Genomic DNA, 70,657 nt, shown 5'->3' with positions numbered 1-70,657 from the left:
ACGACGAAAGTTAGAGAATGACTTAAGCCCTACAGACCGCACGACACTAACACCTGCTCAGATGTGGACCTCTTAGATTTCGTATTTAGATCCACATACTTCCAGTACAACGGTTCGATCTACAAACAGCTAGAGGTTGCAGCCATGGGGAGCCCGCAATAAGAAACATTTGTCATCATTTCTTGTCTCTAACAGTTATCTCTCCTCCTTTGTATAGAAGGTTACAAAAACGAGAAGCTCCTCCACAAGTAGAGAGCCTGTGACGCAGTTCAAGTCCACAGTGGTTTTTCCCTATGTAAAAGGTGCATCAGAGTCTCTTCGTCGCTGCATTCAACAACAAGGCATCCACGCAGTATTCAAGTCCGACACGACACTTAGATTACATTTAGTACGACCACAGGACATTATCAATCCAGCTAGACAGGACAGCGTGCTTTACAGGATTCCCTGTGAATGCGGCAAAATCTACATTAGGCGAAACAGGAAGACCTATGTAAGAGAGGAGGAAAGAACACGAGAGGGGATATACGTTTGGCCCGTACCCAGACCTCCGCCATTTCTGAACACGCTAACAAGACCTATCATCCCCGCTTTGGAACGAAGTAAAGTTTATTGATCGAGACTCACATTGGTACACCAGAAGAGTCAAAGAAGCTATCCACATAGAACTTCACTCTGATAGCGTCAAGAGGGATGACGGAATCGAAATTCCTGAAGCTGATACCAACGATCAAGAAACACAACGGGAGACCGGTACGACAGCAAACTGCCAAGGGAACAACTTGGAGTTAGACCTCTTGGAAAATCAGAAGTCACCAGAAAGATGGGGATCGAAATCCGCCAATCGCATTAGATCGCCGTGATACAAACGATAGGGCGTGAGCAGTCGACCTCATCGCCCGATGAAGACAAGTGGTAAGCAGTCGAAACGTCGCGATCTACATCTCAATTGACTACATCGTGAGACGAGCGATTTAAGAGTTTACTATTACTTACCACCACGATGAGCAATAACCTCTTTTACGATTTATCTTAATGTTTGTCTGCCAAAGTGATAGTTTAACCTCTGGCGCCAGACTGTTTAGAAAACACACGTAGAAAGAATCAACTACCCCTTTATCCATGGTATTTTTTCGTTTCTGTGGGCATATGCAACTGATGAGTTACAAAAATCGTGCCGGGATCTGACATTAATCGAAGCAAATTGAGTTTTTCCGATTTTTTAAGCATTTCTCTTATTTTCATTTGTAACTTGGTCCTACATTCATGGGCCCTCAAATAAACCCTATACTATTTGGAAATAGAAACGTATGGTACACAACTTGGAAGGGTTACATTTCTGGACATCAAGAGAGTTTTAAGAGTGAATAATTTTTGTAAGAAAGAGGCCCAGTTTTGCGTTCTTGCTCAAGATGAGTAGAGCCAAAAATCTATCATAGAAGCATATGGCAATAACAGTTTCAAAATAGCAAACACGGTGGTCTCTTGTTTCTTGACAGCAAGATTTACGCGTCAGTTCATTATCTTTTACAAATGACTTTCAGACTAGTCGCAAGGCTTTGATTTAGGAGCGGGTTACGTCTCTAGGGTATCCCTGAAGGGTTGATTCTACTGAAAATTCAACTGCATCATATCTAAGTATGGGAAACTTTACACTGACGATAGGATTAGGAGTTAATAGTACCATTGCGACTCGCAACTTGCTAAATACTACGGAAAGGCTTTTTGTGCGGTTTTTCAAAAACTACGTCTATCAAGTTGTTATAAAACGGAAACGAGATTGTTTTAATTTAAGAATTTGAGTAAACATATTCAGATGAACAAGGCGCTAAGTGAAAATCGTGATGTATTTTAAGAATTGTTGAAAATCCGTCTTTTTCGTTTCTTCTTTTCACAGTTATATTTTATTTGGAGATGCGTGTATAGTATGTTCTCAGTCACACAACAATAACTATACTGAAATTAATTTAATTAAATGAAGATCACTGCACCGCCCTTTTCCCTGCTGTTTTGCAAGTGATTACGTGCGCCTATATTTTATATGAAGTTTTACTGCATCGCTGAACGAAAAAATGATTCGAGAAAATTGAGCAACGTGTAGTAAACGTACAGCTTTGCATTTGATGAGGTGAATTTTTTTAAGCCAACCATAACTTTATTAAAGGCCATGTTATAGGAAATCACTGTATTTTTGTTTTGTTTTGTTTTGTTCTGTTTTTTTATGCGGTTTCACCGCTTCGCTAAATGAAAGAAAATCAGTGAAAATCGAGTAGTGTGTAGTCAGACACCGCTAATGAAAATAGATTGTACAATGTGTTTGTCATTAAAAGAACCCTCACATCATCTACATCTTCATTGCATCAGTATTCAATTAGGATCGGCGCGCAAACCCAAGTAATTAAAGAATCATTTTCTAAGAACACACTTTTTGTTATTGTTTCAGTTAAATTTCCACTTCAAACTTTACTTCAAAAAGGCATTTACTCGCGTGTGAACCGAGATTATTCCTTTCTGGAAAAGTGACCTATGGATTAATGGCTAAATTTTAGAAAATTTCGCGAAAAATGTTGGTGGGAAATGTCTACACGAACTTCTACCACACTTCAGAAAAGACACGCTTGTTTCCCTGCAATATGGCTTGGTTAGTGCTTGTGTACTGACATTCAGTAAATGCAAAATCGTCCTATTCGGCCGGATCGAACGTACATTTTGCTTTTACTGGGTTCATGAATTTCGTGCGTTGTGCAGAGTCTGTGTCGGTTGTTTTCCGGGGTTCACATGAACTCTGTTCAGATATCGCGTCACTAGTGTAGAAACGTGAATCGTGAGAGGGGTTAGTTAGTCTACAAGGACCATGAACGCAGCTTGTCAGACTAATATTTCAGTTTGTTTTGCCGTATAACTCAGTCAATTTCAGAAATTTCTCCGAAAGTAAGCAAATTGTTTTATCATAGGTGATGAAGATCTCAATTTACATCCTTTTGGTTAGAGAAAGATTCCCCTGTTATGTTCTGTTTTGGCGGGTTTCTTCAATACTCTGTAGCGGAAACCGCAGATATTCTTTCAGTTGCCAAGATATGCAAGTTCACACAGACAAGATCAATAGCTTTGTGTACACCTTTTAACCTAGTCTCGGGCGGCTAATTTTATCTCATGATTCTTGGAATTTGGCTAATTTAAAGAAACTGCTTTCAGCAAAAAGGCGTCTAGAGGAAAAGGAACAGCCTTGAAACTGAAATGAATGTTCTGTTTTCCGCTAATTTGGGAGAAATAAAATAATTATGTATCCGGTCACCTTCTGTGATGTTATTTCCACTCGTTTTGGGTGTCATTATGAGAAATATAGCGTTTAAAAATACGTTTAAACATCAAAATTGATTAATTTATTTCAAAATGGCTTCATTTTTAAAAATTTCGTTCTTGTCAACGCAAAACGAGTAAAATTCATTCAAGACTTTTTGCGCCAAAAGGAGTAACTCTTGAGCAAATTGGATCCACATTATCCAAAACATCGTCCTTGTACAAATTTTTGGGTTTGCCTCGATTTGGGTATCTCACTGCTCACTCTGTTGTACAAAAATAAATGGATGAAAACGCAATTTTTGGTAATCGATCCGAATTGGAAATAGATAAAAATAAATTCTCCTATACATGGTGTTGGAACATTCATTCAATTTTGAAAAGATGTTATTTGTGAATCTTTGACTTTTACGACGCTTTCGTTTTGCAATTTATCTTAATGTTTGCACGCATTTAACGAAACTTCCCAGAGGTCATGACTCATCTTCCTATAATTCGACTAGCGAGTCGATTGTATAAAAACAGCTCTTTTTATAAAAGCTAACTCAATTATTGTCTGAACTCGTCTAAGAGTCCTTTCTAAAGATTGTCTTCTCTCGGTGATATGTAAATAGTATTTTGGACACTTCTCGTATAAATTCAAAGTTGGGTGATAAACACAGAGAGAAACCTACATTCGGGTAGAACACAAAGTCAGCTTTGATTTTCAAGTAAGTTTATTGAAGGGAATCGAAGGCAATACCATTTGAACAATAAGTAAAATATGGGGTGAATAGAACTTGAGTTATCTTGAAATATAGAGAAATTCCAAACGTATGTGAAACTATAAACTATAAACTATCAACAATTAAATATTTACCAACATGATAACTTACTGACGTGAATGAAAGTGATCCTCGCAGTACTGTGCACTACTTAGGCAGTAGTGAAAATAAGGCCTGAAAAAAACTCAGGCCTGTACGGGATTTGAACCCATGACCTCTGCGATACCGGTGCAGCGCTCTACCAAATGAGCTAACAAGCCAACTGGGAGCTGGTCATGATGTTGGTTCTAAATAAACCCGTGAAGTGATGAATAAACGGTTAAGAATATATGAAAGTCATATATTTGAACTGCGGATAAAGACGTGAATGGCCTTATTTTCACTGCTGCCTAAGTAGTGCACATTACTGCGAGGATCACTTTCATTCACGTCTTTATCCGCAGTTCAAATATATGACTTTCATATATTCTTAACCGTTTATGATGACTTACTGAATAAGGAAGATGATGAATTTAGCGCTCGGTTGTGGAATAAAGAAGGTCTTTTTGTTTCAATAAGACCGTGAGACAAAGAACTCCGTGGTGATACAAGCGATATACTTTGACACGTACGCGTCCTGCATGCTGCTTGGATCAGCAATGTCAAAAGCGTCTTGTGAGTCAACAGCATAAGAATGTTGTTTTTTTTTCCGAGGTTCTGGTAATGATTGCATTATACTAAGACCTAGTTAATAGCTAGTATGAATAAAACGTTTGCATAGATGCAATGTAATCATGCAGATCTGGAGATCTGAACACGGTCAATTCGATCTGATCTATTCAACGTTGTACAAGTGATTTTTATGTTCTCAGCTCTAAAAATTTCATCTGTGTCTTCTATAATTGGTGTTGAAACGTTCATTCAATTTTGAAAAGGTGTTATTTGTGAACCTTTGACTTTTACAACGACCTCGTTTTGCAATTTAACTTAATGTTTGCACGCATTTAAGGAAACTTCCCACAGGTCACGACTCATCTTCTTATATTTGAACTAGAGAGGAAATTGTATAAAAACAGCTCTATGTATAAACGTTAACTCAATTATTGTCTGAACTCGTCTAAAAATCCTTTCTAAAGAGTTTCTTCTTTCATTGATATATAAATAGATAGGAAAAAGGACACTACATGTACTTGAGAGCGAATAAAGATAAAAATGGCGCTCAGAAATTATTTGCTTTGTCTACGGAAAGCCTTGCTAGTATAGTATAGTATAGAGGTTTTAGTTCTTCAACGAGCAGAAACATTGCACAACATAACCTATCTGCAAAAATAGAACATTTCCCATGTAGTTGTATTCATAATTAGGGATAGTCGGAAGTTATGGAATTTTTTAGATGTTTCAGCTCCCACGATTAATATGATTAGTAAAGTTGCGAGACTTAAGAGTGGTCTCCATTTTTACACGATTTTAGAGATTTTAGAGACGTAATTTTTGTGTTTTTATTTTCCTGAAAATACGAATTAGGATTTCTTACAAGGTAGAAAATGGTAAAAGTGTTGTAGAATCTCAGGAAACGTCTAATCTCTCGCTCCAGTCCTTTTGCATTATGCAGTGTGCTTGTTTCCTTTACCAAGCTGGCGTGTTTTCAAAACAACTTACATAAAAAGTTTTCCTGAACGGATTATAACCAAATTAACAACAAATTGGAAATTTACGGTTAATTCCCTGCATTTCTGTGGCTATCCGCAGTGGTTTTTTTATCCAGGGAGGTTATTATTCCTGCCGTCATCGGAAAGAGAGACCCATATGAGCTCAATAGGAGAGATTCTGAAAACGCCCTCCACCGCAGGGAAAATCCCTACAAAAATTCCTATAGAAGTGAATTCCAGAAAAACTACTGCAGGGAGATACTATTCATTTCGTGCGTAAACTCGCCGTGAAACGACAATTTTTCACCTCAAACGGCGAATAGCAGAAAGATAGGTGGAATTTATGTCGCAATTGGAAATAACCTGATGCAAGTGATGACGGACGACGTACCACCAGTTGTTATGTTATGATTTTATTGGTCAAAGTTGACTTCAAGGGTAACATAAAATCGATCGGGGTAAAGTCATTTTTAGCTTGTTCCTGTTAGTCACGAGAAGGGAAAGAAGTAAAAAGCTAATTTTCGGCAAGCGTCGCTCGTTTGTAAAGGAGAGGTCCATTCAGCATGCGTGAAAGAGGAGGCAAAGTTGGCTTGTGCAGATTACAATGGTTTTTCTCGATTATCTTTATTGCTTTTGTGATAGCTGTGGCATGTTTTGTGAACGAAGCGGAATCAGTGCGCGAGTCGAAAGCTGTGAAAAACTCTAAATCCAACAAAGAAAAGGTAAAACTATTTGAAAAAGCGATTATGAAAGGGGTTGTTTACTGGAAATCAAATGCAGGACTAAGGAAAGAGGTGATCTTAAGATGTTTTGAAGATGTTAGGTCGAATGGGTACCGGAGAGGTGTATTATTTTATCGTACGCGCTTTATCTGACATCAAAACAAAAACTAAGGGTTGCTTACTTAATAAAGAGGGTTACATTTGTCTTCGGAGATTCATTGGCGATAGGCCGGGGAGTTAGCTTTATTCATGTGTCGTGATAGAATGTTTTCTCAGTTAACGCACAGACAAGTTGTTGTTCAAAGTTGTCAATGGCCTGAACTTAATGAAATCAGTTCTCCAGTCTCGCTAGATATTGGTTACTGATAGCCACCCAGAATTAAAGCAGGCTTTATCAACAATGATATTGCGTGGCAAACTAAAAATAATATGATCATTAGTTGTTAAAAAGTTCTTATATTCATCTCTCAACTGTGTGTATACATACAACTGTATAAAATATCCTTAAACCAAATATGTCCTTTACAAATCAGAATTTGACGGGTGATAGCGGATGTGGTAACAGTAGAATAATATTAACAGTACAATTCGGATTTAAATCTTCATATCATTGGTAATAAAACATTATGTAATAGAATATGCAATATTTATCGGTATATTTCCTTAAACAGGACGCCGGGCAAAAGGAAATAATCCATTTTGTTTTTAAAATGCTTTTTGTCTGACCGAGAGAAATGTTACAACTGGAAACGTGAATTTCGCAAGACAACAGATGTGATTTCTATTTGTTTACCACAAATGTTTCGCTTTCCTATGTTAAAAAAAAAAAAAAAACAAAGAAAATTCATGGTTTAAAGAAAGATAACAAAGAGCAAACATTTTGAAAGTTACTCTGCGAATCTGAGAATTTTCTCATTTATTTTCCTTGCGGCTTTTCATTTGTTTTGTGATGTTTTTTCCGCACCAGGGGAAATGCAGAATCCTTCAAGATAAGGAAAAATATTACTACGTGCAATGTGGCGGAGAAGGAAAGAAAAAGAAAAGTTCGGGCTCGGGAAAAGAAAATGAAAAACGCCCGAGTGGTGAGGTAAGTCAGAACACGGACATTACTCATAGTTTAATGAAATCTCCCTATAAGCAAATAAAAACGCTCAAGTTTAATGGCTTCTCTTTATTACAAAATGAAGTAAATTTCACGAATTTAAAAACAACAACAACAACAACAACAACATTACGCAAACCCGCAGACTACAAACATTATTGATAGCATTTCTTTCTAAACAAATTCCGATGCTGGCAAAGACTCGTCACGTTTTGTTTGATCGAGGTCACATAGAAAACTGTGGGAGTTTGAACTTTGTTCGTCAGTTAATGATACATCTATTTGGATATTATGTAATTTGGGTGTTTTCTTCACAAACATAAAAATGAGAAAATCAAGTTAAAGAACCTGTTCACAATAAGGATTTCATTCTTTCTTTCCTTGCAATTGTCTCCTTTATGGCGTTATGAGTTATAGCGTGATCGAAAAAAACAAGTTTGGTTTCATCACTAAAACCCGATTTTTTTCGAACTCTTCAACAAAAAGTTGGGCAGCTTTTACAAGGCCAAGTTTCATCTCCTTTCCTTGTTTTCTCTCGATTTACACAAAGCCCTTCTGAGATGATAAAATTGATGCCCTTTATTAAAGCACTAAACTGTTAAAACATTTTGTCGTATTCTCGATACTCTTGTTTGAGGACAAACCTTTCATCATGTCTTCAGACAGTCGGTTCAAGTAGAAACCGAAGTAGTTAACTTTTTCCGTGTAAAGTCGGGTTGCATTGTGCAAAGTAGATGAACACACTCTTAGTCGCCCTTCGTGCAAACTTAACTCGTTCTTTTTAAATTTCTTTTCTAGTTTAACCCTTTTTCTGGATTTAATTTTATAAGGTGCCAAGCGCAGCGTGAAATATCCGGACAGCGCGTTTCAGTAATTAATTAAAGTATATTACAGCTTTACCGCCAAAGAGGTTTTCTCGAAGATTCCTTCTCAAATTTAAACCCTAACCCTTTCCGCTTTTTCTTAAAATGGCTTTCTGATGAAATAACTTCTGTTAGTACATATCAACGATTTCAAAACTAAATTCTAACGAATACAACATAAAGCAAGTTAACTACTTTTTTCCGGTATCGAGTTGACACCGCATGAGTCAAACCTAACACATGATCTGAATTTTCCTCGTTTTTCATCAATTCACTGGCTAAAGAACTCTATCATCGGCTATGTGTTCGTGATGTATCTACTGCCGAAGAAGTCTTTCATTGTCACTCTCCACAGCTTGTAAGCGATTTTAAACCCATTGTACCTCATCGTAGTTCGTTCTACAAATTCTTCGCAAATTTTTCACGCCCAGTCGTATGGACCCCTGTAATGGCTTAAAACATATGCTGCCTCACAAATGTCTTTTATTTTGTAGATTCTCTCCTTCTACCCTTCAAAGTCTATCCTATACTTATCGCTCATTAGATAGGGAAACCCGCATGTATTAATTTCACAATGTGATGCGCTGATTTGCGACATGTGTTTTAGTCGGAAATCTCTATTTGGGTACAGTTGACCGACCAAGCCGATAACCATACCTTATGATGTGGTAATTAGATACCTAAAAATTACTCACTTAGTTAGTATCAAACACGTTTCAGCCAAATAAGAGTTTTAAGCATGTTTGGAACGCCATCGGAATCATTCGACTTTTTGAACTCTAAAAAGTTGCATTGATTGCACGCTGCCTTTTTTTTAAAGCCTTCTTTACTTACTGCTCCTACTTTAGCCTCCGAGAAAGACCTCATTATTATTAAAGCTGCCGAACCCGCGTTTCTCAGCCCGCGGGAAGATTTGAGACGAGCCGGGTAGAGGTTTGCCGGGTTTCCCTGTACCAGACCCTTGGAATATCTCTTGCCAGCTGGGGTTGAACATTATTTAGACATATACTCAATATTATTGGTCGTTGTTTGTATTTTCACTACCCCTGCAGGATCGTCAAAATTCGGCAAAATTTTTAAAAATCCTCGACGATGCTACACACCAAAACATCTCACAACTTATATGCCTTCATTAATACTGTTTCTTGTGGTCGTCAACAGTGCTCCAGTGAATGTCGCGGGAGACGTGGGCCGAGAGGCCAGCGAGGACGGACTGGGTCAAAAGGACAGCCAGGCCCTAAAGGACCAAGGGGACCCCCGGTCAGTACATACTTTGTGCGTTACCTTACCCTGATATCGTAAAATGGTATAAAAGTGGAGTGATGAATGTTTTTATTCATATTTATTCATTTATTTTAGGGAGCGAATGGGCGAGATGGACGGAATGGGCAACCAGGACCTCAAGGACTTGTGAGTAAATGAAGCTTACCTACTTTCAGTTGTGAACGTTCTAAACAAAGCAAAAAGGCTTTAGTCTGTCACCAGTTTAGCTAACTCAGAGAGTCTACTGAAGAAACTGACATCACAAAGGATAACAGGTCAAATTTCACAGTGGCCTAAAAGTCTCTACAATTGTGAAAAAAAAAAGTTTTCCCGCTTGAAATGAAAAAAGATTCAAGCAGTGTATAACCTTTTACCAAGAGATTATGTTCTCTTGCCTTCCACAGATTACGAAAGGGCAAAAAAAATTGACGTTGGCATCACTTTAAATAAAACAGTCACCACTGACATTCCCGAAAAGTTCCCTCACTTCAATCTTCCTCCCATTTATCCACTTATGGTTATTTGCTTCATATTTTTCAAGCCTGGACCGCCATCAGTACAGGGAGCTCCTGGAAACAAGGGGATCATGGGACAGAAGGGAGAACAAGTATGAACTTAATGCAAACTTAATGCTTGTAGTAAATATTTTTGACACCATTTTTGCGACTGTATGTTGTCATTCTCATCTGAAGAAATATCCATTTAATGAGTACGTTGGGTCTCAATTGAAGACACAGTAGACTTGAGAAAAAATTTATGGAGTTCATTGAAAATCTTATTGGACAATAGTTCAATTTGACGGACGTTAATGGAGCAAGGACATTTACTTTCAGCGTTAGGTTTTTGAACATTCATTATTTCTGCCGAGTTCATTGAAACGATACTAAAACTAAAATCAATGCATTTACCAACGTTCTCCAAGGTCAACTTATTAAGATCTTAAGATATAAATATGTCTACCAGACAGTTTGTTACCCTTGTCACTTTAAAATGTCCATTATAAAAATGATTACGCCTTTTCGTAGGATGTAACAGCTCAAGAAATAGTCTATTTTTATGCGTTTTTGATGTATCTAACACGTTGTCTTCATCTTTCCGCACTGATGGTTAGGACTTTTAGATGTCTGCTATTTTCGAAACTTTCCGAGACATTGTGACGCCTTTATCTATTTTAGGGACTTCGTGGCCCAGCCGGTATTCCAGGCCCTCCCGGTACACCAGGGGGCTGTGTGAGATCAGCGTCATCCAACACCACTACCCCCACAGTATTTTGCGTACCAGGTAAACAAGGTCTTAAAGGAAATAAAGGGGACAACGGAAACCGTGGATTATCAGGGCCCCCTGGGTCGCGAGGAAACAGAGGCCCACGAGGATATAGGGGTAACGGAGGCCCCCCTGGGAAAAAGGGTGACATTGGGCCCCCAGGCAACTTTTCTGATCTGGAATGTTTCCCTCGGTACACCAGCTGGATAAATAGAAGTGAGTGGTTCGATAAATATCCGGAGGTCCATTGTGACAGGAGAGAATTCTTACAAGGCTACAGTCTAGAAATAAGTGATGCTCGCGGGCAGAGAAGATTCAAATACACTTGTTGTACACTTAGGCTGACCAATAGTCCTTGAAAAGCTCAGCAAATGAACTGAGTGACGACTGAAATAAACAGCCAACAAACAATGACTCGACTCTCAACAAACAATGGACGGAAATTTTTATTGATGACAAAGTTGAAGATAGTATCTCTGAAGAAACATGAGATGAGACAAAAGGATTTTTTATGCATTGAAATGAAGATACATATAGTTAACACCTGTGGGATACCATTTCTTGACTATCCGTGCCCACGTAAAAAACTTATCAACTGTAGTCAAGTTTAATCAGAAGCCAGAAATTATTGCTCCTGACGTACACAATTACATTTGATGTAATCTTCCTCAGAGATTATAGATAAACAGTCATACAGAAACCAAAATGACGTGCAGTCGGCTTTCTATCAGCATTGCGCTAAAAGGTCGACGGAAAGATATTTGCTTCCAAATCACGTTATCTTAGTCTTTAAAAAACAAGAATATGTATCATCGTGCCATATTCACCATAACGACGATTAATTGTACGTAGTACGCTGTGAATTAGGATTTCAGTTTTTTGTTTTAAGGGTGTGGGCTATCAGCAGGGCACTAATGCGAGCATTGATTTGCTCCAAAAAGCAGTTGAGATAGAAGACAGTTACAGATCATTAGAGTTACTTAAACATACTCCAAAATAAATGTGAGAGTTACGATGTTAGAGCCTTTGACTCACTGCTCTTTCTAACGCCATTGTAAAAATTACCTGAGGAAGGCTATAGAAGCTTGAGCTGCACGCGCACTTGGGTGTTTGGATAAAAGTCACCCCTAGTTTCCGAATTCTGGACCATCTATTCTAGTCTCGACGTTTCTATCGCACAACAGGTTTTTATCAAGTTTCAAGGCTTTGAGCGTCAGGTGCTGAAATATTTGCCTTGAGAAGGGTTTATATAATGTAAAGAAATATTGAATGTCTTTTTCCTCTGTGGCGGCTATGTTGTAATCCTTTTAAAATAACTCAGTTAATGATAAAGGGTTTTTCTCATCCTTCAATCGTTGACCTTTACACAATTTTCGCAGCACCTGATGTTTCCTGAACCCATAGTTATCGTAACTTGGTTTGAGAAATAAAAGTTGCAACTACATCTGTTCTTTCGAGCGAGATCCTTTTCGAATCAAACTTATTCAGTCCACAGTCAATGATTTGAACCTGGGATATAAACTCTACCGTAAAGTGTGATCTTCTCTGGGATGGTCAGGCTCTTAAGAAGGTCTTTTTTCTCGCAGGCATTGACTAACTTTGGAAAAACCTGTGCAGAATTCATTATTAGAGTCAGATGAAGATGATGATCTGTTCTCAGGTTTTGAAAAGATCAGCTTGTGACACCCCGAGCTTTAAGTTCTCGAGTTTTTACGTGAAATCAAGAAATAAATAAGGAGGAGAGGGAGGGAGGCTCCTGGTTTAACCTTTGGGATTTGTCAATTACATTTCAACGATGACGAACTCGATAATAGGTAATTGCAAATTCAGGGGGGACTGTTTTATTATTTGCCTCCTAGAACAGATTGTTTGTCACTGGAACTCATTCGGAAATATACAAGTTCCTCATTCAGACGAATAAACGTTTTTCTTCTGTAAGGTATGCCCAGCTGGCGAGTGAATTCAGTTCATAAAAGAGAGAGCCCTTAAAGTGCCGGGATATATTTGTCTGGCATAATTCTGACAAGAAAAATTCAAGAAAACGCGAAGCGATTTAGATTCATTTGATTTTTCCTCCAAGTTTTTGATCGTCTAGAAGAATGCGTCAAATTTCTTCATGAAATGGACACAATGTATTCAGCTCTGGAGATCTGAAGATGGTCATTTCGATCTGAACTATTCAAATTTGTGCAAATGATTTTCATGTTTTCGGTTCTAAGGGCCTGTTTACACGGAGGTGGGGGACCCCAGGTAGGTGAAGTGACCCGCCCAGGTGGGGTAGCCCGCCTGTCCATATGATTTCTTATTTTATCTTGATCACGTTTACACGATAGGTGGGGTGACAATTTGCCATGTAAACGTCTCAAGGTGGGATAACCCGCCTAGCCGGGGTTGCGTTCATGGCAAAAAGCTCAAAAGCGAAACGTGTATGTTTTAAAACTTTGTACATTTCCTAGCCTTCTCATGGCAGAAATCACCAGGAACCGCAACGGACACACAAGGAATGTAAAATGTTCACATTTCGGAATACTTATCGTTGTAAATCGACCATATTTCGTTTCCCAAACTATTCCGTATAACGTATTAGGTCAACGGTTCCTCGAGTAACCTAACACCGCGTAACACAACGCGTGACGCTTTCATGAATAAATACATATTTTTCCGAGAATTAATCTTTCGTCTTTCTCGAGATGTGAGCTTGGGACCCCTCTGCTCAAACTCCTTAATTTCAAGCGCAACAACAACCTCTAGAAACCTCACCCCAGCACCCCGGGGTTGTAAGATTGTATGTAAACGCGTTTTATTTTTCGACCACGGCCAGGCGGGTTACCTCACCTATCTGGGGTCCCTCACCTATCTGGGGTCCCTCACCTATCTGTGGTCCCTCACCTATCTGTGGTCCCTCACCTATCTGTGGTCCCTCACCTATCTGTGGTCCCTCACCTATCTGTGGTCCCTCACCTATCTGGGGTCCCTCACCTATCTGGGGTCCCTCACCTATCTGGGGTCCCTCACCTCCATGTAAACAGGCCCTAAAATTTCGTCTGTGACTTCTATAATTGGTGTTGAAACGTTTATTCAATTTTGAAAAGGTGTTATTTGTGAACCTTTGACTTTTACAACGACCTCGTTTTGCAATATAACTTAATGTTTGCACGCATTTAACGAAACTTCTTACAGGTCACGAATCATCTTCTTATATTTGAGCTAGAGAGGAAATTGTATAAAAACAGCTCTATTTATTAACGTTAACTCTATTATTGTCTGAAGAGTTTTTACTTTCGTTGATATGTAAATAGATAGGAAAAATGATTTTGGACACTACATGTACTTGAGAACGAATAAAGTTAAAAATGGCGCTGAGGAATTATTTGCTTTGTGTAAGGAAAGTTTTGCTGGTAAAGTTCGTGATTTAAGACAGGAATTTTTTGTTCTTCAACGAGCAGAAACATTGCATAACGTAACCTATCTGCAAAAATAGAACATTTCCCATGTACCAGTAGTTGTATTCATAATTAGGGATAGTAGGAAGTTATGGAATTTTTGAAATGTTTCAGCTCCTACGATTAATATCATTAGTTAAGTTGTGAGACTTTAGAGTGGTCTCCATTTTTACACGTTTTTAGGGATTTAGAGACGTAATTTTTGGGCTTTAATTTTTTCTGCAAATACCAATTAAGATTTCTTACAGGGTAGAAAATGGTAAAAGTGTTGTAGAATCTCAGGAAACGTCTAATCTCTCGCCCCAGTCCCTTCGCATTACGCAGTGTGCTTGTTTCCTTTACCAAGCTGGCGTGTTTTCAAAACAACTTACACAAAAAGTTTTCCTGAACAGATTATGGCCAAATTAACACCAAATTGGAAATCTACGGTTAATTCCTTGCATTTCTGTGGCTATCCGCTGTGGTTTTTTATCCAAGGAGGCTATTATTCTTGCTGTCATCGGAAAGAGAGACCCATATGAGACACTATTCATTTCGTGCATAAACTCGCCGTGAAACGACAATTTTTTCATCTCAAACAGCGAATAGCAGAAAGATAGGTGGAATTTATGTCGCAATTGGAAATAACCTGATGCAAGTGATGACGGACAACGTACCACCAGTTGTTATGTTATGATTTTATTGGTCAAAGTTGACTTCAAGGGTAACATAAAATCGATCGAGGTAAAGTCATTTTTAGCTTGTTCCTGTTAGTCACGAGAAGGGAAAGAAGTGGAAAGCTAATTTTCAGCAAACGTTGCTTGTTTGTGAAGGAGAAGCTCATTCAGTATGCGTGAAAGAGGAGGCAAAGGTGGCTTGTGCAGATTACAATGGTTTTTCTCGATTATCTTTATTGCTTTTGTGATAGCTATGGCATGTTTTGTGAACGAGGCGGAATCAGTGCGCGAGTCGAAAGCTGCGGAAAACTCTAAATCCAACAAAGAAAAGGTAAAACTATCTGAAAATGCGATTATGAAAGGAGTTGTTTACTGGAAATGAAATGCAGGACTAAGGAAAGGGGTGATGTTAGGTCGAATGGGTACCGGAGAGGCGTATTATTTTATCGCACGTACTTTATCTGACATCAAAACAAAAACTAAGGGTTGTTTACTTAATAAAGATAGTTGTTGTTGAAGATTCGTTGGCGATAGGCCGGGGAGTTAGCTTTATTCGTGTGTAACCAAAGAATGTTTTCTCAGTTAACGCACAGACAAGTTGTTGTTCAAAGTTGTCAATGACCTGAACTCAATGAAATCAGTTCTCCAGTCTCGCCAGATATTGGTTACTGATAGCCACCCAGAATCAAAGCAGACTCTATCAACAATGATATTGCGTGGCAAACTAAAAATAACACTATCATTAGTTGTTAAAAAGTTCTTATATACATCTCTCAACTGTGTTTGTACATACAACTGTATAAAACATCCTTAAACCAAACATGTCCTTTACAAATCAGAATTTTACGGCTGGTAGCGGATGTGGTAACAATAGCTGAATAATATTAACAGTACAATTCGTATTTAAATCTTCATATCATTGGTAATAAAACATTATGTAATAGAATATGTATTGTTATTGTTATTGTTATTGTTATATTTCCTTAAACAGGACGCCGGACAAAGGGAATTATCAATTTTGTTTTTTAAAATGCTTTTTTGTCTAAGAGAAATGTTACAACTGGAAAACATGTATTTTGGAAGACAACAGATGTGATTTCTATTTGTTTACCACAAATATTTCGCTTTCCTGTGTTAAAAAAGCAAAGAAAATTCTTGGTTTAAAGATAGATAATTAAGAGCAAAAATGTTTGAAGATTGCCCTGCGGATCCGCGAATTTTCTTATTTATTTTCCGGACAGCGCGGTTCAGTAATTAATTAAATACAACTTTACCACCAAAGAGGTTTTCTCGAAGATTCCTTCTCAAATGTTAGCCCTAGCCCTTTCTGCTCTCTCTTGGTATGGCTTTCTAATGAAGTTACCCCTATAAGTACATATCAACGATTTCAAAACTAAATTCTAACGAATACAACATAAAGCAAGTTAACTACTTTTCTCCAGTATCGAATTGACACCGCATGAGCCAAACCTATCACACGATCTGAATTTTCCTCGTTTTTCATCAATTCACTGCGGGCTAAATAACTCTCTCATCGGCTATGTGTTTGTGATGTATCTACTGCCGAACAAGTCTTTCATTGTCACTCCCCACAGCTTGTAAGCGATTTTAAACCCATTGTACCTCATCGTAGTTCGTTCTACAATTCTTCCCAAATTTTTCACGCCCAGTAGCATGGATCCCTGTAATGGCTTAAAAACATATGCTGCTTCACAAATGTCTTTTATTCTGTAGCTTCTCTCACTCTACCCTTCAAAGTCTATCCTATACTTATCGCTCATTAGATGGGGACACCCCCATGTATTAATTTCACAATGTGATGCGCTGATTTGCGACATGTGTTTTATTCGGAAATCTCTATTTGGGTACATTTGACCGACCAAGCCGATAACCATATTTTATGGTGTGGTAATTAATTTAGTTATTTGGATTTCCATACCTAAAATTACTCACTTAGTTAGTATCAAACACGTTTCAGCCAAATCAGACTTTTAAGCATGTTTGGAACGCCATCTGAATCATTCGACTTTTTGAACTCTAAAAAGTTGCATTGATTACACGCTGGCTCTTTTTTTAAGCCTTCTTTACTTACTGCTCCCACTTAAGTCTCCGAGAAAGACCTCATTAATATATAGATTTAGCTAAGCCTAATAGCGGAGCTCTTGTTAGTTTATTTTCTAGCCCTTAGGGACCAGTTCGGGGGGTGGGGAGGGAGGGGAAGAATTGACGAGGTCTGGAACCTGGGGACGATGTTCTCACAACTTGCAAAGCGATCAACACGCATGCCAGTCATCGGTATCTTCCAGGAGCTGAGGGCCTTCGTTGTTGTCTCTGATGCTCTGAGAAAGGAATCTTTTCTTCTTCAGATGAAGTATGCGATGTCAGCATCAGTTGAAATTATACTCTTTCGAGCGTACCTGATAATATTGGTTCGGGAAAGTGAGCCAAAATTGAAAGAAACGACGGTAAACTACTTCAAGTTAAGAAATCACCGCTCGATTGAAGAGTATACACGTGATAACAGTGAAGCAGTAAATCAAGACGCCAGAATCGCATGGGCTTCTCTTATGTCTTCTCTTGAAGTTGCCAGGTATGACTGCTTACCCCACCGTTTTTCCCTAGCGTTGCAACCTCCTCTGTTTCGCGTAAAAATTAAGAAGAAAAGTCATTTTCAACTCGTGTTTGAACCTGTAATTTTCTTTTAAGATTTTTCCTCTTTTGGCTATTCTTGTTTCATGATGTCCTCTGGTTGAAAATTCAAGGCGTCTTTTTGAGACTTTTTCTGTCATTTGATTCAGTAACCTCTGCTGTAACTACTTACAATGTAGGTGTGTTTAAACCAACTTTCCATGATCTTAGCAACTCTAGCTAATGAAATACGAAATTTGTCTAACATGTTTCTTGCCTTATAAAAGTGTAACAGTGAATTTTATTGATGTGTAAAAAGTTTTAAAGTTTTCAGTTGACTATCGACTGGCAAGTCGTTGTATTATAAGTCAGGGAAACATACACCATGTTTGAAATGTCATGTCTACAGTAAGCAAATAGGATTGAGGAGGGTGTATGTGGGAATAGGCTCGCTTGTCTGTATCGTTAATTTGCTAATTGCTCCTGTTGCCAATGTTTTGATGAGGTTGGGCTGTCAAGGTGAAGGAACTGAGGATTTTAGTAGGCAGTGACTTTTTTCAAACCTGGAAGATATCATCATGACTGAGCCATACTTGTGACTGGTAACTCTTTCTTATTCTGATAAATTAGTTTTTGAAGGATACAATATTTTGTTACTAAAATTTGATGCATAGGCTGTGCACAAAACTTTCATTTGACTATACTTTTATAGCCAATATCAATCCTTACACATAATGAGATGTTAGTGGGATCAGAGGAAAAAATAATGTACCAAACATCTGTAAGATTTCAGGTAATTATTTTAGTTACATGAATATTAACTGATACTAGATCTAAGAGTATTCAAAAGAATGTAAAATTTGTTTGAAAAATTAGAACTCAGCATGGGCCAAATAAACAAGATTCTTAGAAAAAGAAATGTTTACTAATGCAAAATGCTGAGCAACCTTTTTTACAATACCTGCCTGTGGCCCCACGGCACATAGTAAAGTCATTCAAAGTAGTGATAATCCCAGTTTTATAAGTTGAAAACACACACACGTACAAATTTCTTATAAACCGGTAGTTCAGGCCTGTCATGGCTTCAAAATTTTGATGCACATCTCAAAAGGAGAAGAAATAAATTTCAACTTTCTATTTATTCAGTTTAGGTTAGTGAGGTAAATTGAGTCAAACATTCCTTCAATGACAGGTTCAAGAAATTTTCTCAACTAATTTATAAGGTTAGCCTACCTACTGTACTGATGATGCACAAAAGAACTCTCTGTGGTAAGAGGGCAGGCTTTCCTTTCTTCATTAGAAAAATATTGAGGTTATCATCTTTCCACAAGCTCAGTGGAAAGTGAGAGTGAGCAAGACTGATAGCGACTATGTTATTTGAGTAAATATCCTGGCCAGAGAAGGATAAAAGGCAAGGTATGGTCTGCACAACTTTTTAATTTTAATTTTATAATCTATTAATCTAAGTCATATATATTCTTGCTTTGTGCGTTATGTGAATGCCAATTAATTTCACTTTCATATAGGTCAAAGTAAAAACATTAATTAAAATAGCAGAGCCCACTTTAATTTCAGTCCTAATTAAAGGGGGATCCTTGCTTTTCCAGTTTCCCACCCTTTAAAACTCAGATATCTTGTGACCAATTCCTTATATCAATGTTTAGTTTGGTTATGAGCATTGGTAAGAAACACCATGCATTAATGAAAGCTTGAGCAAGATTATTTAATGCAATTCAAATAACAATATTACATGTTACAATGTGGCAACTTACGCAGCAAAATTATATAATCACACAATTTCAAACAAAGGGAGTCAGGTTATTGACTCACCTGCCTCAACTATTGAGGACTTGGGTTACAAAGAAATTGGTATGGTAAACAGTTACAATTAACACAAAGATTAAAGTTTGAAAGCGAAGAGATATACATTACAATCATCAAATCCTATGCATCCTAGCCGAAAAAGGGCCAGTTACCACTATAACTTCTCCAAGACATTCATACTTGCAGGATATCATTAATTTTTGTCACTAGGTGGTACTGTACTTACAATAGTTCTACTGACACAAACGTATTTTTCTCACAGCATATGACTCTACAGGCCATGTGGAAGGTTCCTCCTTAGGGACTGACATTTCAATTACTGCAACAAACTGTAATCATCAGAATTGCAAGCCAAGGTGTATTTACCAAGTGCTTAAGTTTCCAAAGTAGTCACCTAATTGTTACAATCAAGTTTACTCTCTTTTGATGCCATATTCAGCTTGATCATCCTGTTACATGTGAAAACATCTAATATTTTTCTCTTATTCAAATAATTGCTTGAATCATAAGTTATGTTTTTTGTAATTACCTGCTTCCTTTAACCCTTAAATCCCCAAGACTAACTAGCATCTAATTTCCCCTTCAATATCACCCCTGAATCAATCATTAAGGTTACGAGAATAAAGAAAATTATTAATTGAAGAACCTTTTGATTGTTAAACAAATTCTCCTCGTCAGCACATTAGAGAACAGTATGGAGAATATGCATACTGATGTTAGGATGTAAAGGGTTAATAGTGCTCCAGAAATGGTAAATAGTGTTGGAGAGAAAGGAAGAAAGTTCTTGAAACATTCTGTGTTAAATAAAACTTTGTTGTGAATGTTACTTGTGAGGGCAATGAAAACATCTGTGAAGCTACTATAACAATTACCTTTCCATGTAAACAAACCATAATAAAGCAATTAATGATATGAATAAATTTAATCTCACCCAGTTTGAATGTAGAATCTGAAATCTAATTAACTTCAGTTATTAGTGAATAGGAAAAAGCTTAATGTATTTTTCCTGCTTCTGTCATTCTAAATATCACAAATCAATCATGCCACCACTTCAGTGTGATTTTTTTGAAGATATGTACTTTTTCTTATGGTCATCTATTTTAGTATCTATCGTTTGCCAGCTGACATCTGAGAAGAATTAAGTCCACACTGGTGATTTGACACTTTGTAAGCAAACCCTACAACTGATTAAATTTTATTTGATCAAAAACATGAAGAGCAATAGAGAAAATTGGCCAGCACAATTGAAGTTTCCCTTCTTAAGTATTCTGTGATCGTTTCTTCGATCATATGGTGAAGTTTACAGTTTCCCTCATTTCACTTTCTTCCGTTCATCTGTTTGCTTTCCTAATAATCATTAAATGCATAGAGCATATAGAATGTGCACAGTTATTAACACTTTCATCCCTGAGAGTGACCAGCATCTAATTTCTCCTTTCAATATCATCCCTAAATTAAGCATTAAGGTCATGAGAATAAAGGAAATGATAATCAACTGAAGGACCTCTTGATTGTTAAACAAATTCTCCTTGCCAGCACATTAGGAAATTTATTGAGAACAGTATGGAGAATATCCATACTGATGTTAGGATCTTCTAACACTTCAATTAAAACATAAAATTAAATTATTTACAAGCAGGTTAAGGAGGAAATTAAAGGATGGATATGTGTTACATAAAAAGTAACCCCTTACAATAAAAATAAAGCAGAAGCATATTACCTACGTGTCTTTGCTTCTGAATACAGCGATAATAGGTATTTTTAAGCAGTTATCTACATATCTAAACCAGGTGCAATATACGGTCGTAAAAGCAATTTTATTCCAACCTTCCTACTTGAAGGGTGCCTTGTGTATCAAATATATCAAGTTCATTACCTCTAGAGTCATAAGCCAGGCTTTTGGGGCTACAAAATTATAAAATAATCAACGCGTTGTGGCAGGCTAATTTATCGAGAGTCAATTAAGTATAGTTTCCTAAAATCATATGGAAAGTTTAAAATCTGCTTCACTTGCGCTACATATACGGATCTATCTTTCTTAATTACTGATGAAATCCCGAGAGTGTGACTCAATTCATTCAAAAGAAAATATCCAAGCAGGTTACAGAAATGGTTCACAAATTGTAAACTGATGTGTTAAGAAAACCTCCTTAAATTATGGTGCCGACACGGATTTCTCGTTCATAATCACTTATGAAATTCCGAGATTGTTCCTCAATGAATTCAATAGAAGATATCCAAGAAGGTTACAGAAACAGACTCTCAAAAACGGCTCTCGAATTCGAAAACTGTAAACAACAATTATTTACGCTAACCATGTACTTACCAGCGTGCATATGAGCTCAAATTGCCAGGACACCGTTTAATTACACAATCAGAGCTCGGACGCTTCTTGCAAAATGTGATGACTATCGATTTCAGAGATAGATTCTTCAGTTTCCAACATAAGGAAAAAATAATCGTATCGCAGGCATGTTCATCATAACCCGAACATTAAGTACGCCTCGAGATGTTAACGGAAGAGAAAGTGGCTCCATGTTTTGTGAGACAATTGAAACCATTTCCGGAAGTTCGAACGAATCGAGTAAAAAGCATGAAAACATAGCCCTGAAAAGTACCATGACTAAACAATAAAATTCACTCATTCCGCAGTAGAACTAGCTCCATTTTACCCGTGAATTTGTTTGCACCACATATCTGCGGTCCGTAATTTAATTCTAAGATGTTTGACGGGTTCTTGACAATATTGACAAAATCAAATTACTGCCTCAAACTTAATGTGAACATGGACATCGCTGACTCAATCTCAGTTTATTTCAATTTTGGGAAAGGCCATTACTTCGTTCTTGAGGTAAAACAACAATTGTTCGACAAAGCGCGATTTTTTTAATGAATAGAGTAAATCCTGCGATAGTAGACAGAGGAGAGAAAGAGGTAGAAACTTGCGCTCGCCGTTCGCTATCATCTGAAAACTTCTAGGAAAAACAAAATCCGTAAGATAACTTCTTTTCCATTAACACCACGACTGTATAAAACACTCCAAACCACAGGAACAAAAATACCTTGAAGAATATGAACACTTTGAAGTGTTATTCGAGCGATGAGCCGGCACGAAGGTTTTTAGGCGATGAAGGCCAAAGTCATTGTTTTAACGAAACGTGATTTTAATTATAAACTGAAGCTAGTATCAAACGACAATTGGTAAAAAAAGGTTTGAATTTTCCGAACCCCAGTGTTAAAGAAAACCCAGATAAGACACGACTTACCTCCTCTTCCTTCTCGGATCCTTTGTAGTTCGCTTCTCTTTGTTGATGACCTCTTCTCGGTCTGTTTTCAGGAGAGCCTTTGTATTCCTTCTCGCGTCGCTCCACGCAAGATAATTGCCTTTTTACTTATGTCTTTTCTTGTTCTCTTTTGCGTTCCTCTCGCCGTATTCTCCCTATTTTGGTGTCCTCTCTAACTTTCTTCCGCGTTCTTCTCGACTCGCTTTACGTCTTTTACGTCTTGTTTTTTTTGGTCGCGTGGGCTCTTTCTTATCATCCTATTTTCACTTAAAACTCTCTCTCCACGAACTTGAATTATAGCAATTTCCTCCCGTTGACAAAGCTTTAGCTCTGCTGGTATTGTTGCTTTGCGAGTTGATTAGATATCGCGAAATACTGAGAGTTACTGTTCAACTACAACCTCACCAGTTTGATTTCCCGCTCAAAACGCGGGTTGCAAATTATTTGTTTACGCGGCTTCACATCTACTAGCCCACGTGAAGCCCTCGTGCAATGCCTACCGTGCGCCCACGGTACGCTACACTGAAACTCAACACTCGAGTATGCGCACTTCATTGTCATCTGCCGGTGTCTCCTGGCGCACACTAATGGGCTTTCCGAGTTACGCACGCTATTGCGCCTGCGCATTACCTTCTCCATCGCCCTTCCATTACGTAATGGCAAAGATAGTGCCCGTAGTACTGTTAGCCGCGCATGCTAAAAGTAGTACCTTGTACGGTCGGTCGTACGGTCGTACGTCCAAATTTTTTCGGCTTGATGGGTTACTACTACTTCGAGCTACGCTGCGCGCGCCTCAAGCGCTGCGAGCTCCGCTATTATCTAATAGCAGAGCCTAAAGCAGGACCCCCGTTTCTCCACCCGTAGGAAGATTGGAGACGATCCGGGTAGAAGTTTGCTGAGTTTCCCTGTACCAGGCCCTTTGAAAACCTCTTGCCAGCTCCGGTTGAACATTATTAAGCATGCCAAGCCCTTTTACCATTTACTCAATATTTTCAGTCGCTGTTTGTATTTTCACTACCCCAGCGGGATCGTTAAAATTCGGCAAAATTTTAAAAATACCCGACGATACTACACATCCGAAACATCCAGCGACTTATATACCTTCATTAATACTGTTTCTTGTGGTCGTCAACAGTGCTCCGGTGAATGTCGCGGGAGACGTGGGCCGAGAGGCCAGCGAGGACGGACTGGGTCAAAAGGACAGCCAGGCCCTAAAGGACCAAGGGGACCCCCGGTCAGTACATACTTTGCGCGTTACCTTGCCTTGATATTGTAAAATGGTGTAAAGTGGAGTGATAAATGTTTTTATATAGAGAATCATATATGGGCGGGCGTAGATATCGAATTTGTCTTCGAATTCCATACCTACAAGCAACCATGTATTATTTTGTTTATCATATAAACACAATAGCCCTTCACTGGGAAGAAAAGCCGACTTCATTAATGAATGAAAATAAATGAGTCGACAATCCTCGAATAACAATCGTAGAGTGCGTTGGCGCTGACTCTGAAGATCGAAAAATGCGTTGAATCATGATTACAAAAACAACAATGGTCGTAATTTTCAATGAACAAAATTCTCATTTATTGACTTTGTCCTTACCGACAGAAGTCTTTCAGGTAAACGGCCAATATCGGCTAGTGGCAAATCTTCCAGGTGTCGATTTTCATTCTCAGTCGAGAGAAATGCTAACACCAAAGCCACTGAATACGCAACTTTCGGTTTTTCTTTCAGTGTATTGGTTTTCTTCTCTTTCTAGGAAAGTTTGAACCTCATTGTCTGTCAGCGATACGGATTTCTTAGTGTTTTAGCCGCCATAATTCGAGAAAGCTCCGACAAACGACTTGTATTGAGAATCGTTAAGGGTTTGCCGTTCATTCATCAACCTGACCGAGTGGCGTTAAGGCGAGTGACGTGTAAGCACCTGATTGGCTATATCAACACACGTGAAAAAATACGATGTTTTTTCACGTGTGTTGTTACGGCTTTTCTCAGGGCCGGAAATCCTTGTATAACACCGTATTTTATGTGATAAATGTATTTTACTAATTTTAGGGAGAAAATGGGCGAGATGGACGGAATGGGCAACCAGGACCTATAGGAATTGTGAGTAAATGAAACTCATTTTCTTCCAGCCGTGAACGTTCCAAACAAAGAAAAAGGCTGTTGTCTGTCACCAGTTTAGCTAACTCAAAGAGTCTACTGAAGAATCTGACATCACAAAGGATATCAGGTCAAATTTCACAGTAGCCTTAAAGTCTTCACAATTGTGAAAAAAAGTCTTCCCGCTTGAAATGAAAAAGGATTCAAACAGTGTATAACCTTTTACCAAGAGATTATGTTCTCTTGCCCTTCACAGATTACGAAAGGGCAAAAAATTCACGTTGGTATCACTTTAAATAATCACCATTGACATTTCCGAAAAGTTCCCTCACTTTAATCTTTCCTCCCATTCATCTACTTATCATTAATTCTTTCATATTTTCTCAAGCCTGGACCCCCAGGAATAAGTGGACCTATAGGAAACAAGGGAATCATGGGACAAAAAGGAGAACAAGTATGAACTTAATACCAACTTAATGTTTGTAGTAAATACTTTTGACACTATTATTGTGACTACATGTTGTCATTTCCATCCGTAGGAATATCCATTTTATGAGTACGTTAGGTCTCAATTGAAGACACGGCAGACTTTGGTAAAAACTTATGGAGCTCATTGAAAACTTGTTGGACAATAGTTCAATTTGACGGACGTTAATGGGGCAAGAACATTTACTTTCAGCGTTAACTTTTTTGAACTTTCAGTATTTCTGCAGAGTTCATTGAAACGATACTAAAACTAAAATCAATACATTTATCAATGTCCTCCAAGGTCAACTCATTAAGATCTTAACATGTGAATATGACTACCAGACAGTTTGTTACCCTTGTCACTTTAAAATGTCCATTATAACAATAATCACGCCTTTTTGTAGGATATAGCAGCTCAAGAAATAGCCTATTTTTAAACGTTTTTGATGTACCTAACACTTCATCTTCATTTATCCGCAATGATAATTAGGACTTTTAAATGTCTGCTATTTTCGAAACTTCCCGAGACATTGTAGCGCTTTTATCTATTTTAGGGACTTCGTGGCCCATCCGGTATTCCAGGCCTTCCCGGTCTACCAGGGAGTTGTGTGAGATCAGCGCCATCCAACACCACTACCCCCACAGTATTTTGTGGACTAGGTAAACAAGGTCTTAAAGGAAATAAAGGGGATAACGGAAACCGTGGATTACCGGGCCCCCCTGGGTCGCGAGGAAACAGAGGCCCACGAGGAAATTTGGGTAATGGAGGCCCTCCTGGGAAAAAGGGTGACATTGGGCCCCCAGGCAACTTTCCTGATCTGGAATGTTTCCCTCGGTACACCAGTTGGGTAAATAGAAGTGAGTGGTTCGATAAATATCCCAAGGTGCATTGTGATAGGAGAGAATTCTTACAAGGCTTCAGTCTGGAAAAAAGCGATGCTCGCGGGCAGAGAAGATACAAATACACTTGTTGTTCACTTGGACTGACCAATGGTCCTTGAAAAGCTCAGCAAATGAACTGAGCGAAGACCAAAATAAAAAAAGCCAACAGGCAATGACTCGACTCACAACAAACAATGGACGGAAATTTTGATTGATGAAAAAGTTGAAGATAGTATATCTGAAGAAACATGAGATAAGACAAAAGGATTTTTTATGCATTGAAATGAAGATACATAGTTAACACCTGTGGGAGAACATTTCTTGACCGTCCGTGCCCACGTAAAAAACTCACCAGCAGTAGTCAAGTGTAATCAGAGGCCAGAAATTATTTCTCCTGACGTAGGCCATTACATTTGATGTAATCTTCCGCAGAAATTGTAGATATAAAGTCATAAAGAAACCAAATTGAAGTGCAGTCGGCTTTCTATCAGCATTGCGCTAAACGATAGACGGAAAGATATTTGCTTCCAAATCACGTTATCTTAGTCTTTAAAAATAAGAACATGTATCATCATGCCATATTCACCATTATGACGATTAACTGCACATAGTGCGCAGTGAATTAGGATATCAGTTCTTTTTTATAAGGGTGTGGGCTATCAGCTGGGCACTAATGCGAGCATTGATTTGCCTCCAATAAGAAATTGAGATAGAAGACAGTTACAGATCATTAGAGTTACTTAACCACCCTCCAAAATAAATGTGATAGTTACGATGTTAGAGCCTCGGACTATTAAAAAAACGCTGCTCTTACTACCGTCATCGTAAGAATTAACAGAAGAAAGCTATAAAAGCTTGAGCTGCACACGTACTTAAGTGTTTGGACAGCAGTCAGCCCGAGTTACCAAATTCTGGACCATTCATTCTAGTCAACGTTTCTGTCGCACGACAGAAGGCTTTTAGCGTCAGGTGACAAAATATCTCAGCAGGGTCACACGAGGCTGCTAAAATATTTGCATCGAGAAGGATTTATATAATGTAAAGAAATATTGAATGTCTTTTTCCTCTGTGGCGACTATGTTGTAATTCTTTTACAATAACTCAGTTAATGATGAAGGGTTTTCCTCATCCTTCAATCCTTGATCTTTACACATTTTCCGCAGCACCTGATGTTTCCTGAACCCATTGTTATCGTAAGTTGGTTTGAGAAATAATAATTGCAACTACATCTGTTCTTTCGAGCGAGATCCTTTTCGAATCAAGCTTATTCAGTCCACAGTCAGTGATTTGAACTTGGGATATAAATTCTACCGAGAAGTTTGATCTTCTCAGGGATGGTTCTCTTGAGAAAGTATTTTTTCTCGCAGGCATGGACTAACTTTTGAAAAACCTGTGCAGAAGTCATTATCAGAGTCAGATGAAGATGATGATCTGTGATCAGGTTTTGAAAAGATCAGCTTGTGACGCCCTGAACGTTAAGTTCTGATTTTTTATTGAACATCAAGAAAAAATAAGGATAAGGGGGAGAGGGAGGGAAGCTTCTGGTTTAACCCTTGAGATTTGTCAATTTCAACAAAGTTATTTATAGACATTCCCTCAAAATGGAAGTTAGTTTTCCGAGAATTCCTCAATACGCTCACCTCAATAAAAAGTTCACATAACAATAAACGGTGAAATGGCGGCGAGGGTAGAGATGCCTTTTGCGGTGAATGCCGTCTGGCAAAAGAAGGAAAGTGATAATTCTAAAAATAAATGAAGTGAAATCGATGTATCTCGGCCAACATTTTGATTCACCCTCTCTATCCCACTGTTTTTTCTTGGCGACACTACGCTCTTAGAAGATGGATTTCTCAATTGGCCCCCAATTGTAACAAGTACGTGTATGTACGTCATAAATCGCCTGTTGTTGCTCTTGACGAGTGCTATAAATAGTGGCGTTAAATAGTTGACGCTTAAAGCTATTGCCACCTTCAACAGTTCTGTTCAGGTCTTCGCCCACCGAAACAATCAGACTACACTACTAGCAAAAAGACAGTGCAGTGGGAATATGCTTATCATAATTATTTTGTTGTATTATGGGGAAATAGCCCTAGCCCGTGAAACAGAGCAGGACAGGACGAAAATATCAAGAAAATGTTATGCCAGCGGTGTTGGGTCACGCGAATAACTTTTAAGATAATTATTTCCAAGGAATCACAAACATTTTATTTGTTATGACGCATGATGATCATGGTAAAAGTTCTCTGAACCCTTCTATCGAGCGCACGCTCTAAGTCTTACCCTAACAATTTGCCAGGTGTATTGTAAGGAAGACTTAGTGTTCACGACGTCAACCTTCCTTCGCTTACATGTTAACAATTTACGACGTCTTCAATGACTCAAACGAAAAATGAAGAAAAAAAGAAGCTGTTCCAAAATCGTAACGAGTGTGATACAAGGGGAAGAGGAACTAAAATTGAAAAGATTTGAGTTCCCTACGAGAAATCGAATCTCATTCCTTTCAATTTCGCAGAGGTTATTATTAACAATGATCAACTACAACAGCATCCAACCCCAAAATCACACAACTTGAACTTCGAATCCTTCATTGTTCAGGGTTATCCTTAAACAAGATGTTGCCGTGCTGAGTTCCATCATCAGGCCCCGTTGTTCAAAAGTAGGATAACGCTATCCACCGGATAAATCGCCATCCGGTGGATAGCGCAGTACGTTTTCTTAACAGTTATCCGCTGGATAGTGATTTATCCTTTGGATAGCGTTATCCACTCTTTGAACAACTGGGCCTAGATCTATAACAAAGGACTTTCTGTTACTCAGTTTTTATTTTCACTTGATAACAAAATAAGTCAAAGAAATTACAATAACTTTCCGAGTCAATCACTGTACCTAACTTGCTACAAAAACTGTCCCTATAGAAAGGGCTTGATGAAAGAAAAATTCCAACTCAAGGAAATTTATAAGACGCAAGGATCTTGACATGATATCAAAACTCTATTCTAAAAACTAAAAACCAAACACCAAAAACTAAAAACTCTAATAAAGATTATGAATATGAAAGTGACCTTCGCAGTAATGAAGTTAATATGAAGTATATATACTTATATATTTTATTGTCATATATTCACAGTGCTGTGATTAACCAAGAACGGAAATTGCAACCTAAAAATGAATAAAATTTTACAAAGAAAATGAAAAATTCGTAAGATTCAAATTGAAAAACATCAGCAACACGACCTACTAACGACATAAACTGCTTTGCTCGACAAATAAAGTACATGGTCCTTTGAAATAAATTGTTTGTGAATAAATCTTTTCAGTTAAACTTCCATCTCATCATTCCAGAAACAAAAGAAAAATTCGCCAAAATTTTTTAACTGAGGACGTGCCCATTACTTCTTGAGTCTCTTGAAATACTTTTACTATTTCAATCGTAATCAGTAAACGGGAATTAATTTTTTAAAATTTAATTGCAACGGTCACAAGTACACACTGTTGTGTCTTTCATACTATATCCTAAGAAATTAGAGGAAAGTTTTTGATACAAAAGCCTAAAACTGAAGTTTCGCCTCAGAGATCTAACTCAACAACTCTTCCTTTTTTACTGACAGACAATACTGTTACATGCCGAGACAATCAGGACGTTCAAAAACTGAGACATTTTGCCTTTAAAAGCCAGCTATATCACTGAAAATACTGAGGAAGTTCCTGTCGATGATGTGGACCTGATTCAAAATACATCATCAATTAACATTTGCTTACGTACATTTGAAAATATCCATAGCTCCTATCTTCAATTTCATTCCAGCGTGACGTCATCCCCAATGAGTACAAAGGGTGCCCAGTACTTCACATCGCTGAACTCTTCAGAATCTTTCATGCTCTTCATAGCTTGGTTAAGAGCTTCACTTGCAAGCTTTCCAGTAACCAGTTCTTCATAGAAATGTTTCATAAACACAAGAGTAGCCTTGTCATCAATAGCCCACAGTGACACGAGAACAGAGCGAGCACCGGCACCCAAAAACGCTCTTGCAATTCCAACAACTCCCTCAGCCTTTATCTCTCCACGACCGCTATGACAACAACTTAACACAACCAGCCTCGCTCGTATCCGAATATCCAACACATCTTTCATTGTTAGAATACAATCCTCTGCCTTAACAAAGGGCTGTGATGAGCAAGTACTTCGTGGGGCTAAGGCAATTTCGCCTGTTTCCATTCGGCCATGTGCAGCAAAGTGTACCAAGGCAAAAGAGGGAAGTCGCCTCAACACTTCATCTTTTTTGGCTTCTTCACCAATAAGAGGATCGGCGCCAATGATTCTCCCGATTATCTCAACTTCTTCTCTCGCACATGGCAGTGGATCGAGCTTCCTCCCCTCGAAAAGAACCCCCTCCAAACATGGATCACCCACGAGTAAAGCACTTTTCTTATATTGGAAGTCGTCTGGGTAATCATTTATCAGCTTCAAAGTAGTCAGGGATGGAATCGTTCGAACTCGAAAAGAGTCACACAAATAATTTGACTCGTGATCCATCAATGCAGCAAAAGGGACTGACCACAATGAACTCTCGGGAACAAAGATAATTTCATTGCCATTGATGAGATCACCAATCGGCTCAACGATAACGTCATACAACATCCTCAAGGCAGCTTTCGGTGAGCATTCAGGAGAGAAATAAGCATGACCTGACCTTTTCTTCACCAATTCTTCAGTGCAGGGCTCATCAAGAGAGCGATCTTCGCATTTAATTACACCTCTTTTAAACGATCTTGATGCTGTGTTCATTAAGCTTCCAATTAAGGTATTGACATCTTTGAACGAGCCATAATTACTTATCTCAGTACTTCTCAATTGAATATCTTGAAAGCTGTTAATAAACCAGTAGAATATCTTGCGTTCCTTATCATCTACAGCCATGAAAACTGTATTTGAAACAGCACAGCTTGCAAGGAGCTCAAGATCAAAATTCCCTGGAGTGTGAGGCCGAGGCTGTATTCCTCCCGACCCATACCTAAAACAAATCAGATCATTAAGAGCCTGTGCACGTCCTTGTTCAGCAGATAGAAGTGCATCCAAAATTTGATTTTGTTTTAAATGAAGACGCCACAAACAAGTATATGCATTTCTTTGCATGTCACGGTAGCTAATCTTCCAATCATCTCTGAACCGCAGATTGGCTCGGATAGCATCAAAAATTAGCACGCAACAACGAGACAAGCTGACAGCTCTTTCTAGATCTCCCAACCCCCAATAAGCATTGCCGAGATTGTAGTAACTCCTTCCCTCTTCAGCCTTGTCTCCCACTTCTTTGGCAATTTTTAGAGAACGTTCATGATACTGTAAGGCTGTTTTGAAATCTTCTAGCCTATGATAAGCATTGCCGAGATTGCAGTAACTCCTTCCCTCTCCAGCCTTGTCTCCCACCTCTTGGGCAATTTTTAGATGATGTTTATGATACTGGATGGCTCTTTTGAAATCTCCTTGGCTATGATAAGCATTGCCGAGATTGCAGTAGCCCTTTCCCTCTCCAGCCTTGTCTCCCACTTCTTTGGCAATTTCTAGATGACGTTCATGATGCTGAATGGCTTTTTCGAAATCTTCTAGCCTATGATAAGCATTGCCGAGATTGCAGTAACTACTTGCCTCTCCAGCCTTGTCTCCCACTTCTTGGGCAATTTTTAGATGATGTTTATGATACTGGGTGGCTCTTTTGAAATCTCCTAGGCTATGATAAGCATTGCCGAGATTGCAGTAACCCTTTCCCTCTCCAGCCTTGTCTCCCACTTCTTTGACAATTTTTAGATGACGTTCATGATACTGGATGGCTCTTTCGAAGTCTCCTAGGCAATCATAAGCATTGCCAAGATTCCCGTAACTACTTCCCTCTCCAGCCTTGTCTCCCACTTCTTTGGCAATTTTTAGGTCACGTTCATGATACTGGATGGCCCTTTCGAAATCTCCCAGGCTACGATAAGCATTGCCGAGATTGCAGTAACTCTTTCCCTCTCCAGCCTTGTCTCCCAGTTCTTTGGCAATTTTTAGAGAACGTTCATGATACCGGATGGCTGTTTCGAGGTCTCCTAGCCTATCATAGGCATTGCCGAGATTCCCGTAACTCCTTCCCTCACCAGCCTTGTCTCCCACTTCTTTGGCAATTGTTAGATGACATTTATGATACTCGATGGCTCTTTTGAAATCTCCTTGGCTATGATAAGCACTGCCGAGATTCCCGTAACTGCTTCCCTCTCCAGCCTTGTCTCCCACTTCTTTGGAAATTGTTAAATGACGTTCATGATGCTGGATAGCCTTTTCGAAATTACCTTGGGTACGATAAGCAATGCCAAGATTGCTGTAGCTCTTACCCTCTCCAGCCTTGTCTCCCACTTCTTTGGCAATTTTTAGATGACGTTCATGATACTGGATGGCTCTTTCGAAATCTCCTAGGCTATGATAAGCATTGCCGAGATTGCAGTAACTCTTTCCCTCTTCGGCCTTGGCTCCCAATTCTTTGGCAATTTTTAGATGACGTTCATAATACTGGATGGCTCTTTTGAAATCACCTAGGCTGTAATAAGCATTGCCGAGACTGCAGGAACTCCCCCCCTCTCCAGCTTTGTCCCCCACTTCAATAGAAAAATGCAAAATGTTCGCATAGTGGAGGATCTTTTGGACAGCTGCTTGAGGTAGCTGATCGTTGATTTGTATATCCTAAGGTTTAAAGTTAGAAATATTGAAATTGTTTTACTACCTTTTATCCCCTTGGCTTACTTATCCTTAATTACGTTTCTCAATGGCCTATTATATGGGCCAGACTTGCGTGTGGTGCTACTCAATTTATGTAACCAAGCCAGCTGGGTGTGGACAGAGGACATTTCTCCTTACGCCTCTTCTCTAAAGAAATGAAAATTGTTTTGACCAAGGGGTCGTTGTTCGAGGCTTACAAATGATAATATCTTTGAAGTTAGGCAAAAACTTACCTTCAGAGTCTAAGAAAATTGCTTAAATAAATTCATAATGATAAATAGATAATATACAATATCAGAGTGAAAAAAATATGTGAACAGCGCTCAGCGAAACACAACTGCACGACCGTCTTAGATTTTAAACATACTCTAGGTATCACAAACATAACAACTGCCTTCTTATATATATATATATATATCTACAGAAAAATTGAGCTGGTCTGTCCTACATGGAATCACGCTAATCGAGGCTCCCTCTCCGCGTTAACTCTTGGTTTTCGATTAATTTTAAAGTCGTAAACGTTCTCTTACCTCGATTTTCGCTTTGGTGTTGTCACGGTTAGTGTTAATTTCCTGATTAATTCTCGTTTCATCTATGCCAGTTAGTTGTTTATAACACTCGGTCCACAAATCAAGTAACTTCTTATTGTTATTGTTAATCTTCAAAGCGTCAAGTCAAAGAATTTGCCTTCTAAAGAGTTTTAGGTCAGTACTGTTTACACTATAATTTCAAACTCGGTCCACGCCAGCATTCAATCCGGTGCGATGAAAATTGGCCACAAGAGCTAAAAGTAATACAAATACATCTATAACTACCTCTACTGCTTCTTTTATCAGTAGTGGTGAGGAGGAAAGAAGCAGAAATAGCAGCAGCAGCAGCAGCCATCGTCATCATCACTTCCAGCACCACTGCTAGCGCAAGAAGCACTGCAAGCATACGTGAACGCCATTAGTACTTCAACCGCCGGTGCACTGCAAGTGTGTGGAGTAAGCTGCATATTTACACGTATTCAATGTAAGCCCAGTTAGACAAATCCTTAAAAAAAACTCTCCCTGTACATCAACATCCTTTATTTTACTTAGGCAACATATTAAAGCGACGAACTAGAGTTTATAACACGGATGTATTTTTGCCCAAAGTGGAATAGGAGGTTAGACAAAAATTGTGCACTTAATTCTCATGGCCTAGATCAGTTGTGTTAGCGAGTATATAAGCTTACATGTAAATGTGCACCTGACTCCGCACACTTGCGGTGACTGGAGCTGGCAATGACACTGCCAATGGCGCAAGCAGACGGTTTTAACTCCAGTGATAGGACATGAGAGGAAAGGAATTACAGAGCTTTGTTTTTAGGCATGGGGTTTGATAGAAATTTGGATTTGTTTGACACCTATTAAGTGTTATGGTAAAAGGTGATATAATTACGGGCATCATTCAGGTAAACGTTTGAAACCAGTAATGTTTAAGATGATTTCTGATGTTATTGGCCATTTACATGACAAGTCGCCCGGTTTCTTAAATTCGTATATTTATCAGGGTCAACAAGATATGGGAACTGCCTACTTTTCGCTTTTTGACATGAGTAATTAAATGAGAGAAATCTCCAAAGCACTATTGGCTTTTTCTATATTCGTCAAAGGATACTGCCAATCCTTTCTGACACCAAGTTATAGCTTCTTGATACATGTGTTGCTGTACACATGCACTGGCCCCTAAAAGAAATTGAAAAAAATTGTATCAAGGAAGATCATTTTTCCCACTGCAGATACTAAAACACCTCAATTTGTACTTCTATTTTAATCTCACAAATATTAACTTTAGTGATGTCTCGCAATGTGCGCAATCAAAGTAAATTTACTAGAATCGAGTGAGAATTGTACATGGGCGCGCGTAGATATGGAATTTCTCTTCGAGTGGTCAACGCGATAGCTCACGAGTGAGAACAAGGGAAGAGTGAGATATCGGGTTGAACAGTCGAAGAGAAGTTCCATTTCTGCAAGTAACCATGTATTGTTTTGTTTGTTATATAGACATAATAGTCTTCATTGACAAGAAAAGTCGACTTTATCAACGAATAAAAAAAGGATCCTCGATCCTGGAAGAAAAGTCGTAAAGTGCGTGGGCGATAAGGCTTATCGTAATTTTACACGTGTGCTGTTAAAACATTTCTTAGGCCTGGAAACCCTTGTAAAACATCGCAGTTTATGTAATAAATGTGACGATATAGTAGCTTTTTTATGAAACTATCAGAACTTACAACTTAATCTAGAACACTCTGAGAGTAGGAGGATTACTTTTCAAAATGAGAAATTTTGAATTTTCATTGTGCTTTTGGTAGAGGGTCTGTCAAAAGCAAAGTCGAAATTAAGCTAATACAACTAGACTGTGGAACGATTAAGAAGATCAGAAAATGTGGAACTCCAGCACAAGCTTTACTCCTGAATGGTCAACTGGTCAGAATTCCAACCTTTTGGTCATCCTCGGAGACAGTTCTTGCATGTCTCAGGAAATGTCTAGAACTTACCGATTTCTATTGCTTCAATGAAAGTTGGTGCCAATTGAGCAGACAATGTAGCATCATCCAAAGCTTCTTGAAAATTTCCTAACAAAACAATTTCATATGAGTACGGAAGTACAAATTCTCAACTTTCAGAATTGGAGTCTATTTTAAACGTAGCAGCTAATAATGTTTTCTCACTGCTGGGTAAGTAGCCAAATTAGCGAAAAGGTCTTTCAGTCTTTCAGTCTGTCTATTTTCGACCTGATTTTCATATATCTGATTGGCTAGTTTTAGGTTCACAATTTTTAGTGTCAGATTTTATCCCATTTTTCAAATAGCCAGCTGACGAATAGAAAATCGGCCAGAACGAGTGATGTTGGTGACGGGGCCGTGCATTGAGCCTGTCCCAGTCATGCCAGCGCTACCTTCCCATATTACCTTGAGGTTGCTGCAAACGCGGCAAAAGTTTACCTTCACGCACACCATTCGAACTGTAAATGATTAATTATAATCATTCCCTATCAAAATGGATACAAAACTGGAACAATTGATTAATTTTTACCCAGAAGGAGCTGAGCCGCTGCTCTGTTGCTATAGAGTTTGGCGTTTAGTTTGACATCTTTGCAGTTCACTTGCAGTCCCTCAGAGTAAAAGTGTACTGCATTGTTGGTTTCTCCTTTGCTGTACTCGTTGTCACCTTCTTTCAAGTAAACCTCCGTCATCGCTAACAAAAAAGCAGAAAACATCCATGATATAGAACATAACTCAATAGGGATGCACAAAATAGCAGCCAGACATATGCAGATGGATTAAATATCCAGGAGAGCAGCAGTTTGAACTGGCTGTCAAATATTGAAGTAATTTTGTTGACATGCAAAATTTGTCTGCATTTTTCCTGTTACATGATCACTAAGCGGTACAGGTCCCTTTGTGTGCCTCTCTTAAAAGGATTGCGTAACCCTTATTGATTTGATAACTATACCTTATTGAATAGGTTGTGTTTATTTTAACTGTTATTCTTACCTTTTAAGGTTGCATCGTCAAATTGCGATGTACCATCTGACGGTAAAACGGCCGGAACGTCTATAACGACAGAAAAATAATCAGACAAGTATATAGGGGACAAGGATCTTTCTGATCTCTCTGTTGGCCTCCAAGCATTGTGGCGTGATAGGTCAGCCACTGAACAGTTTCAAACCTAAATTGTACCATACCAGCTCAAGTAAAGTAAAAAATCAAATATACGTTGGAACAACATAGACAAACACTGATAAGGTAATTCAAAACAACGTGAATCGAGGTATTTGGAGAAATAGTCAAACTCCACCTCCAGCGTTTGATGTAACTTTTCCATTGAAGCTAAAATTAAGATGTAGAAGCGGCGAAAGAAGATTTTGAAGAAGTACGCCGTCTAAAGAAGATTCCCAACCGCACGCCACGGCACTGACATGTCGTGTTATTAAACACTGATTGACGAGTTCAACGGACAGATGTATATTGGTCTTATCGACAAAATCAGCAAAAACGTCAGGTGCTGGACTCTAATCGAGGCGGGAGTGAGAGGAACAACGATAGAGAAATGAAGGCGGACAATAGAAATGTAGATGAAGAGGAATTGTTTTACCTGGAGAGAGGTACTGGGGACAAAGCGAAGAAAAGATCGCTCTGGTGGTCCTTTTTCATAACGTTAGGCATTCGAAGGCACGAAAAGGACAACAGTCTTTCTAAGTTGTTTTTGTTTTGTTTTTATGTTCCTTACGAGATCACATTTAATATTCCATACAGTCTGAGAAATACGCTACCCTAAAGGTTGTGTTAGGTCAAGCAGTCGATAACTTCATACTCCCAAATTTTTCTCTCAGTATCAGAATTTTGGCGTAGATTTCTTTTTAACTCAAGAATTGGGTAAGACATGAGTCACATCATAAATTCATACTGTTACTATGTCCTGTAAGACCACTTTACTCACCTGCCTGAATATCATCAACTAAATTCAGTTTTAAGTCACCAGATCTGACTTGACGTTCCTCTGCAGCTGGAAAACACAACATCACGTTTATGGTGAAACCATATCCTTAAAAAACAAGACCTTTCACGAATATTTCCCTAGTGATTTTACTTTTCTTAATCATCATGTTTGAGAAAAGCTGTCAAACGATGTGTTTTGTCAATCAAGCCCCAAACTGGAAATATTGACCGTGTGACTTTTTCCAAAACAGAAAGTTAATTGTAATTAAGCTGTTTTCTTTCTTACCGTCTGTAGATTTCCCATCATCAACGCTGACCTTACCACCTTCCGCCATCACTGCAAAAGAACCAAATACTCTAAAACTTCATGATGTCAATTTGGGCTCAATCTCACCGGCTTTGGTTGTATTAAGTTGAAATCGAAAAGGAAAGGCTTTCAACATTTATACCTGCCTAAATTTGCAGAGCATACCTCAGTCCACAACCAAGGCTTAGCCATATAATTCCTGACTAATTTAAGTATTAGCCCTTTTAGCCCAAAATTCAACATAATCAGTACTACGTTCACTCGTCATTAGTTGATGTTTCGAAATAATTTTTCTGATAATGATATAAATGGGCGAAAACAATCAAGACAGCTGAATATTCCACAATTGTTTCTTGAAGAAAGTTCAAGGCTTTGATGGAAAATGAAATTCACAGAGGGTAAGAAATCGAGGGGTTCATTCGGAGAATTAGGGCTACTATCGCAGGGTTGGTAACATTGATTTTGAGCCACAATCAACCTGTGTTATTCAGAGTAAACAGAACGAACTTGGCGCACAAGCGTTAGATAAGTCACATAGCCTGAAGCCCGAATATAATTAGAGTGCAAAAGAATATGTACTGCAAAAAACTGCTGACGAAACCTTGAGCCAACTTAACACATGTTACTGGAATCACTTAGAGATAAATGCGTGGACAGCTCTATTTGTCAGAACGGTTAAGATCATCTGAGTTCGAAGGTAATAAACACCTCTGCTACAATCAGATCGTCGCCCTCTATTAAACCATGTGTTCATCAAATGTGTTCTTATAACAACCTAACAGAAGGGAATATGTGTCCACTTCCCTTAAAAAGATCCAGTTTCAAGCACTTCTATGGTGGGTCTTCTTAAACACTCCGGAAGTTCTTCAAACATCTCAAGCGCAACAGGGAAATTTCCCCGAAAGTGGTAATGAGGGGGTTCCCCTCCATTTGAAACTGAAACCGGAACTCATGACGTCACGCATTCCTTCCCAAAAATCGAATTAGGTTTATCATCCAGATATTTCCAACTAGCTTGGAGTTTTTCTGCGATATTGGCAAGAAAAACTTCGCTGACAGGCAATGATCGACTATGTATGTATTAATTCTACCCAAATCAAGAATCTATCGGTCAGTTTTGGTGAACAACAAATATACCATTAGCATTTAGAATTGTTTATTCTTCTGTTAGATCCACGGTAATCCGTGAAATATCCGCGGACGATTTTTCCAACGATTTACGCTGGTGAAGGTGCAGTGAACACATGGTTTGATGTGTTAGGATTGATGACAAGAGTTGTAACTAAATTTGTTATTCATCTGCAGTTTTCCCTGCTCCAAAGTCGATTGCGATTAATGTGACCCTCCTGACCGGGATACAGTTATGAATGCGATCAATATCCAAGACTCTTCGCTGAATAACTGATATTCTGTATAAACGTACACTGCTAAACAAAATTAAAGGCCGCCCCAACATTGAAAGCCGACAGAATTACACTGTTTTTGGTGGTCTTCACTGAAAGAGGGATTTTGCTTAACGAGGTAATATTGCATCTGTAACTGCAATTACGTGTATGTCGCTGAGATCTCGGGAGGGCGAGTTTAATCACATACACTTGTCTTACTACAGCCAAAATCTTATCCCGGAGTTCCTGAGTTCTTTTTTAGTTACTACACGCAGGATTCTGGAAATATCTAACTGCAACCCTGGACTTGCCCAAAGGCACCTTCGTTTGTGTCGACGAGCTATCAGGACAGCGAAATGATTTAATCACATCTACAACAACCAAAATCTTACCTCTGTGTTTCCGACTTTCTTTTCAAGTTTTCTTAACAGCCTTAACAAAGAGTCAAAGAGAAAAGCTGATATAATAAACCCACAGCAACAGTTCAGTTTGCAAGACTATGCAAATATCCAACTAGAACTCGCGCAGACGGATAATTGTTGCGAAAATGTTCCGCCTAACTGGATGTGTTAATAAGCTTACCCCATTTTACGTCAAATAAAGTCATTGTGAAAAGAGGTTTAAGTCTTTCTGCATGGGTGGTTTTATTCATGTTTGGTTCACGAGAAGTATTTGACAATGGTAGTTTCACATACAGACACTTACAGGAGGGCGTTGGTTTATGATTGACAGTAACTGATTGATGCTGCCCTCGTTTATCTCCCCTATCGAAAAGACTGAAAAAAGCTGTTTGTAATTCCCAAACAAATGAGAAAAAGTTATTTAAAGCTAAATTGTACGATATAAAGTGGCAGACTGTAACGGTTTAACAGTTTAATAAAGGAAGTTGAATGCCGGAAAGTGTTGGGTTCCCCTAATTTTCAAAATCGAGAACAGGGGTGGAATTCGCCAATTCCTCACTTCTCTATCACCTACTAAGGAGAGTATCTCAATAAACGCAAAAGTAGAGAACAGACACAGCGGAAATCATGAGTTAAAATATCATTGGCTGTCTTTTCGTGTAAAGTTTAAATAGGTCATGAGTTTATAACTTCGCCTGAAACGAGGACTGGTGCGGAAATCTTGACGTCACTTTTATGTATTGTTATAATCTTTATTCGCTTTTGAGACCTGTCAATAATTTATCACTAAGGGTGGAGGGAAGGGGGGAACTGGAGGATTGTCTTGGTGGGGGGACGAAAGGGGATCAGTCGTCTGTAACAGAATATAAAGGGAGGACTGTACAAAACTGAATGCAAATGAGGGGGGTCACCAGAATACTTCAGAGCTGGGGGGGGGGGGGGGTCAGGTAGGTTTTACCGTGACACAACCAAAATCCTCCCCCCCCCTCGTCACCCAGGGCGATAAATTAGGACTAGTCCCTTAATTGAAATTTTGACATGCGTGTTTTCTAGATATTAAAAACTACACATCAATAGAAAGACCTGTTTTGTGTCTCTTCTTTAATACTAAGTGACTGTTGCATAACATAACCAAAGCTGCTAGACACACAGTGCCACCAAAGTGTCTCATCTCACAGGTTACCCAAGCTCAAATTACAGGTATATCCTGCTTCATTATTATTTAATACACAGCACATTCTATTCGCAACGAAAACAGCACTATTAAAAAAAAGTGGCACGACCTCCGTTCGGTGGAGTGTCCTTGCACTTGTTAGGAGTCTCCAATTGATCCGCTTTCTCCGGGTCTGTGAGCGAGAGAACTTGTAAATCGAGTTAAAATAACAACTTAGGGTCACTTCAGATCTCGATACGCGATTTCCACGTAAAGTAAATATCCCAGGGAAAGTCATGTTTCAGATAACAAATGATCGCTGAACGTTGAAATCGAAAGAGAATTATGTTTCAGAGTAAACGTGAATTTTTAAAGATTGATTCCTAGAATACTTGATAGGAGTCATTGAAAACTTTTACAACGATGAATGTGTGTAAGAAATAAATTTTAAGCATGAATGCCAAAGAAATTATATTCCAGGAAAAGTCAAGTTACAGCTTCACTAGGGAAGCTTTTTTTGTCACGTTTGTTAACTTTCTACTTGATCTGGTTATTCTTCTTAGAAACTCTCATACGCTGGTATATTAGGGACCAATCTTTCCCCAGGGGTAATCATTGGGTGGGATATTTAAAACGGATTGAAGCTGGAACTATTTAGACGAAAGAGGCTCGACAGAGGAACACTACCTTCTATGGATGAAAGGAGAGGTCTCAGGTCTCCCCAAGGCTCTCATTTTAGCTTGCCACATAATGCGTGACTAGCCAAGATATAGTTGCGTGACGAGCCTTACAACAGCTGCGAGACAAAATTAACGATTACCCAGTCGCATGAACAAACATGGCGCCTCTGAAGGACTCCAACTTTCGCCGTTATCAAATAATTCGATGGATGGTTTATATCTCACTATTTTTAGGTTACTCCTTCTATTATTTCTCCAGAAAGTCTTACACCTTCGCCATACCGGCCTTAATACAAGACCTTAACCTAAAAAAGAATGAACTCGGTGCAATAACGAGTGGTTTCGCAGCGATGTACGGTGTTGGAAAATTTACGGGCGGCTTATTATCAGATACTCTGAGTCCTAGAACGATGTTTACGGCAGGAATGTTATTAACTGGGATGATAAACATTCTTATTGGATTCACTGGGAACGTCTGGCTTTTGACTTTTCTCTGGAGCATGAATGGTCTGGCTCAAGGTTGTGGTTGGCCGCCGTGTACTAAATTACTCAGAGAGTGGTTCTCTCCTTATGAGGTGGGTAATCACGGAAACTTGTGAATCGAAATTTTGAATAGGTGATCGGCAAAATCTGTCTTTCCTTTTTGTATTTAAAGACAGCAGCTTCAACAAAAAGTTATATCTCATCACAGCAAACAGAACTGAACATGAAATATTTTTTTATTTCAACTGAAACACTAGTTTATCACGTGCAACAAATGCCTAGCGACCGTAGTCGAGTTTTTGGCTTAATTATATTTTAAAATAGACTTAAATTATTTTGACCAAAATATTAAATGAGTTGGGAGGAGGAAATTCGCAGTATCGATATCGATAATAATTATAAATCAGTGTCAATAAAATAAGTATCAAGTAGTGGCATACATGTGTAGCTACATCCTTAAATATTGTTACCAGTTCCGTTCCAAAACAAGCTCACCTAAAAACTTCTTCCTACAAATTTTAAACATTGTTTTTAGAGGTTGAGCTCTTAGCTGCCTTAAACTATAATCAAAATTTATGAATAGGAGAAAGATGAGGTAGTTGATCTATTGCTACAGACCTTAACTCTATGAATACATCATAGCCTGGATAAACATTTCGTCTTTTCAATCAAAAATTACATAGAGAGGGATTTCTATCATGTATAAAAGTCAAGAGCGAATAATCTTATAGTTTATGTTTATCTACTGATCAATCATAATACTAACATAAAGGGCTCATGTTTATGTCAGTTATTTTGTGTATCACAGAATAGGTGCTGTAACAAGTAGTGTAACCAATGAAATTACAGCATTTGTGATAGAATACTGATTCCACTTACATCCTGTACCTATTTGGCTTATGCAGTTGAAACTCTCTATTTATCTGTGAATGTCTATTAGCTAAGCTGTGTGCATGGCTCCTCTATTCTAGTTGGGTACACTGTGGAGTCTTCTTACAGCTGGCTGTAACCTAGCAACGAGCATTTCTCCTGTGTTAACTGCATTTCTTACTTCAAACTTTGGTTGGTCAGCAGCATTCATTACTCCTGGAGTCAGTACTGCCGCAATGTCTGTTTTAGCTTACTACCTTATTTGTGATTCTCCATCAGAAATAGGACTGGAGGAATTTACCCAAAGAACTACTATGAAATCAAGAACTGAAAACAAAACAGTAGAGAACAAGAAGGACTACATTATTACAATGCTTCACAGTCCATTTTTGTGGGTTTTAAGTGCAGGATATCTACTGACTTTGTTTGTGAAGACTGGAGTTGGTGAATGGACACAACTATTTTTGATACAGACAATTGGAAGAACACAATATGATAGTGAGTTTAAACTGTTCTACATGTTGTTTTGGATTGAATCACCAATTTTTAAAATAACTCTTTAACCTCTAAGAATGACTAATTTCTCCTTACAGTACCACCCATGAATCAAATGAAAAGGTCGTAAGAATAATGGAAATGATCTCCAATTTGGGAAGCTCTTGATTGTCAACCAAATTCTTCTTGTCATTACCAGATGAAATGTAAAGAGAACAACAGGCAATGAATTTCACTGTGTGTCACCTGAAAAGGAGAACACTGTCACATAACATTATTTGTTTTTACACTTTGATTTTTAATGTTTGTGTTTTCTTATCCCCAGGTAGTGTTGCTATGAGTTTTTTAGAGATAGGTGGACTCTTTGGTAGCATAACATCTGGTTATATAACGGACAAGTTGGTGCTTAAGGTTGGACATTAGCTCTCACTAATTGATCTTTGTCCCACAGCCTTATTGATGTACTGCAAAATAAGGAAACTGTTTTTTCTCTGTTGGGCCTGGTCAAATACTTGAATGAAATTTTGGCACAGACTTTTGGTTATTCACGTAAGTGAGAAAAACGAAACAAATACAGGTGATTTTGGTAAAAAACTTTTCAAGAACTTACTTGTAAGTCAGAGTTATTCTTCTTTATTGGAGAAGTTAAATTTCATCTGTCAAAAAATTCATGGAACCAAATTATGTCCAAGGGCTGTGTGCATCAATTGGTCTTCTGAAGTGTTCTGAAGGTGAAAATCTGAATTAAAAAAAAAAAGAAAATAATGAATCATGTTTTGTATCATTATTTTCTAAGTTTAACTTTGATGTAGGCCTTTTGGCAATGCATGGAAAAACTGGAATCATATGGATCTGGGGTAATATGGTGTTCACTGCACCCACAGTCATTAACATTAGCACAATATGCTGAATGTCTAAAATATGTTGAAATAGGGTTCAAAAGTGAGCTTTCTGTCTGAAGATACCTTCGTCAATGTTTTTCCTTCTCATTCATGTCCAGGTCAATATGCTTTTCATTACAGGTTCAGAATGCAAGCTAATTTTAAGTGTAAGACAATTTATGTAGCTTATTAAAACTAAGAGATATTTTAATTTATCACTTAATGTTAAGTTTTTCTAATCAGTTCACCACTTGATAATTATGTTCTGTGTCTGTTTGTAACAGTATGGAACCTCCACACTCTCCAGTCCAAGAGTTCCTCCTATGATTGGCTTTGCATTTTTACAGTTAGCCTGTGTGTATCTCTTACACACAGCAGTAACATCATCCACTTCACTGGTATGGAGGCATATTTTGATAACTGCTGCAACTGCTAATGCTTATATTTTACTCTTAATCCTTTCAATCCTTGGATTGACTGAGAAGTAATTTCTCCCAACAGTATTGATACAATATCAAGCAGGAATGTTATGAGAATAAAGAAAAATATCAACTGCAGCAGTATTTGTAGCAACTGAGACAATATAATTTAACAATGAATTTGCCTATAAGCAAATATGAGGAGAAATGCACCATAAACGTGAAGAGAATTACCAGCAAGATCTTTAGTAGTACACTGTAGAGTGAAAGGGTTTGAAGTAAACAGAAGTTGTTAACATTTATACTCATCATTATGACAATGTATTAGCAGTTGATACAGATTGTACAGTAGATGCAACCTTGATAAATTTTGCTTATTACAAAATTGTTGATAATTATATTATAGATGGACTCTTCATGCTCTCAAAAACTCCACTGAGTTTTCATGATGTCTTTTAACTTACCTTCTATATAGTCTCCATTTAGTTAATTGTGTGAGAGTGTTGGTACTTCTGCTATTTAAACTGCCACTCCATTCAAATTTAAATTAATATTTAAGAATGTCACTAGGTACTTTAAACAGAAAGAGGCAACTTATCAGGTAGAACACATTATCTTGATCTAGCACCAAATTCATATAACTTAACATAATTTACAAGGAAATGTGTAGCAGCTAACTGGAAGAATCAGATCTTGGAAGTTTAAGGCAAAGTCATGAAGTATCAGCACTCACTCAATTTGCTCTCATTCTGTTGCAGTGGTTTATTTCAACACTGATATTTGGCATAGGCTTCTCATTATACACAGCAATAAATCTGTATGGGGTGCTGGCCATGGAGAACAGTCCACCAGGACTCAGTGGAACAGCTCATGCAATTGTCGCATTAGCTGCAAATGGTGAGCAATGGCATTGTTACTCCAAGTCTTGTGCATAGGCAGTTTGCAGGATTCATCTTTAAACAGTATTTTTTAACTTAATCTTTTAACCCTTTGCCCCCTAAGAGTGATTAGCATCTAACTTCTCCTTACAATATCACCCTTGAATCAAACATTAAGGTCATGAGAATAAAGGAAATGATAACCAACTAACAAAAAAAGCTCTTGGTTCCTTACCCTGTAACTCCCATGGGTGACCAAAACAGAATTTCTCCTTACAATATCAAAATGAGAGGAGAATAAAGATAAATATCAATTACTAAAGGATTACTTATTGATCCAGTACCAAATTCTCCACACTAACATTAGCAACATTGTATGCTAAGAAATGCAGTCTTGATAGTGAAACAGTTAAATAACTTCCTTGCCAGCATCCTTGGAGAACAGTATGGAGAATATGCATACTGATGTAAATGAGTAAAGGGTTAAAGTGCAAGCTTAATATGCAAACTCACAAACTGTTACTCATCTTCTGTGTTTCCCAAGTTTCTGGTGTGAAACATTACTGATCTTACCCATGCTAAAAAATTTCTCTGCCTTGAGAGTCCACATTACTAGCTAAAACCAAGTACCACAATCATGTTCTTCTACATGTACTGAATCAAAAGCCACTTGCCAAAAGAGCAAGGAACTCTATCCCACTGTCAGCAAATTAAAAAACCATTTCCCCCTTTTTTCACTTATTCATGAGTGGAATTGCATAAAATTGCCAAAACTCAAATTTAAAGTTTGTGTTTTAAAAAAATTCTTCTGACATTTAAAATCTTTTTCATTTTTTTAACCAGTGGGAGCAACACTGGCAGGAATTCCTCTGACAACAATCAGTAAGGTGTATGACTGGGGAGGTGTCTTTGTCTGTCTTGAGCTGGCATCTTTGTTCTGTGGCTGTTTGCTGATTGGAGCCCGTAATGTCAACAGGCATATGATTGAATCTTCAAAGCTCCAGTAAAAGCTTTAGGGGGCACCTCCTGGATAATGTTGTCTACCTGAACAATTTCCTACTGCTGTATGACTAATTATTTTTGTGAAACTTATCTCATGATTAGCAATTTACTGTATGGAACCTCCACACTCTCCAGTCCCAGAGTTCTTCCTATGATTGGCTTTGCATTCTTACAGTTAGCCTGTGTGTATCTCTTACACACAGCAGTGACATCATCTACTTCACTGGTATGGATGCATTCCTTGGCCTCTTCCAGGCTTTCTTGCAGTACACAGGGCATGATAGCAGCTCAGAAGGGAAAAAGCTGGAGACTCAATTAGGGTGGAGTTATGGGTGCTTAAGGTTACTTCCCACTTTCACAGGTGTCCTTCATGAAAAAATTCATGCACACGCTAGTTTGGGATTATCATACCAAGGTGTGTACCTGTTTGTACTTTCAAACACTTCTGTAAAATTGATGTAACTTGACTTCTATCAGTTATTGGAAATTTTTTAAGTAGACCAAAAAAATGTTTTGTTTAGTTAAGTTAACCTTAACTGTTCCCTTTCAGTCAAATGTGACAAGTCATGAGTTCAAGAATATATTAAAATATATTTTTAAAAGGAGTATGAAAAATTTACTAGTATTAAGAGGTAACTGTAAGGTTAAAATTTTCACTTTAGTTATTTCATACATTGTATAAAATTATTTTACCAAGATATTTATTATGATAAACAATTATTCATAACAGTGGAAGGGAAAATTGGTGGATATATACCACACCACAAAGTGATGAGATAAATATCCACTTTCACCAACACAGAGGTAAATAATTGTTTTAGACTAAATATATACCATACATATACCAAAAATCAGCTCATTTCTTTAGTATACCAAAAAAAGGTCAGAAATTTCACTCTTGATGTGCAATTTTGTCTCATTGGCTACTCAGAGGTGTGTAGTAATTACTGTTATTTTCCAAACTAGCCAATCAGCTGTTGAGAAAACCACTTTTTACTTACAGTTATTGAATTTAATGTTTTCCCATCCAAACAATGTATGTTATGATAATGTGCTTGTGCAAATGTCAAATTAAAAACTGTTACAACTTAAAACAAAATTTCATTGATACAGTGTAAGAACCTCTCAAGATCTTAGGAATTACTTATTTGCTCACATCAAATGTAGCAAGCATGTCCCAAGTACTGTGAAAGCCTGAAAGTCACCTTTTCCTTTGTCCCCATAATTTAACTTAACTCTTCAACTCCCAAGATCTGATTATCAATTCTCCTTTATAGCTGCAACACATTTCATAGTAAATTAGCTGAGAGAATTTGGTGCTAGATCAAGGTACATCTAAATGTACCTGATAAGTTTGATTTTTCTCATTACCTGTTTATTGGATAATGAATGGATATTATAAGGAGAAATTAGGTGTTAATCAGTTCTAGGAGTTAAAGGGTTAAGGTTACACAAGAGCTGACTGAGAAAAAGAGTAATAAAAAATAAAACCCCAATGCCCATGCAGTGGCACATTCCTCATGTTGTTCTGGAAGAGTAAGTGTGTCTCAAATTTTTGCTGGCTAAAAAAAACTAACACTTGAAACTTCTTCAGAAACTCTTTATGGAGGCCAATTTACAACCTGGTATCAACAGGTACTGACAAAACTGGCGGGAAAGTACTAGAAACTTGTTATGGTGGCCAATTTACAACTTCACTTAAGCTGATAAAACCAAATTATCTTGTAATACCCTCAGCAATGTAGCACCACAATTTCTTTTAGAACTTCTTCCTATCATTCATTTGTTTAAAACATAATTGGCAACCTTGCAAGTGTACACTTATGCATCTCTCACTTAATGGCATGTATATTGTCAAATGATGCAGAGACAGACAAAGTCAAAGGCATTGAATCCAAAAATTACATTCTTTAAAAATGATAACAAGATTAACATGGAGTGATAAATGCAACAACTTGAACAACTTATTCACAGTTTAATATATTACAGGTTTTCATAAAATTAGGATAATTTGTTCCATTGTCATGGACCAGCCCTGAGCTGTTGCTTACTTTCCACCATTCCAGTAGTCCTGTTCTAAACATCAATACAACAACAGTTTGTCCCACCGACAGATTTCAATCATCTTCTCATTCCCTTAGAAATATTTAGTGGTGTGCTGGAAAGACTACCTTCAGCTCTACAGATTAGCATTCTCCTCCCCAAAGAATACAAAAGAATTAAGCAGCAGATTCCACAGAACTTGTTCACTTTCTTCTCTTACCATGGCCTTTAATGTACAATTGTAGTCACAGATCTTACAACACATTGGTACAAAAAAAAAAGGTACTTTGAGTTATGCAGCATTTGTTAACAAATTTTTAACATTCATTCATTTGTAACCACTTAATTTCTGCTCATCAGTTGTGGCCAGATAGTCATTTCCATTGGCAGCAAAAGGAAAATAAACTAAGATCTCTTTTCCTTGGATGGGTAGTTTCTGCAGCTGGTTTCCATTGCTGCCATCCATATCAAAGTCTATGGGGAAAAAAACAAGTAACAAAAACATTTTGCACACTAAGTTGGTGTTCATCCACATAACAACACAAAAGGTAGATATTTTCTCAATGCTGGGTACATGTACCTGCTTGAGAATGTGTTCCTTTTGGATAGAATGTTTAATCTTATGACTGAGAGATGTGCTAATATTAAGATCATGAAATGTACATACTTTTGTTCTCTTTGCATTATGAAACAAATTCTTACATATTTTAGAACATTTTTGCATGAAGATATGGTAAATAATTTTGGTTACACACGTAGTTTTCTCAAAACTTTTCTTAGCATACAATTGTAGCCCTTTTACTTTCAGAAGTGGCCAAAAAATACCTAAATTACCAAGACAGCAGGCATGTAATCAGAATTTAAAAAACTATCAAGCAGCTGGTATTTAACATTTAAGACCTTACATTGTAAGAAGCTGGGTAATTCTTGAGATCTTAAATGTGAAAGGGTTAAATTTATCATCACTCTTGGCTACCCCTGATGTGTTTAAGATTCAAGTGCAACACTGCAGATACTTTTCACTGCACAGGAACATAATAAAACTGCTATACACCAAAGCTTGAGGAAAACTCACCAATGAGCGGCTCTCATCACCAGTTGCCGCCATCAGAGTGTTGCAATCATCAGGACAAGTGAACAACCTGGATTTCCTAGGAAGCTTTTGTGTTGGGCCGCCAACACATTGATTGACAGCTTGACAGGTACAGAGGCTGGCATCTGAAGACAGCATAATTGTATAACATAAGAATTTGTAATTATTGCCAAGCCAACTAAATGTACAAGGTCATTCAACCTGCACTGCTGGTTAGTTGTACCAGTATACAGTACAAAAGTACAAACAAAATTGAATGGCAACATCACAGCCACAATGTACATACCATCCTCACCATCCTCCATATTCCCAGCTCTTTCTGCTTGAGCTCGGGCCATTGATACACCCACACCTTTCCCTCGCAACTGACAAACCTATGTGTGTTGTACCATACAGTGTATATAATATTACCAATAATACTTCCAATTGTACACATTTACTAACTTAACCTAAATCATAAAATCCCCTTGTGAATTGCTTATGAGAATCTGGTTTCATGTCAAGACACATGCAACACCATCCTACTGATAAGTATGTTTTATGTCTTCACCTTCTGGCTAAATTCATTGAAATTGTAAGATAATTCATGATAGTCACTTCTAAGAGACAAAGCCTTTCAGATCAAGCCTAATACATTTACGGTAAATTGTATTTTTAATTAGTAAAACTGTTACATACAGCATAAATCAAATTATGTAAACCCTACATCTACAGGTACATAAAATTCTAATTTCCCAGCAAAAGAAATGTTGTTCTTCAACTAACCAATTGGTTATTTTAGGGCAAAACCTGCATATTATTTGCTACAAGTAAGTTAAAATATATAATATTTGGATTCAATGCCCTTGACTTTGTCTATTCCTGCACCATTCAACAACATACATGCTAAGGAGTAAGAGATGCATAATTGTATGCTAACAAGGCTGCCAATTATGTTTTTGGCTATTTAACAGACAAACAAATGAAGGGAGTGAGTTTCTGAAGAAACTGTGGTGCTGTGTCCTTTTGGGGGTGGGGGTGGGGGTGGGGGTGTGTGTATTACAAGATGATTTGGTTTTGACAACTGAGTTCTTATTGTAAATTGGACACATAAAGAGTTTCTTGCATTTTCCTCAACAGTTTTGAGACACTTCACCAACAAAGACTCTTATTTTATCTCACTGGCTAAACTTTTATTCAGCTCAGATTAAACATAATTACATCAGTTTAACCTTGAGATTAAGTAAAAAATTAAAGTGTGGTAAACAATCATTTGACAAATAAACTGCTCAAGACACAAAAATCCTACCAAATGTCTTGTTTGAGGGAATTTCTTGGAGGGGCGAAGAGAAAACAAACAATGACGAGTTGATGGCTCAAAGGATAAACTGGTGCAAGACCCTAAACAGTACGAGACAAAAAGGAATTTAACCCTTACAAGTGTGTTATAAACTAAGTGCAAATAAGGTCTGGCTTGATGTGTTTGTTGTAAAGAGAACTTACACCATGTACATGTTAACCACCTACAGGAATTAAGGGCCAAAACCATGAGTCATTTTTAAAACAAGTTTTAACTGCCCATATATGTGAACACTGTACATAACACACATCCTTCACAAAGGTGATGGCATTTTCATCCTGGGATTGGTTTTGTTAGAATATGATCAATGCACAAAAGTGATACAGTGTAACTGTGCTGATAAATAAACCCCCACTCCCCAAGAAAATTTAGGAAATTCATATTCGACTTTTTCCCTGAGCAAAGATGATTAAGAAAATAACATTACAGTTTTCCCTCTACAGATCTGTCATTTCCTCGGATACAGAGGGACAAAATCAGCTCCAGGTGCTTTTTCCCAGAATGAAGCTCCTTCAAGTTTGCAAACAAGGATTCCACCAGATCTGCAAAAAAAAAGAAATGGCAAATGAGTATCCCCAAGTAAATTTGAGTGTCCATTCAACCCACCTCTTTAAGTAATTATGCATTTCTCTTCTTCAGTTAAATTGGTTTAACCTGTATGCTGTGTGACTACTGGCCCAGAATTCTATTTTTCAAAAAAAATCATGCAATGGCTTTGAAACAAATGTATGTATTTTGGTTCTTCCCTTCCTGCATTCATGCATGTTTTTTCTTCTCAAATGGATGCAATTACTAAGGGAATATTTGTCTTTCATTTAACCTTTACCTTAAACAGAGTTTGATACCCATAACACTGAAATTGTGTGGAAAGGCTACAAGTTAATCACTATTAATAAAAAAGGGGGTAAGTTTCTAAAGAAACTGTGGTGCTGCATCAGTGGGGGAGTATAACAAGATTATTTTGGTTTTATCAACTGAGATGATCATGTAAATTGGCCACCATAAAAGAGTTTCAAAGCTGACATTTCTGGTAGTTTTGACTTTAAAGTTAATATTTTTTAGTGCAGATTGCACTCACTTGACTTGGAAAAGCAGTTGTTTGTTCATATTACAGTTCTCATATATCAAAAAAGGCTTTTTCACAAGGTAGTCTAACATTCACCAATTATTATTTTTTGATCAACATGACACAAAAGAAGAAAGCTTCCAGAATGTTACAAACAATTACTGTACAACATGAGGCAAAACACATTTTTCTTTCCCACAAGTGTTTCACTTACACTATAAGCAGGTCCTCACAATACACACTCCAGTACAAGTGTTTTATCACAAACAAATAAATTTAAGGCCTTGAGCCAAACCAGTCAGCCACACCCCCCGCACACCTCTCTCTATCTCATCTCAAATCTTCCCACAGGTGGAGATACACTTATTCTGCAGAGCCAACATTGAGGCCTGCTTGCATATTGTGCTATACCTCTCAACAGCTGTATTGAACAACTGCTGTAAGATTAATCAAATCTTCATTGCCTTGGGTGAATTTGATGCAATAAAAAGCAGCTCTTCCTTGAATTTCCTTTCACACTCACTAAAGAAAAGTATGTCTATCTAATAGAAAAAAAATTACACTGTCAGTAGTTTCTAACCCTTTGCTCCAAGATCTCATAGGCAATTCTCCTTACTGTCTGTCATACAGTTCCTATGGTGTTAGTTCTGAGAATTTGCAGTGGATCAACTAATAATCCCCTAATTTATATTTGTTCTTACTCTCATTACCTGTATGCTTGATATCATATGGCTGTTGTAATGAGAAATTCTGTCTTGGTCATCCATGTGAGTTAAAGGGTAAAGGAGAAACTACCCAATGTATTTTGACATGATCTCACCTCAGGGCACTGCGAGGGTCTGATGACACATGTACCAAGGCAATGACAGGACAGGAAACCCCTGTTGTATTCTGAATACTCTTCAGGTAAGTTACAGTGTTTCTTATGTCAAAAAATAAGACATGTGCCATTCTGTAGCCCGCAATAGATGTAATTGGTGTCATCTTCATTACAAGCACATGACCAAACAGGAACTGGTGTATTGTAACTATGATTCAAAACACAGCAATTTGCTAACACTTAAACCAAAGAGAACTGTGGGTGAGGCAAAATGTCCAGTAAAATCACACTCAATACAATGCTAGCCTTAGACCACGCAAAACATATTAAAGAAAAATTTATAAAACTAGTTAATAAACATGTTCTGGGAAGGTGAGACTGTGAGATTGTTAGCTATAAATCATCCGACTCGTCCTGCCGCTCCACCACGTTCTCATTTTCGCGATCATTTCGATCATATGCAACAATTTCTACAACTTCAAGGTCATCATAAGCAATAATTGAAGTCATTAGACCTCTAAAAACCGTGGAATACTCTCATCGTTAAATAATTCTGATCAAATGTTCCAATTCATTAACATTCACAATACCCGCCATTTTAAAAATGACTGATCCGAGCAACTCCAAGAATGCTATTGGGTCTGGGTCTACCAAGGCCTAGTCCCCTTCCGCGACGATGTAACTTTCTAAGTCATTTTCTCAAGACAAGAGTCCATTACGAATGTAATGGGCTCCTGCGCAAGATTAGAATTGCTATTATAAATTGAGACATTTTGAATTTGAACCACTATCTTCCAATTGAGAATCGAGCGAGAAGATGGTGCGTTTTCCTTCTCCTCGGCTGTAGGAAATTTGGGGTTCCCTTGTGACGGTCTTCATGCAAATGAGGTATTCTTCAAGATCTGCATTCCTATCTGGGCGCTATCAGGACCAAATTCGTCACTCGTTGTCTTGTCTATAGGTCAAATTATGACTTATTTCATGTTTCCAGAATGCGACCAGACTTTTTTAAGGGGAACAAAGAACCCCTTTAAATTCACCCCACTCCCAACTTGTGGCGTCACACCTCTGTTGGTTGTAAGTTCAGGAGCTCATTACTTGGGGGGTTCAACTGCCCTGTACAGCGTTTTCAAAGACAAGTCCATTTTTAGTTTGAATTTACCGTGCATTAGGACTCCCCACATGATTAATTTCTAACTTAACTCGTTAATATATCGAAAGGAAAGTGACAGAGAGATGCTAGGATTCTTGCGATAGTTCGTGTGCAGATTCGAGTGAAGATTTTGAAAATACTTCGGGAAGCAGCAGGTCCGAGGAAACTAGTGAAAATGAACCTGAAACGAGCACGGCTTCGCGTCTGTCAGGTTTCATGAGAAAGAAAAAGAACAGCTAACCACGATCGTTGAGCAAAACGACATCGACTATATCAGAGAAACAGCAAACAAAGTGGATGCGAACGAAAAGAACAACAGTTTGAATAAGGACCAAATAAAAGAACTGGCAACTTAGATATCGTCGATTGAGCCAGAAGCCGCTCAGGTGGAAGTTTAAATTCGCTCACAAGTTCTACGCTGCCCACGCGTAAAATTATTCTCAGAGAGGGAACGTTTCATAAGACACATGCTGAGCTTGGAGCAAAACCGGAATTTTCAACTTCTCGTTGCAGGATTCTGTCGTAAATTTGCAACGCTCGTAAATGACTGCTCTATCTTGCCTGATAAGAAAAACAGGAAAGCCACATTCTCAGTAGTTTGGATACAAATACTTGCCAACCTTTAACCTGGAGGTCTTCCCAGGAGCGTTTAATCGTCGAAAGATTCCCACTCGGACAACAGTACGACAGTGAGGATGTTCACGCGATTGCAAGAGCATCAAGGCTAATTAGTACGGAGTCAAACGAAACTCTCTACAGATATTGTGGAGCAGCGCTTCACAGAATGATGAAGCTACTTAGAGAGACGCTGCAACAAAAGAAAGGCCGCGGGAAGGTTTCGAGTGAGTTAAGGGGGATAATGGAGCTCGAACTCGATTTGCTGCCGGACCTAACTCTGAAAGACAAGTCATCCCCACAGCACAGTCTAATGAACTTGGACGAAGGGAATCTTATTTTTCCAAGGATTTAACTAATCCTTTTTGTTAGGAGTGTAGACAATAGAGTACGGAATTTCACAAGCGATGATAACCTTAAATTGTTAAAACATGTCGATACTCGATACTCTTGTTTGAGGACAAACCTTTCAAACCTATACTAAAGTATTTGCTTGGAGAAGGATTTATAGAATGTAAAGAAATATTCACTGTCTTGTTCCTCTGTGACGACTATGTTGTAATCCTTTCACCATAACTCAGTTAAGGATGAAGGGTTTTTCTCATCCTTCAATTCTTGATCTTGACTCATTTTCCTCAGCACCTGATGTTTCCTGAACCCATTGTTATCGTAACTTGGTTTGAGAAATAAAAATGCAACTGCATCTGTTCTTTCAGGCGAGATCCTTATATCTGGGATATAAATTCTACCGATCGCACTGAGTGTGATCGTCTCTGAGATGGTGCTCTTGAGAAAGTCTTTTTTTTCGCAGGCATTGACTAACTTTTGAAAAACCTGTATAGAAGTCATTATCAGAGTCAGATGAAGATGATGATTGGTGCCCAGGTTTTGAAAAGATCAGCTTTTGACCCCCCTAACGTTAAGTTCTCGAGTTTACGTGACATCATGAAAAAAATAAAGATAAGGGGGAGAGGGAGGGAGGCTCCCGGTTTAACCCTTGGGATTTTGTCGATTTCAGCTAAGTTATTTATAGACATTCTCTCAAAATGGAAATTAGTTTTCCAGGAATTCCTCAATAGGCTTACTTCGATCAAAAGTTTACATAACAATAAACGGTGAAATGGCGGAGAGGGTAGATATTGCTTTTGGGATGAATGCCACTTGGTAAAAGAAGGAAAAGGATAATTCTAAAAATAACTGAAGTTAAATCGATATATCCCGGCCAACATCGTTGGACAGCATTATCCACTCTTTGAACACTTGGGCCCAGATCTATAACAAAGGACATTCTATTGGTGAGTTTTTATTTTCACATGATAACAAAGTAAGTCAAAGAGATTACAATAACTTTCCAAGTCAATCACTGTACCTAACTCGCTACAAAAACTGTCCCTATAGAAAGGTTTGATGAAAGAAAAATCCAACCCAAAGAAATTTAAAAGACGCAAGGATCTTGACATGATATCAAAACTCTATTCTAAAAACCATAAACCAAAAACTATGAACTATAAGAAAGATAATGAATATGAAAGCGATCTTCGCGGTAACGAAGTTAATTTGAAGCATATAGACATATATAATTGTCATATATTCACAGTTATAATAACATACTACAAACATGAACATTCAATTTGCCTAGAAACTGCCTTGGTGCTGTAATCAACCAAGAACGAAAAATGCAACTATAAAATGAATTAAATTTTACAATAAAAATGAAACGTAAGGTTCAAATTGAAAAACATAAGCAACATGAACTCTTAGCGAAATAAACTGCATCGCCCCACAAATCCTTTGAAATAAATTTTTTGTGAACAAATCTTCGAAGTTTAACTTCTACCTACTCATTCCAAAAACAAAAGAAAAATTCGCCTCAATTTTTTAAGCGAGGAAGTGTGCACTACTTCCTGAGTCTCTTGAAATACTTTAACTATTTCAGTCGTAATCAGTAAACGGAAATTAATTTTTTAAATTTAATTGTAACGGTCACAAGTACAATCTACCATAGGTCACCTACTCTTCTGCAACACACTGTTGTGTCTTTCATACTATTATTAAGAAATTAAAATAAAGTTTTTGATACAAAAGTTTAAAACTGAGGTTTCGCCTTCAAGATCTGACTCAACGACTCATTTTTTATTTTTGTTTTTTTTTTTTATACTGACAGACAATATCATTACATGCCGAGATAATAAGGACGTTTGAAAACTGAGACATTTTGCTTTTAAAACCAAGCTTTATCGCTGAAAATACTCAGGAAGTTCCTGTCGCCGGAGAAGTTGGTTTCAAATCGTTACCAAAAACCATCAGCAAGGATCTCTTCTTTTCTACAAACAGGATAAAAGGAGTCAGAATGATAAATAGAAAATTAGATGTAAAGGAGCTTTGAATATGTCCCTAAAGTAAGACACCTGTCTAACACACTGATATTTGTTGCAGTATCAGAAATCGAAGGAGTCAGAGCAGAGAACAATTAACATTTTCGATGCAAGTTATGCAAAGCAACAGCACCGACAAGCGAATATTCCTTTCACTCATTTTGATATACATTGTACACAAACTGAGATTGATATCACGTCATTATGTTTATCATCACACATCCTTGGAATAGGTTTGGTTTAAGTCTTCCTTTAAACCAGGATATCATTTTGCAGCTTATTGCACACTATACGTTGTCATTGCGCGAGTAAAAACAAATCATCTTTGAAGGCTTAAGAGCCGTTGCAGTTAGCTGCTCGCGAATTTCATCATTTTCAGAGCACTAAAATTGTATGGCAGAAACTTATACCTTGGCATGATTAGTTCCCTTCATGAAAATATGATGTGGGCTTAATTCCAAATATATTATCAATCAATTTTTCCTACTTACATCTGACAGTATCCAAAGCTCCTATCTTCAATTTCATTCCAGTGTGACGTCATCCCCAATGAGTACAAAGGGTGCCCAGTACTTCACATCGCTGAACTCTTCAGACTCTTTCATGCTCTTCATAGCTTGGTTAAGAGCTTCACTTGCAAGCTTCCCAGTAACCAGTTCTTCATAGAAATGTTTCATAAACACAAGAGTAGCCTCGTCATCAATAGCCCACAGTGACACTAGAACAGAGCGAGCACCGGCACCCAAAAACGCTCTTGCAATTCCAACAACTCCCTCAGCCTTGATCTCTCCGCGACCACTGTGACAACAACTTAACACAACCAGCCTTGCTCGTATTCGAATATCCAAGACATCTTTCATTGTTAGAATAAAATCCTCCACCTCAACAAAGGGCTGTGATGAGCAAGAACTTCGCGGCGCCAAGACAATTTCGCCTGTTTCCATTCGGCCATGTGTAGCAAAGTGCACCAAGGCAACAGAGGGAAGTAGCCTCAACACTTCATCTTTTTTGGCTTCTTCACCACTAAGAGGATCAGCGCCAAGGATTCTCCCGATTATCTCAACTTCTTCTCTCGCACATGGCAGTGGATCGAACTTCCTCCCCTCGAAAAGAACCCCCTCCAAACATGGATCACCCACGAGTAAAGCACTTTTCTTATTGTGGAAGTCGTCTGGGTAATCGTTTAGCAACTTCAAAGTAGTCAGGGATGGAATCGTTCGAACTCGGAAAGAGTCATTCAAATAATTTGACATAGAATCCATCAATGCAGCAAAAGGGACAGACCACAATGAACTCTCGGGAACAAAGATAAGTTTACTGCCATTGACGAGATCACTAATCGGCCCAATGATGACGTCATACAACATCCTTAAAGCAGCTTTCGGTGAACATTCAGGAGAGAAATAAGCATGACCTGACCTTTTCTTCACCAATTCTTCATTGCAGGGTTCATCAAGGGAGCGATCTTCGCATTTAATAGAACCTCTTTTAAACTCTCTTGATATTGTGTTCATTAAGCTTCCAATGAAAGTATTGACATCTTCGAACGAGCCATAATTACTTATCTCAGTACTTCTCAATTGAATATCTTGAAAGCTGTTAATAAACCAGTAGAATATCTTGCGTTCCTCATTATCTACAGCCATAAAAACTGTATTTGAAACAGCACCGCTGACAAGAACCTCAAGATCAGAATTCCCTAGAGAGTGAGGCCCAGGCTGTATTTCTCCCGACCCATACCTAAAATAAATCAGATCATTAAGAGCCTGTGCACGTCCTTGTTCAGCAGATAAAAGCGCGTCCAAAATTTGATTTAGTTTTAGATGAAGACGCCACAAACAAGTGTAAGCGTTTCTTTGCATGTCGCGGTAGCTAATCTTCCAATCATCTCTGAACTGCAGATTGGCTCGGATACTGTCAGAAATTACCACGCAAGAACGATACAGGTTGACAGCTCTTTCTAGATCTCCCAACTCCCAATAAGCATTGCCGAGATTGCAGTAACTGCTTCCCTCTTGAGCCTTGTCTCCCACTTCTTTGGCAATATTTAGATCACGTTCATGATACTGAATGGCTCTTTCAAAATCTCCTCGGCTATGATGAGTTTTGCCGAGATTACCGTAACTCTTTCCCTCCCCAGCCTTGTCTCCCACTTCTTTGGAAATTTGTAGATGACGTTCATGATAATGGACGGCTTTTTCGAAATCTCCTAGGCTAAAATAAGCTCTGCCGAGATTGCAGTGACTGATTCCCTCTCCAGCCTTGTCTCCCACTTCTTTGGCAATTTTTAGATCACGTTCATGATACTGAATGGCTCTTTCGAAATCTCCAAGGCTATCATAAGCATTGCCAAGATTGCCGTAACTCTTTCCCTCTCCAACTTTGTCTCCCACTTCTTTGGCAATTTTTAGATGACGTTCATGATATTGGATGGCTCTTTCGAAATCTCCTAGGCTATCATACGCAATGCCGAGATTCCCGTAACTCATTCCCTCTCCAGCCTTGTCTCCCATTTCTTTGGCAATTTTTAGATAACGCTCATGAGACTTGATGGCTATTTGGAAGTCTCCTAAGATACAATAAGCATTGCCCAGATTCCCGTAACTCATTCCCTCTCCAGCCTTGTCTCCCACTTCTTTGGCAATTTTTAGATGACGTTCATGATACTTGATGGCTCTTTTAAAATCTCCAAGGCAGTAATAAGCATTGCCGAGATTACCGTACCCCTTTCCCTCTCCAGCCTTATCTCCCACATCTTTGGCAATTTTTATATAACGTTCATGATACTGGATGGCTCTTTCGAAATCTCCTACGTTACGATAAGCTATGCCGAGACTGCAGTAACTGGTTCCCTCTCCAACCTTGTCTCCTACTTCTTTGGCAATTTTTAGATGACGTTCATAATACTGGATGGCTCTTTCGAAATCTCCTAACCTGTGATAAGCAATGCCGAGATTGCAGTAACTGATTCCCTCTCCAGCCTTGTCTCCCACTTCTTTAGCAATTTTTAGATGAAGTTCATAAAACTGGATGGCTCTTGTGAAATCTCCTAGCCTAAGATAAGCATTGCCGAGATTGAAGTGACTGATTCCCTCTCCAGTTTTGTCCCCCACTTCAATGGAAAAATGCAAATTGTTCGCATAAGGAAGGATCTTTTGGACAGCCGTTTGAGGTAACTTTTCGTTGCTTTGTATATCCTAAGGTTTAAAGTTAGAAATATGGAAGTCGTTTGATTACCTTTTTACCTCTTGGCTTACCTTTTCTTTATTTACGTTTAAATAAATTATTATATGAGCCAGACTTGTGTGTGGTGCTACTCGATTTATCCAACCAAGCCAGTTGGGTGTGCACTGAGGACATTTCTCATTGAGCCTCTTCACTAATGAGATGAAAATTGTTTTGACCCAGTGGTCGCTGTTCGAGGTTTACAAATGATAGTATCTTTGAAGTGAGGCAAAAACGCACCTTCAGAGTCTAAGAAATTTGACTAAATGAATTCAATAATGGTAAATAGTCAATAACAATATCAGAGTAAAAAACACATATGACTTCTGCGAAACACCTATGCCCAACTGTCTTAGATTGAAAACATACTCCAGGTATCATAAACATAACAAATACCTTTTTATATTTATAAATATATATATATATATATATTTATTATATTTTTTATATTATATTATATTATATTTATTTATATTATATTTATATTTATATTTATATATATTATATTTATATTTATATTATATTTATTATATTATATTTTTATATTTATAAATATATATATATATATATATATATATATATATATGGAAAAATTGAGCTGGTCTGTGTTCCATAGAATCACGCTAATCGAGCGTCCCTTTCCGCGTTACCTCTTGGTTTTACTGAATTTTAAAGTTGGAAACGTTCTCTTACCTCGATTTTCTCTTTGGTATCGTCACGGTTAGTGTTAATTTCCTGATTAATTCTCGTTTCATCTGTGCCATCAGTTGGTTGATTATCACACTCGGTCCACAAATCAAGTAACTTCTTATTGTTATTGTTAATCTTAAAAGGGTCAAGTCAAAGAATTTGCCCTCTAAAGAGATTTGGAGTTGTTTGGCACCTACTTAGTATTACTGTAAAAGCTGGTATAATTAAGGACATCATTCAGGTAAACGTCTGAACCCGGTACTGTTTAAGATGATTTCTGATGTTGTTGGCCGTCTACATGGCTAGTCGCCCGGTTTCTTGAATTCTTATATTCATTAGAGTCTACAGCATATGGGAACTGTCTACTTTTCGCTTTTTGACATGAGTAATAAAATGGAAAAAATTTCCAAAGCAGTACTGGCTTTTTCTACATTCGTCAAAGGATACTGCCAATCCTTTCTGACACCAGGTAATGGCTTCTTGATACAGGTGTTGCTGTACACATGCACTGGCCCCTTGTAGAAATTGGAATATTTGTTTCAAGGGAGATTATCTTTCCCATTGCGGATACTAAAACACCTCAACTTTTACTTCTATTTCAATCTTAAAAATCTTAACTTAAGTGATGTCTCGCAATGTACACAATCAAAGTAAATTACCAGACTCGAGACCGAGTATGAAATACAGACTGGTGAAGAAATCGAGAAGTATACATGGGCGTGAGTAGATATGGAATTTCTCTTCGCGTGGAAGAGGGGGATATCGGTTTGAAAGCTCGAAGAGAAGTTCTATTTCTACAAGCAACCGTGTTTTTTTTATATGTTTTATAAACATAATAGTCTTTATTGACAATAAAAGTTGACTTTATTAATGAATAAAAAAAGGGATCCTCGATCCTCGAAATAAAGTCGTAAAATGCGTGGGCGATAAGGCTTATCGTAATTTTACACGCGTGCTGTTAAGGCATTTCTCAGGCCTGGAAATCCTTGTAAAATATTGCAGTTTATATGATAAATGTGATGATGCAGCAGCTTTTTGATTAAACTATCAGAACTTACAACTCAATCCAAAATACTATAAGAGTAGGTGGATTACTTTTCAAATGAGAAATTTGGAATTTTCATCGAGCTTTTGGAAGAGGGTCTGTCAAAAGCAAAGTCGAAATTAAGCCAATACAATTAGATCGTGAAACAATTTCTGCATGTCTCAGAAGATGCCGCACAGAACTTACCAATTTCTATTGCTTCAATGAAAGTTGGTGCCAACTGAGCAGACACTGTAGCATCATCCAATGCTTCTTGAAAATTTCCTAACAAAACAATTTCATATAAGTACAGAAGAGCAAATTCTCAACTTTTAGAACCGGAGTCTACTTTAAACGTAGTAGCTAATAATGTTTTCTTGGTACTGGGTTGTTGAAGTCCTAAATGTAATAACTGTCCTAAATGTAATAAAGTCCTAAATGTAATAAAGTCCTAAATGTAATAACATTTGGTCCTAAATGTAATAAAGTCCTAAATGTAATAAGCCTCCAATGCAATCGTTTAACTCCTTCAGTGCATTGTTGTTATGGCGGACATCCACATTGAGATGTTAAAGTGACAGCTGTCGCACTAAAAAAGCGCTGACTAATATTTATGTCACATTACGGGCTCGCTGATATCAATCAGCGTCTTTTTACTTGCTAGACATAAGAAATATCAGCAGTCGGAGTATGGTCCTTTAAGCGGTCGAGTTGAAGAAAATCATTTCCAGCCCAAAGTGGGCTAGTGCTATACATAGAAAAAAAAATAAACGACCCTCTTGGGTTTGTTGTGTTGCAAACACAGTTGGCTTTCTCTATCGGCTCTCGAAATAAACAGGCCATTCTTCATTATTGTCAAAGCGAAATCTTTTGCTTTACAATGAATCCTTTAATGATTAAGCCAAGAGAATATAAACTCTCTTGACCAAGCTTGTATGGTCAAGATGACCGGATATTAGCCTTGTTCTTTTTCTACTTTTTTATGGACCAAGACTTCGTCTCAGTCCATAAAAACGCAAAAAAAAAAGAAAAAAAAACACGGCTAATATCCAGCCATTTTGACCTCACGCTTGGTCAAAAACGCATATGAATATATTTTATTCAGACCCATAAAAATCTGGCAAGGGAAGAAAGTACAAAAAATGCACTTTCGAGCCCGAAATTTGTCTAACGTATAAGTCGGTGGACTTCCTTTTCCTTGTAATTCGTTTTATGAAGTGTTAACTTCAGCGCTGATCACACAATTATATCGTCAAAATCTGTTACACTTAAAGAGTCTGAGCCAATGATATAAAGAGAGCTATTGATCAGCGTTCTCATTCCTTTGTGTCCGTCAATTTTTTTTCCAAAAGCACATCAGTATAAGGTTTTGAAGCCAATGCTTCTCAACCTACGTCTTTAGCAAATAGAAAGACGCTGATTAATATCAACGAGCCCGCAATATGCCATGAATATTGGTCAGAGGATTCTTTAGTGCAACAGCTGTCACTTTAACATCTCAATGTTAGCGCAGTTAAACGACTGCATAGGGGGCTTATTACATTTAGGACCGAACGTTATTACATTTAGGGCTTTATTACATTTAGGACCAACTGTTATTACATTTAGGACTTTATTACATTTAGGACTTCAACACTGGGTAAGTTGCCAAATTAGCGAAAAAGTCTTGTGAGAGCATCTGACTTTCGGTCGGTCTGTTTTAGACCTGTTTTACATATATCTGATTGGCTAGTTTGAGGTTCACAATTTTTAGTGTCAGGTTTTATCCCATCTTTCAATTAGCCAGCGGACGAATAGAAATTTACATTTACATATATCATCTTGCAACATCTATAACAGACATATTCGCAAACTCCGCATTTTCCAGACATTCGCCAAGAAATTGGCCAGAACGCGTGATGTCGGTGACGGGGCCGAGTCATGTCAGCGCTACCTTTCCATATAACCTTGAGGTTGCTTCAAACGCAGCAAAAGTTTTTCTTCACGCACACCATTCGAGCTGTAAATGGTTGTAATCAATCCCTATCAAAACTGGTCAAGAACGATTGATAAAATCTTACCCAGAAGAAGCTGAGCCACTGCCCTGTTGCTATAGAGTTTGGCGTTTAGTTTGACATCTTTGCAGTTCACCTGCAGTCCCTCCGAGTAAAAGTGTATGGCATCGTGGGTTTCTTCTTTGCTGTACTCGTTGTCACCTTCTTTCAAGTACACCTCTGCCATCGCTGACAGGAAAGAAAAAAAAATCCATGATATAGAACATAACTCAATAAGGATACACAAAATAGCAGCCAGAAATATACAGATGTGTAAAATATCTAGAAGACCGGCGGTGTGAACTGGCTATTAAACGTTGAAGTCATTTTGTTGCAAAATATGTCTGCATTTTTCCTGTTACATGATCACCAGGCGGTACAGGTCCCTTTGTGTGCCTCTCTTAAAAGGATTGCGTAACCCTAATTGACTCGATGACCATATCTTATTGAATAGGTTGTGTTTATTTTAGTGGTTATTCTTACCTTTTAAGGCTGCATCATCAAATTGCGATGTACCATCTGACGGTAAAACGGCCGGAACGTCTACAACGACAGAAAAATAATCAGACAAGTATACAGGAGATAGGGAGCTTTGTGATCTCTCTGTTGGCCTCCAATCATTGTGGCGCGATAGTTCAGCCCCTGAACAGTTTTAAACCCAAATTGTACCAAACCAGCTGAGACGTAAAAAATCAAAATTGAAATACTTTGGAACATTTTACCAACATAGACAAACACTGATAAGTTAATTAAAAACAACGTTCATGGGGGTATTTGAAGAATTAGTCAATCTCTATCTCCAGTGTCTGATATGTCTTTTCCACCGATGGAAACTAAAATTAAGAAGTAGAAGCAGCGAAAGTAAGCCGTTTAAAGAAGATTCCCAACCACACGCCACGGCACCAACATGCCATGTTATTAAACTCTGATTAATAAGTTTAACGGACAGATATATATTGATCTTATCGACAAAATCAGCAAAAACTTCAGGTGCTGGACTCTAATCGAGGCGGGAGTGAGAGGAAGAACGACAGAGACCTGAGGATGGAAAACAGAAAAGTAGATGAAGAAGAACTGATTTACCTGGAGAGGTAAATCAGTCAAAAAATAAAAGTCAAATAATGTGTTTTGTCAATCAAGCCCCAAACTGGAAGTGATGATCATGTGAAATTTTCCAAAAAAGAAAGTTTATTGTTATTGAGTTGTTTTCTATCCTACCGTCTGTAGATTTCCCATCATCAACGCTGACCTTACCACCTTCCGCCATCACTGCAAAAGAACCAAATACTCTAAAACTTCATGATATCAGTTTTGGGTTCAATCTTACCGGCTTTGGTTGTATCAAGCTTAAATCGAAAAGAAAGGGCTTTCAACATTCACAAGCGCCTAGATTTTCAGAGCTTACCCCAGTCCAAAACCGAGCCTTAGCCATGTATAATTCCTAGCTAATTTAATTCTTAGCCCTTCTAGCCGAAAAATCAACATAATTATTACCTCGTTCACTCGTCAATAGTTGATTTTTCACTATGATTTTTCTGATAATGATATCAATGGGAAAAAACAATCAAGAGATGATTGTAAAAGCACAAGACTCAACACTTTGAGACAGCAAACCATTTTTAAGGGGTCAGCAACAGTGTAAAGAGCTGACGATATTAGTCACAGTGTTCGAAATGCAACCACCGACACCATCGCCCAAAGCCGGAATATAATTATAGTGCAAAAGAATTTATAACATAGCTGGTAAATTTGTCTAATCGAATTCAATTGCGCGAGCGTGCTTCATATTCCTTTTGTGCACGCTCATGACGTCAGCAGACAAATCCCTCGAGAAAAAAAATTTCCATGGGGTTGAAAATGTTATAAAACAATTGATTCATACGTCATCTTCTCTTCATCGAGATATGAAGCACTTGGGAAGTTTTGAGAGCACTCAAGAAGCTAGAGTTGCTCGAGGCGTAGCCTCGAGCAACTCTTACGCGTCTTTCGTGCTCTCCAAACTTCCCAAGTGCTTCATATCTCGATGAACGCACGCTGACGTATGAACCAATTGTTAAATGTACTGCAAAAACTGCTGACAAAACCTTGGGCTAATTTAACACATGTTAGGGGAATCACTTAAAGATAAATGCGTGAACAGCTATATTTGTAACAACGTTTAAGATCGCCTGAGTTCGAATCTTATAAACACCTCTGCCACAATCAGATCCTCCCCTTTTATTGAGCCATGTGGTAATCAAAAGTGTTCTTACAACAGCCTGACAAAAAGAAATATAATGTACCCATGATGCAACCTCCCTTAAAAAGATCCAGTTTCAATCACTAAAAAAGAGGGCCTTCTCAAAGGCTCCGGAAGGCTTTTAAATATTTCAAGCGTAACAGGGAAATTTCCCCCGAAAGTGGGGAAAAGGGGGTTCCCCTCCATTAGAAACTGAAACTGGAACTCATGACGTCACGCATTCCTTCACAAAAATCTACTTTGGTTCATCATCCAAATATTTGTAAATTTTTCCTTAGAAAGCTTATTTCCCGTTGTTTTTTTTAATATAGATAAGTAAAATATAAACGCAGTGTTCAGTTTGGTCCTAAGGACTAGCTTGGAGTTATTTCTGCGATTTCGGCAAGGAAAGCTGAACAGCTTGGATTCGCTGACAGGCTATGACTGACAAGTGTCAATACTGGCAGCTTTCCATCAATTTTGGTGAACAACAATCAGCATTTAGAACTGTTTATTCTTGTGTTAGATCCACGGTAATCCGTGAAATATCCGCAGACGATTTATCCAACGATTTACGTAAGTAAAGGTGCAATAAACACATGGTTTGATGTGTTAGGACTAATGACAAGAGATGTAACTGAATTTGTTATTCATCTGCAGTTTTCCTCTCTCTAAAGACGATTGCGATTAACGTGGCCCTGCGTAAGTTAAAATGTATCCTGACTTGGATACATATATGACTGCGATAAATGTCCAAAACTCGTGCTTCTGAGCGGGTTGCAGTTAAATATTTGTACAATCCTACAAAAGGAAGTTTCAAATTGATTGCAGGCTCAAGTATTTTCAGAAATTATTGGCTTTAGGTGGTTTTAGGTGGTTTTAGGTGGTTGCAGGTGGTTGCAGGTGATTTTAGGTGGTTGCAGGTGGTTGTAGGTCATTCCATGTTTAAGTGCTTATAATTAACAATTGGTTCATACGTCAGCGTGCGTTCATCGAGATATGAAGCACGCGGGAAGTTTGGAGAGCACGAAAGATGCGTAAGAGTTGCTCGAGGCGTAGCACACCAGGCGTAGCCTCGAGCAACTCTTACGCATCTTTCGTGCGCTCCAAACTTCCCGCGTGCTTCATATCTCGATGAAAGCACAGCTGACGTATGAACCAATTGTTTTATAGCATTTTCAACCCGAAGGAAATTATTTTTCTCGAGGGATTTGTTTGCTGACGTCATGAGCGTGCACAATAGGAATATGAATCACGCTCGCGCAATTGAATTTGATTAGACAAATTTACTAGCTATGTTATAATCCTTTATAATATATATTTTCATATATATATATTTTCATATATATATATATATATAAATAAATGTGGGGGTAGAGTCTACTTTGGCATAAAGTGCTCAATGCTGTGGTAACAGAGCTAAGTATACATAAGTCAAAGAATTAAAGAGGACGCATCGATTCTCTGTGACTCTGAGTTTCGCGCCTAAGCGCTCGTCAGACAGAAGTTCTGTCTGACGAGCGCTTGGGTGCGAAACTCATAGTCGCAGAGAATCGATGCGTCCTCTTTAATTCTTTAACTTATGTATCTATATAAGCAAATTTGTTTATGTCAGTTAAACCTTGGACCGTTTTTTTTAGTCGTTAAAAGCAAACTTTTTAAACTGAAAATCGTCAAATTCTCATTTCCATGTCACCTGCAAAGCATGCACGAGTTACAAATAATTTTGCGAGTCACTAAATGAAAGCGAAAGTAGAGAACAGACACAGCGGAAATCATGAGTTACAATATCATCTGCTCTCTTTTCGTGTTAGGCTTAGATACGTAATGAATTTATAACTTCGCCTGCAATTAACAACCCCAGACCGCATGGTTTATTCCAAACAGATTTAGCTGATTGACGTTAGACCCACAGTAAACCGTTGAATATGAGAAAACAATCAAACCAACCATTTATGTAGAGAAAATTTGGAATGAAGATGTGGTTTACAGCGTTACGACTGCTGACGTGGGATGTAACTACATTTAAATAAATAACAACTTTTACTCTGTAAAGTGATCATCTAGAGTCTGTGCAACCATGGACATGTTAACTCAGTTTTCTTTGTAGTTAATTCATCAACCAGATTCCAGATATCAACGAAGCCAATTTCATATCGCCGCCGTTTACTAATTTTGACAGTCTCTTCCCCGACAAATAAAATATTCTGAGTAAATTTACTCTGCTAAAAAAAGTTAAAAGCCGCGCTGATATTGTAAGCCAACAAATTCACCTACTTTTGAGTTCATTCAAAGAAGGATTTTGCTAAAAAAGAAAAAATATGTCCATTGGCGGACAGTACATTGTGTCGCTGAGTTATCGGGAAGGTGAGATTATTGACATTTACCACAACCAAAGTCTTACCTCGGCGTTTCCGACTTCTGTCTACATTTCTTCACTAGCCTTTATAGCAAGACTTTGGAAATATCCCACGGTAGCTATCGAAGTATACTAGCCTGGACAGAAGGGCGTTTTAACCTTTAAAAAACACGTCAAAAGGAAAATTTCCCAATATTATTAGGGGGCTCCCCTACTTTTAGAAACTGAAAGCGGAAATCTTTGTCACGAAAACTGCGTAACGCTATTAGTAAGCTCAATCCATTTTGCCCGCAAATATACATCGTGAAGAGAAGTTTCAATTTTGCCGTATGGTTTGGTCTCTTGATATCAGGTATGCACGTAACTAAAAATAAATGCAAATTGACGGACTGTTGGAGTTTCTAAGTTTCAAAAGTGAAGTCGAATGCTAATAAAGGAAATGGGGACTTCCGCGGAAATCATGACGTCACTTTTATGTATTGGGGGATGAGCTACTGAGACCAGTTAATAATTAATTACTAGCGGGGAAATCCGAGGAAGAAGTTATGGGGGAGGGAGGGTACGGAGGATTTTTTTGGGTGGGAGGGGCTGAGGGGGGATCAGTCGTCGGTAACAGAGTATAAAGGGAGGACTGTACAAAATTGATTGCAAATGAGGGGGGCCACTAGAATACTAAAGAGCCTTGGGGGGGGGGGTGGGGGGGAGAATCAGGCAGATTTTATCGTGACACAACCAAAGTACTCCAGGCCCCCTACCCCCTCGTCACCCGGAGGACCAACCCCTCGATTGAAATTATGACAAATGTGATTTTTAGACATCAAAACTTCACATAAATATAAAGACCTGTTTTGTGTCTCTTCTTTGATGCTAAGTGACTGTTGTTGCACAAACAAAGCCGCTAGACATACAGTGACTCCAAAGTGTTTCACAGGTTACCCAAGCTAGAATTACAGGTATATCCTGCTTCGTTATTATTCAATACACAGCACATTTATTCACAGGGAAAACAGCATTATTGAAAAAAAAAGAGAGTGTTACGGCCTCAGTTCAGTCGAGTGTCCTTGCACGTGTTAGGAGTTCCTAATTACTCCGCTTTTTCCTGTGAGGACCTGTGAGGGAGTGAACTTGTTAATCGATGTAAAATAACGACGGATACAAAAATACTTGGTACATTTTATCGAGAATCACCGAAATTACACGAACTATCGATAGAGCAACTCACAGACAAAACCATAAGTCCTAAATCTTTAACATTAGTTGTCGGCTTCACCCAGAATCTACTACCCCACCCCTGTCAACCAGGGGCCTTGCCGTCACTAAATTGTCAAAACTTCAGCTGACTGGCCCAGATGTCATTAACATGAAGCTTCTCCTTGCAATGGGAAAACTTTATCCTTCAAACAAGTAATGAGAACGAATTAACTCATCAGCTCGATGGTGGCCTAAAGAATCCGCCTTTACATTTTTTAGGCAAGTGCGGGCAAGCGTGAGGCGAGTGGGAGGGGAGGGTAAGGGGAGGGACACCCTTCCTCTTACGTGTCTCGTGCGTGTTTGCCCCCACTCGTCTGAAAGAAAAAAAGCAGAAACAAATTTAAACTTGTTCTGCGCGCTAACTTAGTAATGGTTTCTTGATATAACACCACACTGTCTTGACCTATGGTAGGGAATTATATGCTAGCTAAGTGGGAGAAATACGATTCAGATCCAAGGGAAATCAAGACCTGTTATTTCAAAACAATACTTTGTGTTCCTGTAGAAAACGCGGACATCTTCCTCAACTCTATGTTTCGTCTATAATTATCTAAAAAATGAATTAAATATACCGAAAATGAGTTGATAAATTGACCCGCCAGGGTTAGCATTTGCTACCTGCGGTTCAGAGGGATTACCTTATAAATAAAAGTGTGTGTTTGATAACATTAAAATATGGTACACCTTAGAGAAATTTAAGCTTGAAGCTCGCTGATTTTCTTCCCCATAAGCATCGAATTTTAACAAGGCGGTGAATGATCAATTTTGAGTCAACTTTAGCATACACGGTCTGTGGAGCTAGGAATGAGATAACTTTTATCTCAGAAAATATCTAGGGCAAAGCTAATAGCAGAAATGAAAGACTTGAGTGTATGCCTTTGCTTTAGACAAAACATAGTAAGTACTATGTATATGTAATCGTACATAATAGACACTCGAGACGTTTGAGAAGACCTTCTGGCTCAGGGACGCTCTCTAAACATCCTTTGTGG

General features: G+C 38.2%; 5 protein-coding genes across 10 annotated transcripts; 3 read left to right on the top strand and 2 right to left on the bottom strand.

Annotated features, from left to right (window-relative positions):
- Positions 1–6,149: 6,149 nt before the first annotated feature.
- LOC131771981 (collagen alpha-1(II) chain) lies at positions 6,150–12,349 on the top strand. The gene is made up of 6 exons (XM_059087884.2): positions 6,150–6,414; positions 7,382–7,501; positions 9,541–9,639; positions 9,739–9,789; positions 10,184–10,249; positions 10,818–12,349. Exons 1-6 carry the CDS (start codon positions 6,256–6,258, stop codon positions 11,262–11,264), a joined length of 942 nt encoding a protein of 313 aa, XP_058943867.2. The 5' UTR covers positions 6,150–6,255; the 3' UTR covers positions 11,265–12,349.
- Positions 12,350–17,253: 4,904 nt separating this feature from the next.
- On the top strand, positions 17,254–27,214 carry LOC131771980 (uncharacterized). Its single transcript, XM_066163510.1, has 7 exons — positions 17,254–17,594; positions 18,825–18,855; positions 19,031–19,048; positions 23,876–23,974; positions 24,797–24,847; positions 25,233–25,298; positions 25,867–27,214. The coding sequence occupies exons 1-7, from the start codon at positions 17,254–17,256 to the stop codon at positions 26,311–26,313; spliced, it is 1,053 nt and encodes a 350-aa protein (XP_066019607.1). The 3' UTR covers positions 26,314–27,214.
- A 1,862-nt stretch (positions 27,215–29,076) lies between these two features.
- On the bottom strand, positions 29,077–68,566 carry LOC131771997 (tetratricopeptide repeat protein 28-like). Of its 4 annotated transcripts, none has more exons than XM_059087905.2 (9): positions 39,492–39,618; positions 37,694–37,744; positions 37,409–37,474; positions 36,463–36,522; positions 36,002–36,163; positions 35,464–35,541; positions 34,584–34,651; positions 33,470–33,598; positions 29,077–32,903 (listed from the first exon to the last, which is right to left on the bottom strand). In XM_059087905.2, the coding sequence occupies exons 2-9, from the start codon at positions 37,740–37,742 to the stop codon at positions 29,991–29,993; spliced, it is 3,525 nt and encodes a 1,174-aa protein (XP_058943888.1). In that variant the 5' UTR covers positions 37,743–37,744; positions 39,492–39,618; the 3' UTR covers positions 29,077–29,990. The 4 variants fall into 4 exon arrangements, with proteins under 4 accessions (XP_058943888.1, XP_066019849.1, XP_066019850.1 ...); XM_066163752.1 differs by lacking the exon at positions 39,492–39,618 and adding an exon at positions 38,193–38,249; XM_066163753.1 differs by lacking the exons at positions 33,470–33,598; positions 34,584–34,651; positions 35,464–35,541; ... (3 more) ...; positions 37,694–37,744; positions 39,492–39,618 and adding exons at positions 60,784–60,915; positions 61,228–61,295; positions 62,012–62,089; ... (2 more) ...; positions 65,056–65,106; positions 68,460–68,566.
- LOC131771998 (glucose-6-phosphate exchanger SLC37A4) lies at positions 41,486–47,901 on the top strand. 2 transcript variants are annotated; one of them, XM_066163756.1, is made up of 6 exons: positions 41,486–41,908; positions 42,788–43,184; positions 43,507–43,592; positions 44,347–44,460; positions 45,240–45,378; positions 46,464–47,901. In XM_066163756.1, exons 1-6 carry the CDS (start codon positions 41,492–41,494, stop codon positions 46,514–46,516), a joined length of 1,206 nt encoding a protein of 401 aa, XP_066019853.1. In that variant the 5' UTR covers positions 41,486–41,491; the 3' UTR covers positions 46,517–47,901. The 2 variants fall into 2 exon arrangements, with proteins under 2 accessions (XP_066019853.1, XP_058943890.2); XM_059087907.2 differs by having other exon boundaries at positions 46,203–47,898.
- LOC131771992 (E3 ubiquitin-protein ligase RFWD3-like) lies at positions 48,250–53,292 on the bottom strand. Of its 2 annotated transcripts, none has more exons than XM_066163757.1 (5): positions 52,723–53,292; positions 50,786–51,378; positions 49,784–49,871; positions 49,480–49,622; positions 48,250–48,878 (listed from the first exon to the last, which is right to left on the bottom strand). In XM_066163757.1, exons 2-5 carry the CDS (start codon positions 51,023–51,025, stop codon positions 48,810–48,812), a joined length of 540 nt encoding a protein of 179 aa, XP_066019854.1. In that variant the 5' UTR covers positions 51,026–51,378; positions 52,723–53,292; the 3' UTR covers positions 48,250–48,809. The 2 variants fall into 2 exon arrangements, with proteins under 2 accessions (XP_066019854.1, XP_066019855.1); XM_066163758.1 differs by lacking the exon at positions 52,723–53,292 and having other exon boundaries at positions 50,786–50,877; positions 51,264–51,637.
- Positions 68,567–70,657: the final 2,091 nt, after the last annotated feature.

The sequence above is a fragment of the Pocillopora verrucosa genome, chromosome 3 (genome assembly GCF_036669915.1).
Source record: "Pocillopora verrucosa isolate sample1 chromosome 3, ASM3666991v2, whole genome shotgun sequence".
NCBI classification, from domain to species: domain Eukaryota; kingdom Metazoa; phylum Cnidaria; class Anthozoa; order Scleractinia; family Pocilloporidae; genus Pocillopora; species Pocillopora verrucosa.
Note: the sequence above shows the minus strand (reverse complement) of the source record. Positions and strands in the feature narration are given on the sequence as shown.

Excerpts from the sequence above, each read along its gene's own strand:
- LOC131771981 (XM_059087884.2), top strand. The coding sequence starts at position 6,256 with ATGCGTGAAAGAGGAGGCAAAGTTGGCTTGTGCAGATTACAATGGTTT. Across the intron at positions 7,502-9,540 it reads AAAAACGCCCGAGTGGTGAG|TGCTCCAGTGAATGTCGCGG; the intron begins GTAAGTCAGAAC and ends GGTCGTCAACAG. Across the intron at positions 10,250-10,817 it reads TGGGACAGAAGGGAGAACAA|GGACTTCGTGGCCCAGCCGG; the intron begins GTATGAACTTAA and ends TATCTATTTTAG.
- LOC131771980 (XM_066163510.1), top strand. The coding sequence starts at position 17,254 with ATGTTCTCACAACTTGCAAAGCGATCAACACGCATGCCAGTCATCGGT. Across the intron at positions 17,595-18,824 it reads TCTTCTCTTGAAGTTGCCAG|GTTCAAGAAATTTTCTCAAC; the intron begins GTATGACTGCTT and ends CTTCAATGACAG. Across the intron at positions 23,975-24,796 it reads AAGGACCAAGGGGACCCCCG|GGAGAAAATGGGCGAGATGG; the intron begins GTCAGTACATAC and ends TACTAATTTTAG.
- LOC131771997 (XM_059087905.2), bottom strand. The coding sequence starts at position 37,742 with ATGGCGGAAGGTGGTAAGGTCAGCGTTGATGATGGGAAATCTACAGAC. Across the intron at positions 37,475-37,693 it reads TGATGGGAAATCTACAGACG|CTGCAGAGGAACGTCAAGTC; the intron begins GTAAGAAAGAAA and ends TGTGTTTTCCAG. Across the intron at positions 34,652-35,463 it reads CATTGAAGCAATAGAAATCG|GGGCCAGTGCATGTGTACAG; the intron begins GTAAGTTCTAGA and ends AATTTCTTTTAG.
- LOC131771998 (XM_059087907.2), top strand. The coding sequence starts at position 41,492 with ATGGCGCCTCTGAAGGACTCCAACTTTCGCCGTTATCAAATAATTCGA. Across the intron at positions 41,909-42,787 it reads AGTGGTTCTCTCCTTATGAG|TTGGGTACACTGTGGAGTCT; the intron begins GTGGGTAATCAC and ends CCTCTATTCTAG. Across the intron at positions 45,379-46,202 it reads TGTCGCATTAGCTGCAAATG|TGGGAGCAACACTGGCAGGA; the intron begins GTGAGCAATGGC and ends TTTTTTAACCAG.
- LOC131771992 (XM_066163757.1), bottom strand. The coding sequence starts at position 51,025 with ATGGTTTTGGCCCTTAATTCCTGTAGGTGGTTAACATGTACATGGTGT. Across the intron at positions 49,872-50,785 it reads TCCCTCAAACAAGACATTTG|GTTTGTCAGTTGCGAGGGAA; the intron begins GTAGGATTTTTG and ends CAACACACATAG. Across the intron at positions 48,879-49,479 it reads GTGATGAGAGCCGCTCATTG|ACTTTGATATGGATGGCAGC; the intron begins GTGAGTTTTCCT and ends TTTTCCCCATAG.